The 72089-nt window shown below is 39.6% G+C and overlaps 1 protein-coding gene across 1 annotated transcript; it reads left to right on the forward strand.

Moving 5' to 3' along the window:
- Positions 1-15352: 15352 nt before the first annotated feature.
- Positions 15353-60101, forward strand: RAB11FIP2 (RAB11 family interacting protein 2). The gene is made up of 5 exons (XM_008685016.2): positions 15353-15945; positions 21502-21944; positions 22664-23132; positions 47010-47055; positions 52904-60101. Exons 1-5 carry the CDS (start codon positions 15593-15595, stop codon positions 53129-53131), a joined length of 1539 nt encoding a protein of 512 aa, XP_008683238.1. The 5' UTR covers positions 15353-15592; the 3' UTR covers positions 53132-60101.
- Positions 60102-72089: the final 11988 nt, after the last annotated feature.

The following is a 72089-nucleotide window of genomic DNA, read 5'->3' on the forward strand; positions in this document are numbered from 1 at the left end:
CCTTCTTTCTTCTTTCTTTCTTTCTTTCTTTCTTTCTTTCTTTCTTTCTTTCTTTCTTTCTTTCTTTCTTTCTTTCTTTCTTTCTTTCTTTCTTTCTTTCTTTCTTTCTTTCTTTCTCTCTATATGGAGAGCAACCTCCACCATCCCATGAGTTGCTGTTTTAGTCGCACCGGGCATTGGGCTGAAACAACCATCTTTGATTAACATATGGAGAACAACATCTGCCCTAGGTTTTGGAGCTGAAATGCCAGTTGGTCTTTGTTTTACAAATGTTTCGTTAGTTTTATCTTTATTTCTGATGTAGTTGAGACACCATGTGTGTGCGTGCACGTGTGTGTGTGTGTGTGTGTGTGTGTGTGTAAGATTTTGAACATAGAAGAAAAGCTTTCCAGTGGAAAATCTGTTTGCAATGGTAATGTGAAAAATAACTTGTCTCTTTGATCCAGAAAACAGTTGTTTGGAAGATAAGACTATAGGCCCATTCTGGAAGATAAGACTGTAGAACTGTAAATAGCTTACTGATTAAGCCTAGCAACTTGCTCAACAAGATTCCCTTCAAAACCTTAGCTTTGCTTTGCACTTCTCAGCGCCATAATGGCACACACTGCCCCATCTCCCCCCGTGACCTCTCCTCCTGCCTTGCAACACTCCTTTCAATATCACCAGTTCAGACTCTAATCCCTTTCCCAATTTCCCCGCCTTGAGGCACCCCTGAGACCGTGTCGAGGTGGTGCTCACTCTTACTGTAATAGATCTAATACACTACTCTTGGCTTGACCGGTTGCTTTTCCTGGTGGTTTTTAAAGATGTTAATGTCAGCACGTTCCTTAACAGTATCTGCTGCAGGTTTCATAATGGGCCACTCTGGAACTGAGGTCTGGCTTGCAAACTTCCATTTATATCCTCTTCAAAACACTTACTAAGCCTTACCTCACCCCAGGTGAATGGCTCCAGGGAATTGAGATGGGAAGGCACTTGGCTTTCTCTTTCAATTGGGGGTGGGGTAAGAGGGGTGGGGACATGCGGTTTGAGATGACCTTACCCTGTTTGAAGATGTAACACCTCTGGGAAGAGGAAGGATCTTCGTGGGTAAGTGGTCTCTAGTGGGCAGGGTGGAGAGGTTCATTGTCATTTTGCTGCTCTGGCTGGTTCCATGGGTTTCTGTGTCCAGCAGTATGGTGGCCCTTGCGTAGATAGTACGCATGGCTTTCTCTGAGCAGAGTCAGCGTCACGCAGTCCCCTCTATCACTGATGGTCCACCAAAAGAGGATTGTTCTTATCAGTTTCCCAGCTCTAAAACCTTTGGTGTATTTTCTCCCCATTCTTCTCCCTCTTATAAACTTTGTGCTCCTTTGTAAGGAGACACAGGAACCACTGAGAAATGAGAATAAGATGGAACATTGTTCTGAGAATAAAACACAATTTTAAAATATGTGGCCCATAAACAGTAACTGGTAATCTTTCCTATTTTACACAAAGCATTGTGTTGCTAATATCACTTTTGTAATTAAGAATGAAATGTGAGGATATTGTATTAATTTACCATTTTTAGAATATAAGAAAAGGTTCACAAGCATTTATACTTCAAAACCAAAAACTAACCGACTCTGATGTCATCAAAATACAAACCAATGCAAATATGCCAACAAGTAGTTTTAAATTCTAGTTCAGATCAATAAGGAAGAAAATTTTGATGCCAGAGTGATACTCTGTTTTGACTTTTTTGTTGTTGCCCTTTAATAAATGCTCTTCAATTACGTTTCTAAAAAATAGATATTTCATTGTTGATGTGGTTAGACTCTATTTAAGGTGTGAAATTAGTATGTGCCAACATGAAAGGGGAATAGTTCTCTTAAGAACATTTTCTATGACAGTCTTAAACACTAGGGCTATTTGGGGGAGATCCAAAAGACCAGAGTGAGAAATATTTATAGCATATGAGTGTAATAAAAAATGTAATCATGAACAAACAATACATTAAATTGGTAGGACATAGTTTACATTAGATCACAGGAATGAATATCAAAAATACAGTCAATATTTTTGAAAAAACAACCAGCAGTGAAAAATTTATTTATAATACAAACCAGACACTCCAAAATAATTTGTGGTTTACTTAATTCTTACCGTTCATCCCATATTCTTTTGAATAAGCTGAAGGAAGGCACCCGAGTAACTACCTCAGCTGTTTTTAATTTTGATATTGAATTCTCAGTGAGATGAAAACTCTAGTCTATATAACAAAAAGAGATGGCATGTCATTTTTAGAAATTAGGATTTTTTTTCTCTCAATGTAGATTCCCATTAAAAAGAAATGTATTACAGTAAATTACTGTATTTTCAAATTGTCTCATTATCTCTGTGCAAACAATAATTGCATATAAATTCTGAATAAAGGAATATCACATTGCATCTTCTGTGTTCTGCAATATGCACTCATAGAAAATCATTACAGTAACAAAACCAGCTGCATGTAATAGAAAGCAAATGATTTACGATGTTACTATGAGAAACTACTTTATTTCATATTATCATAAAAAGAGCAGAACTGAATATTTGCATGACAAACAGAAGAATCCAGAAATTCCAAAAGTAACTCGGTGTTTTTTTTCTTTTAATAGGTATTAATGCTGGAAGGTGATTTGAAAGCCTTCTACTCTAGAGAATATTAGCAATTATAATTTGCAGTCATTATTAGGCCAACAATTGAAAGAAAAAAATCTACAAACAATGATAGAATATAGAAAGAAATACTTGGAGTAATATATCTTCTATCATACAACATCTATGTTCCAAAGAGCTTACATTTAGTGATTTTGAACACTTTATTTCATTTAAGCTGAGAAGTAGATCGTATTTTGCTCCTAAATGAAGCTTGACCCTGAAATTTGAACGACACTGAAAGTCTTCAATATCTATATTTTAATATGCTTTGTATGTCAACAATCGTTATCCACCTCCCAACAGCCGGGTCCCAGTGACTTGGCCCCGCCCACATCCCTAATAAAGGGGAAACCCAATGAAGCCCGCAGCTCCCCTGCTCTCTCCTTCCACCCTCCCTGCACAGGTGACAGAGCCTGGGCTGCTGTGATGTGGCCTGCCTCAAGAAAAGTTGAGCTGGGTTGACAGGACTCCTTCTGGGTCATGAGCTTAAGTCCTGGCAAGGAGAAGAAGCATTCAGATGAGGAAGATGTGAAAGCCCTGAGGCAGGGACAGGACAGAGTCCAGGGTAGGAGTGGGTAGTTACCGACACAGCCAGAAGAGGAAAAGAGCCTGAGCTGAGAGGCCCATCGGTGGTGGATCACAGGTGCAAGCTGTAAACCCCGCTGCTGGGAACCCCAAACGTCCCCTGCTCCAGCTCTGATCTCTGATACACCAAGCCCAGAATTGGCTCCTAGTCTTCGATATCCGTATCTCTATTCCCTATCTCTATTTTTGCGCCACGTTTATCAATGTAGTAAAACTATCTTAAGCAAATGAACTGATAGGAATCTCAGGTTTGTGCAACCCAAAAAACCTATGAATTATATACATAGTATAAAATTATACATAGTAAATATATATATCCCATACATAGCTTATGAATAATATAATAATTGGTATATAATATTCTATTATGTGATTACATGTTTTATATTTTAAGATAGTATAGTATGTTTATAATATATAATATTTATACATAGTCACAAAATATATAATATTAAATATATTAGTAATGAGTCTCATATATATATATATATATATATATATATATATATATACACACACACACACATGAGCTTTTATATATATATATAAAAGGGCCCAGGACTCAAATATCTATGCCTGAAGTCCAAGCCCCAAGTTCTTTGTTAGAACTATCAGATTAGAGTCCTCTTTAGTGATCACGCTTTTTAGAGAATTAGCTGGTTCAAGTTACTTAATAAAAGTTACGGTCAGAGCAGTGGATGAATATAAAACATATTTTAAGCATAATTTAAAAAATATACCAAATGCGTACAGTAAACTGGTTTATGTTTTCATTATTTACCATCATGTGTCACAGTGACATTATGCTATAAAACACCAAAAACTACAACAGGGTAGGCATCCCTCTGAACCTTGGTGTTCTCCTAGGATGTCTTTGCTTTAGAAACTTGAACAGTACTGGTACCCAATGGATGAAAGATAGAAGTGATTAACTGTATCAAGGGCTGCTAATCAGCCAAGGAGCACAACCAAAAAGTGACCCGGGCAACATGTAGATGTAGAATGGCCAAGACAAAAATCTGATTGGAGCACATTCAAGAGAAAATGGGAGAAAGAGAGAGAAAGTATGGACAAGTCTTTCGGGAAATTTTTCTCCGAAAAGAAACGGAGAAGTGGGATGGCAGCTGGAGGGAATATAGGGTCAAATGAGTGATTGTTTTAATATGAGAAATACTCAAGGCTATATATGTGGGTGAGATTTGGTCCAGCAGGGAAGAAATCAACTGAGGAAGCAAGAGGGAGGAGGGATAATGGCAGATACAAAATCTTGAGAACACAAGAAGGGATGAGTTCGATGACTGGTGCTCAGGAACCGTCCTCAAATGAAAGCACAGATGGACAATCACTGTTACAGGACAGGAGAGGGAAGGAGAGTATGGGGCACCTTCCTGGACTATATTTCCATGAGTGCACCCCAAATTTACATCAGCTTTGCAAGAAGCTACACCACACTACCAATTTCGGTGGCAGTTAGGATCAACCATGGCCTTCCATCTTTTGTATGATGCTGTGAGGTTGTCCAGCCCACCTGCAGGTGACTTTTAAGACCAAGTTCATCAGAGATATCACTTTGGGATAGTACATTTGTAATATACTTTATATGTATTAAGACATTTTAACATTTAGTCCTAATGTACAACCGTAAGCTGATAGAAAAGGAGCTCCAACACGGTCTCATAACATCATGGAGGGGCCCCTCAAATCCATGGGCAATTCCCTCACTTCTCTTACAATGTATTATCCCTTCTAGCAAGTGTAGGATTTCAGGCTGCATATTCGGGTGATATGCAAGATATGTAACTCCATGCCCCTGTCACTCGGCTTAATCTCTATTTCGATTCTCCGATTTCTGCTCCTGTCAAAATTCATCCCGAAAACATCTGGATATATTCAGTCATTTCAGGTTTTACACTCAGTAAGGTAAGAATTTCCGCCTCCCTATGTTCCTCTCTGGGCCAGAACTGAAATTCTTAGGGCTAAACAGAAGTGGAGGTCCCAGGGGAGAAGCCAGGGTGAGTCCACGGCTGTCAGCAGCTACTCCCACTAGCCTCTCCTTGTGTACAGACACATGCGTAGGTCCCATCTTAGTGGGTCCCTGGTCCTTGATCCTAGCGCTCCAGATCTTCCAGATCCTGACTTGGAGAATCACTGAGATCTACCAGTGGTTTCTTAGTCATTTTCACACCTTTCTGGGAAAGATAAAAATCTCAGAGGTTTTCTGGGGCTTCATATTAAACAGAGGGCTCAGGGGTTCGGGGGGTTGCCTCCAATCTTCTCTGCCTGGAGGCTCACTGCCCTACTAATCTATTACCACGGTCACTGCTCGAAGGCAGCATGGTACAAGGCGCTGGGGGCAGCAGGGAGGGGTGCACTCGGACCTTGCTCACCTTCAAGGACCCTCCTAGAAAACAAGATACAACTAATGACTTTTGGTGCTCAGATTGGTCAAGAGGCTCTATCAATAATTTGCCCAGTTCCCATGCCAACAAGGGGAGAAGGGAAAAGTCTTGGAGATATATAAAAAATATGCAACAAACTTGATCTTCTCTCCCGGTCTCCTTTTGTCCCCTTCTCCCTGACCAGCGACATCTTTCATCAATTGCATTCCTTCCAAAATTCTTCATTTACTGAATGAACTTTGGTTTTTATACCTCTTCCCCTCCCAGCTACTTGGAAATGGCAAAGCTGAGAATGGACCCTGGAGCAGCAGTGAAATTTGGCTCTGGTTGATGCTGCCGGAAACTGGGAGGAAAGTCACAAGGGGACTGGGTACTACTGGGAATGAAAAACACATCAGTTATTATCAACCTATTATCAACCTTACAGCCACATGAGCTTGCGAACGTGTGTTTTTCCAAGAAGGCGCTAGGCTTTTCATTTCACAATAAATTTAAATTTAATCTGTCAATACAATGTAATCTATCTTTTCTGCAATGGTCAGCCAGTTTTGATCTATCACATATATTTATTCACTTAGCTATCGAGTTCTTATTTATTCACTGCCTTATAAAGTTGATTGGATTTAACGTAGTTTGAGTGATGGCAAACTAGAATTTTCTTGCATTTAAATCTGTCCAACTCTTAATTTAAGCAACTTTTGATGCTAGGAGAATGTGTGAATGCTAAGAGGTATATATTTAATAGATATAATACCTAAAATTATGATAAAATCTTAACATTTATAAAATTCTCATTTTACAAAAAATCTTAAATGTAAAAAATTCGTGTATTATGATAAAATCTTGTATTTATAAAAAGTTTAATAAAATGCTTTTACATATATTATTGTGTTTTACTCTGCAGCAAATGTCCAATAAATGTAATTGGTAGGTCGACATGGTGTGTGAGTTTTGTCCTCCTGAATGAGAACCTGGGATTCTTCCACAAGAGACTACATATTAGCATTTTGCCTTTTGATTATGAAAGTGAAAGCCTTCAGTAATGTAAACAGTGATTTTTTTTTTTCTCAGTGTGTTCACTAATACATTTCAATCCCTCTGCAGTTTATGGATGTCCAGCTGCTGCTTCACAGAAGATACTATGAGTTGCAAAATAGATCAATTGTTTTTTGCTTGTCTGTGCTTTCACTAAAGCAGTGCGAGGCTCTGGGATTGTGTCAAGGATATTATGATAATGCTTAAAGCCAATTGAAGTACGAGAGTTGTTCAAAGGATATGAAGGATTTGGTTTCCAAGTTTCCTGCCTCGTCCTGATGAGAGCAATGCCTGCAGAGGGGGGTTCACCGCACAGACTCCCTTCATTCTTCGTGATGGGTCAGGAAAGCACAGTGGGAACGTTTGTGTTGACTGTAGTGTTACCGCTTTGAAATTAAAAGAGATGGCGAGGTTAAAGAATTTAGCTTAAGGTGAGCCATCAGCAGATGTTAACTATTGTTTTTATTGAAAGAGAGCATACTTAAAATTAGCGTAGTGGTACATGGGGGTCAGAAAACACTGATTAGTCGCTGAATGTTTGTTACTAAGTGTACCAAAGGATGGCATACTTTTGTTTTCAAATTCATTGTTTTCACAGTTCAATGTGAAAATCCAGTATATTAAAATATTATCTGGATATGATCTATTAAGTTTCTAATTCAGCTACTTGTAGAGACAGAAGCTGTATAATTTAGGGAGTCCTTATTTTTCTGCAACTCAGAAATCCAACTGAGTCTTACGAAGATGTTAAAATGATAGTTTAACAAATCATTGTTAAATTTCAAAGGAAGGTTTGAAATATTATTAAGGGGTTATTTTATTTCTATTTTTGTTTGGAAAAAGTGTCTAACGACGTTGGGTTTGGCTTAAGACAAAAGTAACTCAGGGTCTCCATTCACTGGCTCTCGCCTGCTGGGCAAGAAGGGCACCTGCGGCAGCCCCAGGTTCTTATTTACTTGGTGAAGAACAGTCCAGAACAACTCTTGTCCAGTCTTTGCCTTCAGATATGAGGAAAGCAGTTGCAAGGAGAAGTGGAGTTGCACCATCAACCCAACAGTAACAAATATCTTTCGAGCACTTCCTACCTACCATGCCCTCCCTGAGCTGTACCCCACCCTTCATTTAATCCCCTCAACAGCCCCTTTCATAGGCAAACAAACAAATTTAGAGAGTTGACACGATGTGTCACACAGGTAGTTAGTGGCCAAGGGATGAAACCTATCCTGGGCTAGGCACTCAAGGAAAGTTGAGCGAATGTCTGTATCCCAGGAACTTTGGAGAAAAGTCTTGTTTCAGAAAATGCCGCCAGCCCTTGAGTCTTGAAGTGCTTAATGCACGGAGACTTCACTTCAGGAGGCCAGTTTGCTCCATTCCTTTCCAATGTCCAGGTGCATATAGAAAAGGAAAACAAACCCCTCAAAATTACAAAGATGATTTAGGCAAAACTTTACCTTAGAAATTCACACAATGCGCTCATACTTGGATGGGAGTGTTTTTTTTTTTTTTAACTTCAATTTTTTTTTAAGACCTCAGGTTACAAGAGCACCGTTATAGGCACCAATTACACACTGTAAATACTTACCCTCCTGCATAAGCCTGGTAAACAACCACAATAAAACACAGTGGCTCACTGATGTCAGACTATCGGGAAGATGTTCTGGGTAATCCGAGATCCAAGTTTGGCGATAAAAGAAATTTACAGTCACTATTTTATTGAGGAAGAATTTAAGTTGCTTAAGGTCATATAAGCCATTAGCTGTTTGAGTCAAACCCTCAGCTCAATGTTCTTTCGTTGTACTACTTAACTTCCTGGAAGCAGGTATTTCGTTTAAGGCCCACATCACTGAGGTAAACTCTATGCTTACTTTTGCATCATCAATGATGATTCCCATAACTAGAAAATAATTTTGATACAGTTTTATAACAGTCCTTCCCTATATCCTAATCTCTAAGTGCTCTGAAGGTCACCTAATTTGGGCTGGGTAAAAGATAAGCACCCAGTTCCAAGCCAAAACGAACTCTATTATCAGATATTCAGATGGGCGAAAACATTGTTCAGGCTGGTTGAAAACTGCTTAGTAGAAATGGTATAAAATCTGACCTTGGAACAAGAAGAGTTGGATCGATCCCTCCAAATGCCCTCAAAATGCAATCCCCCACTCCACCCAGCCAGGCTTTGTATAACACACACCCACTGTATGTATATTCTGAATACTTTTAAAGCCCTTTGCTTTGTTTAGCACAGATGAAATAAGCAGAAAGGGAGAGACTACTAGATTACTAGATTTTATGTAGGGGAAAAAAAACACAACCACCAAATGTTTTTGCCAGCTGCCCGCTAGTTTTAATGTGCTCCAAATGAACATATATATTAATTCCAGAAATATTATAATCTAATCCCTTATTATTTGTTAAAAAATCCTCCATCTTGGACTTTAACTGAACATGAAAAATGGCTAACACGTTTACAAAGTACAGAGGTGATAAGTTTACATACCTCTGATAAACACTACTTTCAATATTATTCAAAACTATCCAGTCTCTGTTAACCTCTACATATGTCTATACAGGTTGCAATGTTCTCGGAGATTTCAGAAAGACTCATGATGATGAGACAACTGAAACTTGAAAATAAATACCTAAGCTGCACAAAACTTTTTTCCATAACGATAATCTTTGCTCTTCAGTAATTTCATATACATGTAAATTTATTTTACTCTCTATATAAATATATATAACCTAATCATATAAATTAATATCTATGAGATACAACTTAAAAGAATATACTATAAATTATACATATTATATGTTATATATGTTAATAGTGTATATAGTATAAAGAGATAGCAAAGAGTATATATAAGTTAATATGAGTTAATGGATATTATATGGCATATACAATATGTATAGTTTATAATATATTGCATGTCATATTTATTATGTAATATATATTATGTATCATACACATTATATATAAATAGAACCTGTTTTTATATATACACAGTAATATACATTATATATAATATAAAAATATTTGTACATATAAAGGACTTTGAGCATTCTGAAGATGGAAGGGACCTCAGTGGCACAGAAAGATTATGACTTGTCAGGATTGCAACTCCTCGGTTGCAGACCCAGGAATAGAACACAGATCTGACTCTCAGGCCCGTGGGTTTTCCACACTACCATTCACAAACTCCTAATAATTTCACTGTCAGTTGTCAAAAAGAGGCATGATTATGAAAAAAAAAATCCCCTGCACATGTGCAGAGGAGACATATATGGATATCTCTGCAGCATTGTTTATGATAGTAAAAAAATTGGAAACAATTTAAACATCTTTTGGAAAGAAAAAGAGCAAATGGGGCTTACTCATCTGGCCCAATACCACATAATAGTTAAAATAATAAATTCACCCTCTGTGCATCAACATGCGTAAATTTTGTTGAAGGAACAAAAATTGCACAACATGATAGTATGATAGCATGAGGAGGAAATGAAAAGACATGCACACAAAACGTTCTGATGTGCAAATATCTATTCTGGTCCATAAATTCCTACCCTCCTCAGTCAGCGTGTCTTCATAGTTTGAAAAAGCTACAAGTGAAATGAATAGAAGTTACGTTCATTACTATAAATGAAAAGTTTAAGTCCTTCCAAAACCACTTACACTTACATGTAATTTCTTCCAAATCTTGAGCTGTTAGTGTCGATTTCCTCATGTAGAGTCTATTAATAAAAGTTATATTTACTTCCTTTCTGCGATGATCATTTTTATTTGGAAGTGAGAACTCTTAAGACATTTGGAAGATATTTTTCTCTTGAATTAGAAGATCCTTTATTATTAGGTTACATAGAAAGGGAATTTGCTTTAGTATATTGACCAAATTCAATTAAATTAAAATGCAATTTGCTTCTTCATGTTGTGGCCGTACTACTTAGAATTATTAAATATTATAGAATGCTTTTGTGGTTCCTCTTACAGACTCTTATTTTACAGGTGAAGAAACAGAGGTCCAAGGAAGGAAAATTACTTCCCTAAAGAGATGTAGCTAGTAACAGGCAGACTTGGGACTAAGACTCAGGTTGCTGCCTAGAGTTCTTTATACTACACACCACACTGCTTCTCATGCACCATCAACCATGACCATACACTGCTCGATCCCAGGAGACAAATCAGTCAATCCAGTGATGAAAATAAAATGATCATCAAAACCCCCAAATACTAGCTTATTGTGATTATAATTTCAAATCAACTTGCCAAATACTCTTTTATTTTTTTTTGACGGGTTATGTGAAGATTAATCTATCTATGTATGTATCTTCAACATAACTCTAGAGTTTTGCCATATCTATATAAGTTTTGTATATATTTGAGTTGTATATATATTTGGAGTGTGTGTGCACGTGTGTGTGTGTGTGTGTGTGTGTGTGTGCGTGTGTGTGTATTTGAAGTCTGAAGATTGTGATGAGATTTTGGGAACCTTCTTGTTGCCCTTATGTCTCTGAACCTCCAATTGGAAAATAATTAATATCTGTTATATAACGTACATGGGAGTGACCTCATGGGTTATTTAAACACTAAGAGCACTATAATTGTCCTACAATCGATTCACAAGGTGCAATTTTAGAGATGCTGATGCCCAAAGGGAAACATCTTTCACAGTGCTTGGAATAAGTCTCCTTATGGGACTTGACTTAAAGGTGCAGCTTACTAAATATTTTCTGCAGGTGAAATCTTCCACTATTGGAGAATAAATGTTGACTATTTTTACTTTCCGGTCAAATTGTTCTTACTCACTGCAACAGGCATTGTAACAGTTTAAAATAAGAAATTTCAGCATTTTATTCCTTTAAGACGTGTTATTTTCCCAAGCCCTGGTATTTGGTTTCCCAATACCAAACATCTCTGCACATAACATTAGGCATAGGATATGTGCAGGATAAAAAAAAAAGTGACTCTCTTCAACTCTGGTATGTTGTCTTTATGTATGCAACCCTCCTCCCCTTTTAAATTACTGTCCTTGTATATCTTAAAATTAGTGAGAAGGATTTTTAAAACTGCAAGACAATAAACATTTTGCAGAACCACTTTGATCCCGGATCTAACTGCCATTATTTCTCTCTCTGAGCCAACCACATATTTGATCCAACAGACATGTTTTTACTTTTATTAAACAATCAAAAAAGAAAAACACTTTCTTATAGGAAACCACTTCACTTTTACAATGTAATTCTGGATTCTATTTAGCTTATTTTTGTTGCTGTTGTTTATTTTCTTCCCTGGGGCAAAAATATGCTATTTTCTTATTCTGGCTTACAAACATTAGGTCATAACTTCTGATCTTGCCAGATAGTAAATCTAAACAATTTTGGCTCTAGCTAGGTTTCGGGAAAACTCAAAAGAAATTTAGGTGCTACAGGAAGAAATGTTAGTAATTCTAGTTGTTCAGCTCTTGCCTTTAGAGTATTCCCTGGATTGTGCTGGAGTGTGTTATTGTGTTGCTGTGAACTATTGCTGCCAACTTCCACCCTGGAGATAACTATATTTCAGAGATGAGTGAAACGATACTTGTAAACAAGTTTATAATCATTAATAAAGCTTACCAAACAATTTAAGCTCTTTAGAAACACACATCCACTGTTATAATTAATTGCCTATTGTTTATTTAATTACAACCTTTAATAGACACATGAAGACTTTTAAAAATGCAATTTGTAAAAATCCTAAACTTGAATTTGTTTTCATGATGTTTATTTTGTTTTTGTAAGTTTCAGGTGTCAAATTATTTCTCTCTGGAGATCCTCGTTGAAATTCCACCATTGACTCTTCAATGCACTCTTTAAAAATACCTAAGAATATTTTTCTTTAAAGTTGACAACTGCCCACTCTGGGATCCAGATGCTATATTCACAGTACGATGATGATTTTGTTTTCTTTTCCACACATGGCCTTTTCATACACTGTGTCTCAGGGATGGAAAATTCTGCCTTTTTTTCTTTTAAGATTTTTGTAGTACACTTTCCTTAGAATGACCTAAACCAGGTCTTTTCATTCTAGGTGGTGTCTAGCTCAGGATTATTTAAGAGTCATCTATAGTTTGGAAGATTCTGGTGGTAAATTAATCCAGTGTCTCTTTTTGGAGCACCCACTTTATGCAGAACTCACACGAGCCACTGTGTGCAAACAGCACTAAAAAATTGGGAGTTTCTAATATGAAAGGAAATCTATAGACACTAGCAAGTGCCAGTGGGTCCCTGAAACAATGTGCTAGAATCTGGGTGCTCTTTGAGGTTTGTGTTGTTGTCCTTTAGTGTTAGGAAGGTACCTTCCTTCCACAAGACTAAAATAATATATATGGTCATCCCCTCCCCCACTAAGATTCTTCAAAGACTGCTCTTTCGACACAGACATATTGGGCCCTCAAATACCACCATTCAAAAAATATTTAATGAAAAGACCCTTGTTTGTTAGTTTTAATGGCTACGGCTAGTATCCAGTAAACATGCCACACTGAGGAACACGGAGAACATAATGTCTTTCAATGGAAAAGTTTTGAACCTTGCCTAAACGTAATAAACACTGTATCTTACTTTTATGACCATTTTTAGTTGGAAAAGTATATGCACAGCTATCAAATTGTTTTACTCTCAAAATTCGTCCTATAAAGGGAGAAGAGGCATTAAGTCATTCAATAAACCAAGTATGTACTGAATGCCAGGCACTGTGAAGGGATGATCCATGATACACAAGGCAGTCCAAAGAATTTAGAATGTCCTTGGGAAGATAAGACATGAACAGAAACAAATACAATAAAAGTAGTATATAAATGTCTCTTGTAATTGAGAAATAGAGGGGCAAAAGGAGACTCAGTGCCACACTATGCTAGGAAATATACATTATCTCAGAATACTCTTCTAAACTGTTTTAGCCTAAATAAAATAAAATAAAATAAAATAAAATAAAGTAAAATAAAATAAAAAGCTATCCACAACCCAATAGCCATTTTATCTACCGTGTATGGACAAAGAGATGGAGGCTCCCAGAATCTCAGTTCCTTGCCTCAAGAAGCTAAGTGCCCATCACAGGCTACGTATTGACTTTCCAGCAGAGGCAGAACATCCCAGCAAGGCTCCTGAGTCATCAACCATTACCCATACTTTTCCCACCTGATCTGGCTAGTCCAGAAAAAGATCAGTATTAACAGAACCCCATTTCCTTCTTTCAAAAAGCCCCCTCTTTTCCAACAGCACTGGTGTCCATCAGGTTTTGCCCTCAGGCGCAGGTAAGGCAACGCTCTGTAGCCCTTGGTGAAGGAGAATCTTCTCTGGGTTTGGCTTCGGAAGTTGAATAGTCTACCAGACTGTGAGAGCCCAGAGGGTGTCCTAGACACACAGTCTTCTTGCCCCTGAAGAAACTGTGGGTCGGGGAGGGGAAACGACTTGTCCAAGGTCACACAGACTGATGGTGGCAGACGTGGGGTAGGAACCAGGTCTTTTGACTCTAGCCCAGTGTCTCTCCCGATCTTTTGATCTTTTTTAAATTCTTGTGTTGGTTTTGGAATGTTTTATCTGGCTTTCCTCTCTTCTTCCACTGGGGGTGGGGGATGTCTTTCCAGTGAATTAGAGAAGAGTGGGTAAGGGGTAGGGGAAAAGTGTGTTTTCGGTCAATGAAGAGGACTGACGCATCCCACCACCATTTATCTAATGCCCGCTCTGTGCCAGACGCCGGACACCAGGGTACAGCCAAACTGTGTGAGTTTCCAAAGATTGAAATCGGGTGTCTCCCTAGATGGGGCAGGCCCGGGCCTTGGTTGCCACCTCTCAGGAGCACTCCGCCGCTCCCCCTGGAGCCCCCCTGCTGGCCTGCGCAGGCCCCCACGTTCCCGGGGCCCAGTGCCCTCCCAGGCCCCAGCAGCTGGCGCGAAACCAAGCGGGAACACCTAGCACCGGGAGGGGAGCTCGCGCCGCGCGCCCCGGTCGCCACGGCAACCAGGGAGGCGCTGACCCCTGACCCCGCGGCCCCGCCCGGCCCCGCCCCGTCGCGTTCCCGAGATCAACATGGAGAAGGCCAACCCGGAAGTGCCGCCGCCGCCGCTGCCCGCCGGGTGTTAGGAGCAGCCGGCCCAGCGAGGCCGAGCCCGGTGCCCGCCACCCTACCGCCCGCGGCCCGCCGGCGCTGGGACGGCCGCGTCCCCTGTCCCCCGTCCCGCTCCACGGGCAGGCGACCCGCCCCCGCCCCCGCCCGAGAGGAGGAGCCGAGGCGAGGGGGAGGAGGGGGAGGAGGAGGAGGGAGAGGGAGAGGTTTGCGAGAGGGAGCCAGGCCGCGCGAGCCGCCGGCGGTTCGTATTACCGGGGTCGGAAGGAGGAGCCGGGCCCGGCCCGCCGACCAGCGCGGGCGGGCGGGAAGCGCGGAGGAGGCGAGGGCGGCCCGGCCGCGAGGAGGCAGGCGTGGGGCCGGGGGCTGCGAGTTTGGGCGGGCGAGCTCTAGTCGGCCGGGCGGGGGGCGCCCTCCCATCCCCGCAGCCCTCCGCGGGGCCCTGGCGGCCAGGCCTCACCTGTCCACAGGCCAGGGAGCCGCCCGCCGCCGCCCAGGGCCCGTCCCCGCGGCCGGCGGCGCGTGAAGGTGCGGACGCCAGGCGCGGGGGTCCGCGCGGAGGCCTGGGCGGCGCGGCCAGGGAATGGTGGGCCCCTGGGCTTCTGCAGCGGAGAGGGCACCCCCAGAACAGCCGTGCCCCCGGGCTGCCCCAGAGAGGCGCTTGACAGCGAGCCCTGGGGAAGTTGGGCAGCTGTGAGTTTGCCCGTCGCCGTTAAGTGTTCTTAGGATGCAGTGATTAAGGAATTAGGCTCTCCCTCCGGGAGGGGCACTGCCTGCGCTTTGAGAACTCGGTGCAGAGAAAAAGGACAGAATGATGCTGTCCGAGCAAGCCCAAAAGTGGTTTCCTACCCACGTGCAGGTCACAGTGCTCCAAGCCAAAGATCTTAAGCCAAAAGGCAAAAGTGGCACCAATGACACATACACTATAATTCAGCTGGGCAAGGAAAAGTACTCCACCTCTGTAGCTGAGAAAACCCTTGAGCCAGTCTGGAAGGAAGAGGCCTCTTTTGAGCTACCTGGATTGCTGATGCAGGGGAATCCAGAGAAATACATTCTTTTCCTCATAGTTATGCACAGGTCCCTGGTGGGTCTGGATAAGTTTTTAGGGCAGGTGGCAATCAATCTCAATGACATCTTTGAGGACAAACAAAGAAGGAAAACAGAGTAAGTTATGTAATTTATTTTGAATTTGGGGGAGATTATATCTTATTTATGGATATTCTGTTCTTGGAAATTATTTGTATAGTTGGGGCATTGGTTTTTTGGATTGAAATATGACCTAGTTTTAAGCACCATATCTGCACGAATCAGAAGTAAAAATAGCCCTTGTGAAAGAAATATTTTTTAAGTGGAGGCATTAATGATCCATTACTCTCTCATTTTTGTTTAAGGTAAGCATCTTAAATAATTGAATATTTTGCGCTGAATTTTAAATAAACTGACGTTGTTTCACTACTTATAAGAGGACTGGATCACAGTGTTAATCAACTGAAACTTAACATATGTTCAAATTGTTATGATCATTAAGCATTACAGTTTGCCAGGAAATGGGACATCAGAAAATTAAATCTACCAATATAAGGTCTCCTATTGAACTCTGAATCTGTCAAAAGATAAACTACCAAATTTAGAGCTCAGTGTTTCATTGCAGCTTTACAAACACAAGTTGGCCTTTATTTTAGCTCAGCCATCTTTCAGGGTCAGTACATCTTGATGGAGTCTAAAGCTGTTAAAAGAAAAAAAATTTAAAAGTGTGTACAAACATTCTTAACCTTGAATACACGCTAACATTTTTCTGTGAATTTACAATGAATTGGAGTTAGTGTATTACTTCAGAATTAGTTTTGTAAAGCCAGCGTGTTTAGACTACGTTAAATGCTCTCAGATTGGAGACAGTGATTCAGTTCTCTGTGATGAAGTGATTTAATGACATCTTCACTACAAATATGACCTTTGACCTACGGCTTTCAAGCTTAGGATAGATATATTCTCATTTAAAAAAGAATAATATAAATTAGCAGTTGGATATTATGTCTTAAGTTGAAAAATAATATGTTTTCAGAGATAGGTATATTCACCCTTCCTTAAACTTACAATTACTCCGATTTGAGAGAACCTTAAGATTAATGGAATTAATGAGAGAAAAATATAGGTTGAATTTATAAGAGGACTTCAAGTTTCCAAAGCAGCTTTGGTGTTTTTTTCAGTCATAACTGAAATTTATTTGCCCTTTTAAAAACTTTTGATAATGGTAACTTTCTTGAAGTTCATGTTAATTTCTTGTATTTTAGAGCAAGTGTGTCTTATTACTTTCCGCACATCTTCCTGCAAGTTTCTCTTGATTAGAGTTTTTTCTTTTTATTACATTTTTTTTAATTAAGACTTCGTGTAAGATTTAATACATGAAGGGTAAAAGGGTAGAGAGATAAGAAGTACTAGGAATGCAAGAGGAAAAATGGTAAATATTTAATTAGGAGATAACAATATTTTAAGAAAAAGGAGAGAAAAGTTTAAAAAATGTGAAGTTGAATATATACCGATGATTTTTGATGACTGTTACCTACAAAATGGCATTGTTTCCTCTGAGGAGTTCTTCATCAAATTGAAACTGAAAAATGGATAATCACCAAATAATTTTCTTCAAATCACCAATTTTGGATGACACTCTAATATTTCAAGTGTTTTGAATGTAAACTTTTAAGTATATTGTAACTGCAAATTTTATGCTGTGTTGTTTGGTACTTTTTATGTTAATGAGTGACCTATTACAGGCCTTCTCTGAAATCTAAATTTTCCGAGTGAAAGTAGGCCCAACTGTGAACCCAGAGATTCAGAGGGTGAAATGAGCTTTTAAAATTCCTTCTTGTTTTACTCCTTATCTTTGGCAGCATCTGAATGACAGTATATTTGGCCGTAAGCAACAATCTGCTATTGTGGTCTCCTTACGGAAATTCTCTATTGGCTACTATATAAAATTGATTAGAACTTTCAGGGGGAAAATGCTTTTAAATGTTCTCAACAGGACTTGTGATGTTATTGCATGCAAAGTGATTTTCAGATGTTATTAAATCCCATTTTCATTGTGGATAAATGAGGACCACATATTTGATGAGATATCTTTATTGGTAATATTTCTAGTTTTTTAATATATTTAATAGCTTCCTTTTCCAGCACAGCTGTGCATGTGGCACAGAACGAGATGAACTTGAGCCACTGGTGTATTGCAAGAAAGATATTTAATATTCTGCACAGTCCTGAGCCTTGTCCGCATATCCCCAAGTGCTTTTTAGAAAACCGGTATGAGTGATGAAGGCTACCAGCTGATTTAGAAGTCCCATGAAACTGCTGGGTGTGACACTTTATACTCTTGACACTGAGGACAAGTATTTACAGCTTGTCTTCCAGTTGTGTCATGATAGGCAAAGAAGTGTGATGGCTAAAACTATTACTTTACTTATTTTTATAATCTGAAATTAAATGCCTTTTTTTTTTTCTTTTAAAAGGAGAAGGAAAGGGCCTGAGCCAGAACATTTTGAGTGGGGCATGGAAAGAGAACTTCTGTATCTCCCACGTTTATGGGTGTCTGGGTTGGTTCTGGCAGGAGATTTAAGGAAATAATACAGTGTTTAATAATAGAATGGTAAAATCGTTCATACTGTTATGTAATATCTATTGATTTTTTTACAACAGGAATGGGTGATGTTGACTTTTTTTTTTTTTTTTTAATGCTCATGAAAAGTAATAACAATCTGAGTCCCTAGAGTTAGGTATGACTCAAACACATGCAGATTTTAGGACTTTTGTGTGAGTCTCTGCAGTGCACCTGTGTCCTGGCCTCTGGCACCCTTCCTGCCAATCTTGTCCCGTTTCTGACCACACAGCACCAATTGCTTGGGAATAGTTCCCACATGTGTGGTGGTTTTTGAACATGGACCTGTGCCCACTAAAAATTGAACAGAGGCCATATTCGGTTTAAAAACAGGACTCCAGAGGTGAAAAAAAAAAATCAGCATTAATCCACTAAGCCCCAAACGCTGTGTCTTCATTTTATCTTTTTCAAGCCTGGGAAACTAAGTGCTATCTCTGGAATGATTCTTGAAGGTCTCATTAAGATTTCCCCATTATATCACTTTCAAAACAAAGCAGCTAAAGTGATTTGTCATGCCTAAATTTTAAGTTTTATATATTTGTTAAAAGTTCTTTGCAGTTTTTTTTTTCTGTTTTTGAAGGGTGGGGATAGGCTGGAAAATACACTGTATTTAGAGTTTGTCTTCAAATACTGACTTGCTTGATTCTTAAAGCTTACCCGAGTAGTGTTCCCTATCATAAAACAAAATGGCGCAGCACACACAGAGAATTGTAGCTTGGTAGTGTTAAGAGTATAGTTTTAGAAAAAAATATTCAATAAACATTTACTGAGTGCAGGGCAGACTGCCTTCAAGGAGCTTACTGTTTATCGGGAGAAAACCTTGCGTTGCCTTGCTCCTTGGTTGTCGCTGCCTCCTGATTGAACACAGCATCCCGTAACACATGGCCAGCCCTGCCTTGAACCTTATTAACATATGTGGTTCATCAAATAGTAAAGAACTTCGATTTTCATGCAGATGTTATTCATCAACTTGGATATTTTCCTTATTGACTTTAATCTGACATTGGGATGTTACTTAGCCTTTGTGCCTCAATTCCCTCATCTGTGAAAAATGGATGTTAAAAGTAGATGATTGATTTGGTCTTGTTTCTGAAAGTCAATGAGTTTTGGTTACTCTCACCTCCTACCATCTCTTGGGTTATTGGTTTATTTTTTTTCTCAGATTTGGGCTTTGATTTGTTATATACATGAAAGAGGACATGCTTAGGTATTTTGTTTTTGGTACCCTTCTTGCAAAGTATATTCACTTATTTTGTGTGAAGCCTAGATGTTACGGAATATTTCGCATGTACCAACCATCAGAAGCATTTCTGCCCCATTGAAAATGGCTTTGTTTTCCAGAACTGGGAATTAATAACTGGGTGTACAACCTTGCTTTTCAAGTGCTGAATTTTGTCTTGTTCAAGGTTCTCTATTCCACAAGAGTTTATTGCTGTCATTTCTTGTTTCTAGTTCCTGTATCTTCAGATTTCACTCTTTGCTTCAAGGGCTTTTCTCAATGTAGGGTCGTGGGGGTAATGCTTCCTATTATAAAATATTTTATTTTTAAAAAACTGCTTGCTTTGATGTAACTAGATCTTAATTGATTGAATTGCTTCAAATGAATGGAGAAAATGTTTCTCTTGTGTGTTACTTGCTGAGATGGAACTGGTGTGGATGTTGTATGCCAATTTTTCTCCTACCTGGAAAGACCCATGAACCATCCATCCCACCTGATGGATAGTAAACATAAGCTGTTTCTGGCGTATCTTCCTGGTAACAAGGAGAGAAAGTACTAATGTAAAATTAGATCAGAGTTCCTTTGTAGCTAAGAAAATTTGTCACACTTGATTAGAGCTGTGTTTAAGTAATAACCTGTCTGCAGGTTATGCTTCATTGTTAAGTAATGTGAAAACACTGTAGAAACTCTCGTCTAGGCTTGATTTTGCAATTTTTTTTTCTTCTGCTCTTTTCCCTGTAGAATAACTACTTGTTACAGTGACCACCAGAGACTTTCTCATGGATAAAAATATGAACAAAACCAAAATAAACTTTGCTTCTTACACAGTAGCCCCCTCATATCCACGGGGATACGTTCCAAGACCCCCAGTGGGTGCATGAAACTGTGGCTAGTACCCAATCGTAGGTTTGTGATAAAGTTTAATTTATAAATTAGGCACAGTAAGAGATCAATAGTATAATAGAACAGTTATATACTATAATAAAAGTAATGCAAATGTGGTCTTATTGTCCTGTACTCACCCTTCTTGTGATGATGTGAGATGATAAAATACCTCCATATTGAGATGAAGTGGGGTGAATGACGTAGGCTTTGTGACCTCGCATTAGCCTACCACTGACCTTCTGAGGATATGTCAGATGGAGGATCATCTGCTTCCAGAACACGGTTGACCGCTCGTAACTGAAGCCGTGGAAAGCGAAACCGTGGTTAAGGGGGACTACTGTAACATCATTTGACAATGGGCAGTGCAATCCAGCGAACCGACTAAAAGCATAAGATTTGGCTTCCAATTAAAATACTTTTTCTTTGGTATTGTTACAGTAGCAATAGTAAAGGAAGCAAATAGATTCTATCAGGAAGCATTTAAGCTTGCTTTTTCAAAAACTTTACAGGATTTATGACTTTGTCACTTCCTACATTTTCCTCATTTTTTCATATTCAGCGGAAGGCTTTGACCCACTTTATATGAATCTAAATCACATCTTATGTAATTTTCACAGTTAGCAAACTATATAATGCAGTGGTCTCCGATGTTAACAAAATTCCTTCAGTAGTTTTTCCAGGAGAAAAACGGGTTAAATATTTAATTATTAAAAATGTGATCATTATTGTATAGTGCTCAAGAGTAGTGTATTGATGAATTCTTTCATAATCTTTATCTTAGTGTCTTTTAACATTAACAAATGTTCTTAGGCCACTAGCAACACTTACGTCAGATGGACCCATCATAGCTATCGTGCTTAGATTGCCTTGATGTGTATTAGCTTAACCTAAAAAGCTATTTGTATGTAACAAGCTTATATCCTCTCTTCATGACGTGTTACAACCCGGTTTTTTCCTTCTCTTTAAGGTGGTTTAGATTAGAATCCAAACAAGGAAAAAGAGCCAAAAACAGGGGTGAGATAAAGGTCAATATTCAGTTCATGAGGAACAATATGACAGCAAGTATGTTTGACTTATCAATGAAGGACAAAACAAGATCTCCTTTTGCAAAATTAAAAGATAAGATGAAAGGTAGAAAAAATGATGGGACATTTTCTGATACGTCTTCTGCAATCATTCCAAGTTCTCACATACCCGATGCCAATACTGAATTTTCAAGTGGTGAAATACAGATGAAATCCAAACCGAAAAAGCCTTTCCTTTTGGGTCCTCAGCGACTCTCTTCAGCACATTCGATGTCTGATTTAACTGGGACCCACCTATCTTCTGAGAAACTGAAGTCTGGCACCATTGGTCAAACACATCCTCTTGGACGGCAGATAGATTCCTTTGGAGCAGTTCCGGAAAGTGGTAAGTGACACTTTCTAATTGTATCCTTAGTGATCCGAACTACCATTTTAAGTTTTAAAGTCTAACTTATAAAGTTAGAAAATAAAAATTGCAATTTCTTGATAGTTTCTAAGTTTAGTCATCAACTCTTCATTGAGTGCCGAGTATGCTCAAAATTGGTAAGTTTGTGAAAGGCAGAACTTGTCTGTATTCAGCATTCTCTTTATATTATTGAATGATAACAGAAATGAGTCCCAGTTGCTTTTCATGGCCTGGTGTCTTTTTTTTTTTTTTTTTTAATTGCTGTTTCTTTGGTCTTGAAAGCCTGAAGCATAAATAAATCTTCCATTTAATCAGAAAGTTCCTAGAAAAAAAATCTTGTATGTTCAGAAGTAGCGAAGTATATTTAATGCTAATGATGAAAAAAGTCTTTGAGAATTTGTAGCACCATTATGCCCACCAGAACCTCTGGTTTTGACATTATAGTTTGTTTGTGTGATTGTTTTTTTCTGAGCTGAGTAAATTACTGATTATCTAGCAATATGCTAATTATTAGCCTATCTACTTGAGACTGCTATACTTTACCATTTTAAGATTGTTTTCCTTGATTATTTTAGAGGTTAATATCTTTAAATAGCTAATTGCTCTCATTCTAAAAGCAGCAGTGTGCACCCAGAATGTGTCAAGTAGTGTGATGTAATGTGTCACTGATTATGTACTAACTACAAAATGGTTTGCAGGAAGTCTCAAATCTCCACACAGAAGAACATTAAGCTTTGATACTTCTAAAATGAACCAACCTGACAGCAGTGTGGATGAAGGTGAATCGTCTTTCGGAAGACAAAATGACCCATTTACAAATGTGACTGCTTCATTACCCCAGAAATTTGCAACACTGCCAAGGAAGAAAAATCCATTTGAAGAAAGCAGTGAATCATGGGACAGCAGCATGAATTTATTTTCAAAATCAGTTGAAGTAAGAAAAGAAAATAAAAGAGAGAAAAGGGAGAAAGTTAGCCTGTTTGAAAGAGTGACTGGAAAAAAAGATAGCCGAAGATCTGATAAACTTAACAATGGGGGATCTGATAGCCCTTGTGACTTGAAATCACCCAATGCATTTAGTGAAAATCGTCAGGACTATTTTGATTATGAGTCAACTAATCCGTTTACAACAAAATTCAGGGCTTCAAATATAATGCCATCTTCAAGGTAAGCCTCACATGGGGGAAGTTGTGCTATTTTGAAAAATATCGTACTTGAAAGTATCACCTATCCCTTTTAAATACTGGAATGTTTTAAATTCCTTTTATTTGACTTGAACAAAATTCTTATCTTATTTTTATAATTAATTATGGAACCAGGCAACGTTACATACATCTTTGGAATTGAACTTTTTATCTTGGAAGGATAAAAGATTCTTAATCCCTATCCTAGTCTATTTCTACTTCTGTGTGCCAGAAACTCACTGAAACTTATGAAGAGAATGGTATAGCTTTTGATGAGACATGGTGAGAGTGAATCACCACTGGGTGTTAATTCAGGCCAGAAATTAGGTGATATGTTATGTTTCTAGATATTATTTTCCAGGGATTAGTTCACGGGCTCTCTCGAGAGGATTAGTGGACCAATAGCAGCCCGTGGGCTGTTCTTTAAGAAATACTGGCTTAGGTTAAATATTAATGGTTTTCATGGTAGGTGTTAACTACCCTTATCAAATGTCTATTTAGAAGTAGCTTTTATTTGTGAATGTTTACTGGAATTTTGTGACCCTTATGGGTACTAAAATATATCAAAGAGTTTTCTGTATGATGACTTATGGTCATAGGAATACTCACTATCATGATAAAGATTAGATTTTCAAAATCTGAGTTCTCAGTTACATATATAATGGTACTTTCCTTCTTCCTTAGTACAAGTTAGAACTGTATAACTTTAAATGAGATTATGAATTTTGCACAAGTGAACACTGGAGTAGCTGATTAAAGAAAACTTAAAGAATAAGATGAATTTATTGGAATCCTAAGCAGTTATGGAATAGCAGGGTAGAGTGTTTGCCATGGAATGTAGAAGTTTTCCTCAAGGCAATAACGTAAAGAATAACGACCTGAGTGGGAATCCTGACGCAGTAGCTCTGTGACCTCTATAAACCCCATCGTCTCCATCTTTGAAACAAGGAAAAGAATACCTGCTTGGTAGGATTGGGTGATGATAAATTATAAATCAAGTTCATGGTACAAAGCCAGGACCTAAACAGGGGACCTGTGAATGGTGGCTGTTACCATGTTTTATATACTGTCGTGGCATATTTTATTCAGAAACAGGGCTTTGTTTTGTCCCACCATAAACAAAAAATATAGTATTAACAAGCACCCTTTTAGACGGTGCTCTCCCGCCTGTCTTCTGATCTACTAAAGATGCGTTCAGGTGTGCGTTTGACATTTTCCAGGGAGATGTGTATTTCTTTCATTTTCTCTTAGCAGTAAATATTTGCTGTGGCTTTAAAAAGTATTGTTTCATTTTCTTTAGAAACTATATCCAAAAGATACAATTTTATCCTGTGAAATTAATGTTTTATTGAAGAGTCCATAGTTTCGTTAATGCTACTCAGGTATTTTATTTTGGTATTTCACATAGCATATTCCACATGTTGTCTTAAGTCCTGAATTACAGAGGTAAATAGAAATATATTTGCTTTTTCTCCCTTTTGCTAAACTTTTTTTTCAGGAAGATAATTAAAAACAACTGTCTGAGATAACTTAGCGATTGGGTAATTTATAAAATTTTAGAGTCAAAGAAAAGCAAGAAAAATGGGAAGTGGTAAGAAAATAAAGTTTGTAAATCATGGCAGCATGTAGAAAAATAAGTATCCTCCAACCTTTAATTGCCCTATACTTGGGCTGTTTACATGGATTGCCACGGGTTTTAAAAGTGAGTGTGGCATTTTGCCAGATTTCGGCTTTGTTTGGGTGGCTCGAGTACAAATGCTGTTTCTGCCAAATTAGAGCTATTTCTTGGTAAATGCATAAAATACTTGGAAGTGTGTGAAAAACAAGATTTTTACATTTTTAAGTCTTTCTCTTCTTCGTGTTCTTTGGGATGCCAGGATGGGGACAACAACATCCGTAGGTCCCTGGGAAGTTACTCTTCCTCTGTGTGTCGCAAACCGTGTTTGTGGTAAAGACATTTGCAGTTAAAGGGTCGCGCTAATGCATAGTGTTAAAAAGAAGGATTGACTATCAGTCGATCTAGGAAGAGAGGACAGTTCAAAGTTCTGGAAAGCAGCTGATGTTGAGGGGGATTTGGGAGGATACACTCGAGGTCGTTTTGTCTTGACGTAACCGCGTGTTCCTGTTTCTCCTGCCGACATCAGCCGTCAGTTTCAGGAGACATTTTCGATTTCTCGCATTCACATCTCAACCGCATGCACTTTGGAAGCTCCAGACCCCTATCACTAGGACATGTGCTGCGGATTATTTTTTCCAGTAGTGCTAAGTCGATCTCTTTGGAGTCTCGGACTCTTGTGAGTGACGTCTGTGAGAGCGCTGACCGAAGTGAAGGGTAAACTAGGCGGCTGCGGAACGGGATCGCGTTCTTTGTGAGTGAGCCGGCTCACCCGGGATCACAGGTGCAGGGGCGCTGTGCTGTTGCCCTGCAAGTGGATAGGGTGTGATTAAACCTGGAGAATTTTCTTTATTCCGAAAAACTTGAAAGTACTAAGGAAAGCTTTCTTAGAAGTCAGAGTTTTTATTTCTTAGTAAAGAAAAAGTAAAATCCAGCTGAAGAAATCACGTTGTAAACCACAAAAAATACCACCTTTGGGTTCCGTTCTTGGAATAGGTCCTATAATAGTCTTGCGTAAAACCGATAGAAGAAAGGAATTCGGCTTTTTGTTGGGTTACTCCAGCAAAGAGCAGGGTTCTTTGAAACCCTTTGCTGCCCTGCACTTACTAATTCGCAGTTTCTTTCCTCTTACCTGCCCCTCTTGTTTGAAGCCTTGCCTGCTCTTGTAGGGACACGTAGTTGATCCTCGTGGGGCAGCCTTTTCTTACCTAAGTCTTACTTTTTACGGGCATCCCACTGTTCACTAATACACTGGTCACTGGTCTCCCTCACACCACCAGGAACGACTTGAGGGCAGTGCCTGCATTTCATTCGTCTTTCCACCCTTCATCTCCAGCCTGATGCTTGGTAGGTAGTAGGTGTTAGAAAAAATCATTTTTTGAATCAATGAACATAGGATGGCAGACCGATGTCCTAAAATGTGCTTTTATTCCTTTGGGCTCCCCTTCCAGCCCAGTGTGGGCTGTGAAGATCTTCCGGTACATGGAAAACAGATCCACAATGGCAGATACGTGCCTTTTTATGTGAAACTGAGCATTATTCAGAATCTCAGTGAGTGTCAAAGGGCTCTTGAAATTTAATATTCAGACCCTACATAGCACATTTCTGGAGTTTCTTAAGAACTCTGTGTTAAGTAGGTTATCAGCTCTCAAAAACAACCCCAGATCTCAGTGGCCTATCACAGTCAAAGCATGTTACCCGTTGTCGCCGCCTGATTCACGATGACTGGGAGAGGGAAGTGGGTGTTTTGTCCCGTGCGGTCATTCGGCTCCACGCCGTTATTCAGGAACCCGGCTCCTTCCTTCTTGGGGTGCCGCCATTTACCACGCGGCCTCCAGGGTCATGCCGCAGGGGGGAGAGGGTCATGTGTGGCCGTGGTGTGCATCGCCTCTTCAGCTGTCCCCTTGGCCAGAGTCTGTCATGTCTCAGCCCCAGTGCAGCCAGTGAGGAAATCGTCCGGCGATGGACCCAGAAGAAGCTGAGTTGGGTGTGGTGAGGGCACCGCGTTGTTTGTGGTCCACGCCAGTTCGAAAAAGTCCGGATACTGTCTAACGCTGGGCATGCTGCACAGCTCCTACTGCGCATGCGCTGGAAAGTGTAGTTGGAATTCTTGCCATTTTCAGGGAAATGTTTCATCAGTTTATGATTGGTATTGAGTTGTTTGTGTCTCCAAAGGGCAGCTTCTCTTGCCTTTTAATTGTAAATCGCAGGTAGTTTGGCGTCATCAGTATCAACTAACGGGTTGTGTGGTTAGCCCCTCAGTTTGTAAAGGGATGCTTGTTTGCATCAGCAGTTACATAATTTTCCAAAAACAAAAAATCCCTGTTTGTTATGCCATTTTTAATAATATGTTCACAGCCATTTCTTCTTGAACACCAGGTAGCCTTCCAGTGGAAAGTGGAAATGGTGGGTGTGTTCAGCCAACAGGATGTCCTTTTTTTTTTTTCCTTTTCTTTTTTTTCTTTTTTAAACCGAGACACAGCTAGACCCTTAGCTAGGTGGGAACAGGTGTCGAAGTTCTGGCTTATTGAAGACTTAGCGGAAGAGATGTCTCCCACGTCCAGGTCTGGTCCGTGAAAACGTCCTATGCAGTCATCTGTATCGCCTCTCTTCTTCCGTACCTTAGGGGTTGGCAAACAAGGCTGGGGGCCCAAATCTGGCTTGCTGCCTGTGTTTGTAAATAAGGTTGCAGCTGCGCACAGCCTAGCCACTGGTCTGTGGTTACTTTTGTGCTATAGTGGTAGAGTTGAGTCGTTGTAACAGAGACTGTGTGGCCTGCAAAGTTCACTGAAATAGTTTGCTGAGCCACAGGCTGGCTGAATGGAGATCTTTGAGAAGGGCAGAATGGTCAGACAGGGGCAGCCTGGGTCCCTGAGTGCATGTGGAAGGCCACCTAACCACGCATAACTGATTAAACCTTATCTGAATGAGACATCCTGAGAGTATTAAGTGACCTGCGGTTTTTGCATGTATTTATCACAATGCTTAGCATTATTATTACTTAGTATTTAGGGCACAAGAGCCGTGGTAACTTTAGTCTGTTTGAAAAGCCTAGTTTAAGTTCAAAAATGTTTAAGAACCACTGATTTGTAACACCAAATCCAAACTCTTCTAACTTTTAAGGCTTACTGTACTTTAGGTTTTTCTTGATTCTCCAACTTTTCTTTTAACTATTCCGTATTTCTCTGTTCTAGGTAAGTTAATTTCCTTACCTCTCTCGTCCAAGGCCCTTGTAAGCCTTGCTGTACCCATTCCTTGGCTCAGTCCTGGAATGCACTCTTAACTCATTTGAGTGTGCTGAGCCTGTCCTGGAGGCTAAAAACTCTTTAATTCTTTCTTGATTTAAGAACATGGTGTTTCCCTTTGGATTTCTGCTGATATAGAACAGAGCTGCTCTAGGATATCTCTTGTGTCTGGGTCTTAGTCTTCCTTACGAAGCTATCTAAGCTTCTTAGTAGCTATGCTGAATCTTGTTTTGTGGGTGCCCCACAGCACCTGGATGAGTGCGTGTCCTCAGTGCTGATCTCCAGCGGCGCCTGGGGATTTCTTTTCAACTACAATTTGTTGGGTTCTATCTCAGACCGAATTAGAATCTTTAGTGTGAATGGGCCCTGAAATGAAAAACAACATTTTAAAAACTTCCCACTGATTCTCAGGTTTAAAAATCACTGATCTCACTTTCATCATGTATTTCGTAAGACTTAAGTAAGTACTAATTGATGAATAGACATCTGGAGCTCTGTTGGTAAACTCACAGTTGAATAGATGACTTAGTCACATTCGCTTTGCTCACAGGGCCCTAAGTAGGGTGGAAGCTGCAGTAGGGAGGTCAGCCAGACTAAAACGGGTGTGGAAAGGAGTATAAGATTTGGCTGAATAGCTAAGAAACATCTGTATTAAGCTAGGCATTGAGGACCAGACAGAACTGTCTGAGTAGTTAATATTTGTGGCATCTGTGGGTGAATTGTTTCTCAGAGTTCAGGTAAAACCTAGACATCAGCAGTGAGAACACTTAGAAAATATGCTGTGTTTATACGCTACCTATCATAACTTGAAGAGAAACTCTGTGATGTGTGTTCTTCTGAGGCTCCACGAGAAAGTTCACGATTGGAGAACCGCCCCCAGTCAAGAGAATTCATTAGCACAAGGAGAAAGTTCGTTGTGTATGTCTTATTCTGAAATGTAAAAAAATATATATAGTCAAAAATATAAGCATACTCTGTATGAAGAGTTGATGTTTGATTTTAGAAAGGAAACTCATTGGAGAGCAAGAACTAATGGGAGGTATTTTTACCAGAGAATTTTGATTTGGGAATATTCTTCTTATGTGAGTCATACAAAGAACATGCTTTCCCTTCGTTATTTTTTGCCTTATTGTGGTGAATACCATATAGCAAACTCCTAGTTGTTCTATGTTAACTTAATGGTATGTCTTGTAATACCATTCCTGGTGTTACTGATTTTATTAGAGCATATATGCATATATTTTCATTTACAGTGTTTACTGTGGAAAAAATCTGCTTGTTGCTTAGCTGGTGAAACAGTTACTTTTTAGGACAGTACAGAAATAGTGTCTAAGATCAAGAACTGCTATCTATCACTAATATTTTATAATTTTGCGTGACAGTATGCCTTTTACTTTTGGGATCAGGTTGACCTACTTCCCTTTTTCCCTTTGTCTTTTCTTTTCTTAACTCATCAATTCCTATCTATGGTTGTATCATACCTTTCTTAGAAGCTACAAAATATTGGTTACCTAGAATGTATATTTAAATGTGTTTCTACTTTTACAGATCACCGTAGGCTTATAAGCATGTAGTCATTATTATGAAATTATATAAGGTGTCCATGAAGAAAAGACTGTTTACTGTAGGCCTACATTTTGATTTTAGAAAGTTGGAGTAAACCAGTGTTCCAAAAGAAATGATCCTGTTCATAGTTTTAAAACCTTCATTTTTATAACGCTCTGTATGGACGCTTTCTTTTTCTTTTTTTCCCCTGTGTGAGTTTAAAGCTTAGTCTCTGGCATAATAAACCTTAACATGTACAAGGTTTATTTTAATAGCAGTATTTATTTTTTGTTCATATTTGTCTAATATTAAAGATAATTTTGCCTCTCATTCATGGCAGGCTATAAATCTTTTTACACAGCTGAAAATTTGTGGCCTCATTTACAAGACAGAAAACAAAAACTTTTGAGATGATTTTTAGAGCCATGAATCCATTAGTGTCCAGGGACTTGCAGAATGTATCCAATGAAACAGTGACTAGGAACATGAAATATGCAATATGATTAGTTCCCTTAACACTAACTAGAACTTTTATGCTAAACTCCCCAGATACTACTGGAAACTTTTTTACCCTTTGTCACCCTAATACTCATTATAACAGCTCTCATTAATTGGTACATCTCCCAGTGGGTTAACTTGCAGATACCAACCATGCCATCCTTTTGCTAACTCACTAATGCAAATTGATATTTATAGACTTCAAAATTGAAAACAAAAAAAGCTCTGTAACAAAAAAAGACAAAACTTTGCTAAGTTGTTGTTGTTGTTATTATTATTATTTTGAGTTGAGAGATTGAGAGACAGAGAGATTTTGTGAGAGAAGAAAATCAGCCAAAAAAATCCACAAAAACTACTGTAGGCTAATAAACTGATGTGAAAATTTCTCAATTTACAGCACTTGACAGGTGCTAAAAGAAAAGCATCTTTAATTTTAATGTGTTGTTAGGACCTCTTTAGAGAGACTGTACAAGTTATTAACAAGGTCCTCTGAGACAGGAGACGGGTAATTAACAAGACCTATGGAGATATAGTTTAGGTAATTAACGAGCTCTTAGGCACTGGACACAGGATAACACAACGAGTCCAATAGTTAAAGAGAACAGGTTGTTATGATATGATCAAATACAAGATATAGTATGTAAGTCCTCCTGAGGTTTCTGATAGGAAAGTATTAAGATTATATTCCAGTGACCCCAGTGCAAATCAATATGTAGATTTTAACTTTTAAGGTAGAATTTGAGAAAATTAGTTCTTTGTCAAACTGACAAGCTTGTTACATGTAGATTAATAATCTTTGTTAATTGCCATTAATGAACTTAAATATTTTGAGAACAATACATTGGAAAGACATAAATTATATGAATCTAAATTATTTTAGACATTTGTTGTTGTGGTTTTTTTTCACTGGTGGCCTGTTGGCTAAAATTATCTATTCCAAATTGACCATACTTTCCTTATCCCCTTTAAAAAAGCTGTCGGGATCTAGGCCAGAGAGGAGGCTGTTCCTCACCAGTGTAGTTTTTATGTGATAAGCACAACTCCACTCATGCTCTTATGGTACTTTCTAGTTTGAGACTTGATATTCCCAATTTCACACATTTGGCATAGTTATTTCCTGCATAAATTTAAAATTGTTGGGGTACGAATTGAGTTTTGGTTCAGAAAACTCCCACAGTCGGGAGACCTTTATTTTAAACATACTATACTTTGAAGATTAAGAATTAAAAGAAAGCCCTTGCAGGTCTCCTGATTCATTCCATTGCCTCCTCCGTGTGACTACTCCAGTCCTTCCAGATGATTTTTTCTGCATTTCAGATCTGATAATCAAATGACACTTTTATTTGCATTATTTTTGGAATATTTACTATATGAGAAAATCAGAGGTTTATTAGGATATAAATTCCTGCTCCTAGTGTTCATAGAAACGGGCATGTAAATATTAGGTCACCATTCCACGCTAAGGACTGGACATTGTAGAGGCACTGGGGAACCATGAAGATTTTTAAGTTAGGTTGTGATATGATGAGAGTAGCCTCTTAGATAGCCCTGTAGGGTGGGGGAGTCTGGTGGGGACAGGAATGGGAAGGGGGAGGACTTGGGGCAGGAAAACTAGTTAGAAAGTTAGTATGGTTGTGAAGGTGAAAGTTGATGGAGGTTACTTGACAGTGAGGATGGAAAAGAAGGGAACATCTTGGAGATGTGTTCCTTTTGTATGCGGAGGTCGGAATGGTGGAGGATCGGTAAAGGAGAAGAAACAACACGGATTATTCCAATGATCTGTCTTTAATCAGTGTGTTAAATTTGGTGAAACACAGCATTGTAAAAACTGTACAGACGGTCCCCCACTTAACTACCGTTCAACTTAAAATTTTCAGCTTTACGATGGTGGTAAAGTGATAGGCATTCAGTAGAAACCATACTTCAGAATTTTGAATTTTGATCTTTTCCCGGGCCTGGGATCTGCCATGGGATTCTCCCCTGTGAGGCGGGGCAGCAGCGGCATCCGCAGCTTGCAGTCAGCCACGTGATCGCAGGGCAGCCCGCTTAAGAACCATTCTGTACCCATCCAGCCATCTTGTTTTTCACTTTCAGTACAGTACTCAATAAACTACGTGAGATAGTCACCACTTTGTTATAAAATAGGTTTTGCATTAGGTGATTTTGCCCAATTATAGCCTAATGTAAGTGTTCTGAGCACCTGTAAGATAGACTAGGCTCAGCAATGATGTTTGGTAGATTAGGGGTATTAAATGCATTTTCATTTTACAGTATTTTCAATTTACAATGGGTTTATTGAGATGTAACCCCACTGTGAGTCAAGGAAGATCTATATTAACAACGTCAGGCCTGTTGTCTTTAAATCAAAGTTGACAGTTTAGTTTTGATGGAGAGGTTTGAGTTTTGTTTTTTGTTGTTGTTTTTTTTTAAATGAGGTGCTGTCTTGTTTATTTTAGAACTTTGTTTTAGAGATAGAAATTATGTGTTTTGAGTTGTTGAAGACAAGCAAGTTAGAATCAGCACACTAATTACAGTTCTTAGAGTTTGTTTTTGAATACTGAAACACACTTGGCTTCTTTGAACACAACAGTGCAAATTTCTGTAATTGCTTATGGATTTAATGCATTAGAATTGTAATTACTATATGTATTTCTCTCCAGCGGTTTTGGCTTTACCAAATCTTGCCCCTGTCGGACCCCTTTTGTTAGTTTCGCACAAGAGAATAACTTCTGTTTCTTTTATATTTAGCCCTACTTCTGTGAACTCTACTTTTCCTTCTACGTTTAGGACACTTCCTTTTGGGCCACTGTGACTACATTATCACCTGTGGTTACTTTTTGCCATAACAATAAAGCTTTAACTTTTGAAATACGTGTATTGTTTCTGTATTGTAATAAATGGTCGTCGTGGTGCCTGTGGCAGGGGTGTTCTAAACAGCTGCTGCCGATAGAAAACAAAGCAACTAATTTGATTATGGAATGATTTTCCTTTTACACCTTTAACTAGTTTCTAAGAATATTGAGATCCAGACATTTGACATTTGTCTCTGTGAACTTAACGTTTTAAGGATATATTATTGTCTTTGATTTGATGTGTTAAATATATTATAGTATTACCATATAACATAATTATAAATATTAAATATTAAAATGTGATCTAGAAATATGTATATTAAATATAATGTATCATACATCAGGTATTTTATGTATTTATTTTAACCTTAGAAATCTTTCTGACAAAAGTGCTAATACCACTTAAATAGCAGTTACGTGACTCAGAATGGCCTAGAGTAAAGCTTAATTCGAATTGCCAGTTTTTAAAATTTGTTTTAACAGACATGTATGTGAAGCTCTACCAGGGCTGGGGTGGGTGGCTTGAAGATAGAGTTCATAGAGGACTAAAGTTCCCATAGCTACGCAAGCTAGGGAGAGGAGCATGTAAGCAGTGACCCATATTGCAGGCAGAACGAACTGTGTTGAACAGAGTTTACTGTAGAAAAGGTAAAGGAACACTTTGCTAGAAATTGGGAAATGCTACTTCAAGGAAGAGGCCTTTGAGCTTGTTCTGGACCATCGAAGATGATTTTATAAGTTGAGGAATGATTGGATAGATAGATATTTCAGTAAATAGCACGAAAGCTTATTTTAAGAAATTGCAAGATGCACTTTGAAGGAATATTTTATAAATAATGACTATATACTCTTGTATCATTAGCTCTTTACTCACTACTTGGTAATTCTACCATTTCTTTTTTATTTGGAGTCATGGAGCTGTACTCCATGTCTGGTGGTTCCTGAGGAAGTATGTTTGCTCCTTCAGGCTACCAACGAGCCAATTAGTGAGTGCCCTGCAGGGGCTCTGCATTAGGTATAATGACCTCTTTGTTACGGATCGTGGAGTGGGAATGGGGGTGTTCAGGTTAATCACATATTTTGTTGACTAGAGGTATACAGTATATTTTGGTTCACACAGATTTTTTCATTTTCGAAGAAGTTAAAATGCCCCAAATAAATGAAAAATGGAAATCACACTGAACATCATTTAATACTTGATGCAGAATATATATTTGATTACTTTCTTCCACTCAAAGATGTTATAATATAACACGAAAATATAAATATAGTAATAGTAGCCTATTTCTAAAGGAAGTATAGGATAGGTATTGAGTTCAAATTTTGGACTCAGGTCTGGACTTGAGTCTGTTGAATAGTTATCTGTATGACCTTATTTAACCTTTCTAAGCCTCATTTTTTTCAACTGTAAAATGGGATAACAGCCTTGGTAACCTTGGTGTTCGAGAAGAGATGAAACAGTGTCGAGCCCATGAAGTGCGGAGGGTGATTTGGCACAGGGTGAACCTGGAGACGGCAGCTCTCGCTAAGACCTTGCTGCACAGCGTCTTACAGACCATGTAATATTTCCTTTAAATACGTTAAATTATTTCCAAGTAATAATGTATTCTCAACTTAAAGTAGAATTTAGGAGCTCATGTTTCTCACTGACCGGTAGAGGATATGTACATTTGGCAGCAAACAATAAACTTGATAGTTTTTCTAGTTTCTTTCAAGATGTATGTTCAATAATAATCTTTGATAAACTAAACCACACTGAGATTAAGTAAAATATTTCCTGTATTAAGTAGAAAAATTGTTTTATTGCTCTACAAGGCAAAGGTATTATAATCAATATTGCTATAAAATCCTGCGTTCAGAAATTCTTGCGTAGCGCTAGTAAGGGTAGACGGCTAAGTTTTAGCTTTTCCTTAAATCATGATGAAAATTTTCTAAACTCACGTGGCTGAGCTTAGACTAAATTGTTAAAAAAGATAGTTAAAACCATCATTAGAAGAAGGATGAATGCTACTTCTGGAAGACTCCTCAGAACATTCCAGAGTCCTCTTTGGGAAAAAGGTGTCTGCCTTAGGAAATTCACACAGGCACTAGTGTATCCCTTCTAACCAAGATTTGAAGGTGGGCTCTTTCTTTCATTTCTTTGTTAGGGAGAGTGCCGCCTTTTCTCTCTGGTTTTCACCAAGAATATAAGATTCTGCTTGAGGAGTCCCTGGACTCAAGGTTCTTTAATATGCCTGAAATAATATTAATTACATTTTTAATATTCTGTCATTCCAGTTTTAAAAAATATTCCTCACTTGAGAGAAAATATACTTACAACCAAAATTTAAATGTAAGGTGTTTTTGTATTGCTGTCAGTTTATTTTATGGAATAATAGGGATGGGTAGAGTCTTAAAATGTCACCTTTTGTGCCTTTTATCTTTAGAATACAAGGAGACAGTATGTATTAGGGTGACATTCTAAAAAAAGATGTTGGTTTTAGGACTTGATAATAAGGTATGGCCATTGCTCTCCTGTCTCGTATAAGAATTCTGTTAATATTGAGAAACAGAGATGCATCAGGCCATGTCTCTGTCTTTAGATCACAGGCAGGTAGATACAAAATATGTAATTAATTGTCCTAATTGGTGATGCAGTTAGTAAATGCTCAGAGAGCTAAAAATGACAGGAGATTAAATGGGTAAGGTCAGGCAGTCTAGGCGTCATGGAAAAGGTAGAATTGGCAGAGTCTCAAAGGATGAATCTATGAAGAGAGAGAGGAAAGTGCTTTTATGAATGGAGATTAAAATGAGACCAGGCAGTGCGTTAAAAATGCGTGTTTTAAGTGGCCATCTAGGACCCCAGCCTACCTGAAATTGTTAAGGTCGGAGGTAGTAGTGGAAATTGGACCTTGTTAATGGGAACTTAGCACACCAGAATGAAGAATTTGCACCTAATTCTATAATAAGTATAAAGATATTTTGGCCTCTGAGTGATATGATGGAAAACCAATTTTGGGGACACCCAGAGAACAGTGATTTAGGTAATACATACATAGTATGGGCCTGAATAGGAAGGAGACACTCAACAAAATCAAAGAAAGATGCCAGTGAGACCTTGTTTCTAAGTGTGATTTTTAGATTTCAGAATAAAAACTGTTTGCGGTGAAAAGTAATTTTACTTATATAGCTTGTAGGAACAGGACAATGGGGAAGTTACTGTGGCAGCAGAAATTTGCAAATATGACAAGGTATACTCTACAAAAATGAGTGGATGCCTGTGTTTAAAATATTCTTAGTTTTTTAAAAATAACCATTCAGAAAAAAGCTGGCTGACGATACAGTATAATGTGCAATTTCCAATAAAATCATTACAAAACTATATATTCTTTTCCAGCAAAATTTTATAATTTCTTGGCTCTGTGAAACCAGCTTGATCATCAAGAATGGGTTTTAAGGCTGGTCTTCTCAGCTAAGGGCGTAGAGTGGCCAGAAATCTCCCAGTCACCCCAGCAGCTCTGCTTCCAAGGAGTATGCACGGGAGTCTGGTGTTTGTGTCACCTAATGGAGGGGCCCCAATAAGTCTGGCTGCCTTGGGAGCCCCTCCCTGAAGGCTCAGCAGAGATGACGGGCTGGGGAAGCAGATGCTTTCTGGTCAGGGGCCTCATTGCAGGCTGTTCTTGAACATCTGAGGCCTTCCTGGTGACCAGAGTGCACCATGGCTTCCTCTCCAGAACTTGGCTTTATCCCAGGTACAGAGCCAGCTTGGAGTGCTCTTGGCCCAGGATTTTGTGGGCTCTCTGGCCTTCTTTACCTTGGCCGAAGGGACCCGGGGCCAACTTGCCTTGCTCGCCCCTCTTGGAGGAGTTCCCTGTGCCCAGGTTGTCCTCGGCCTTCAGCCTCTCACAGGAAAGGGCTGATTGAGGTGCTTGGGTTGGCCTTGATCACACAAGCCATAGGGCTTCTGTTTGGAAATTTGGGAATGTATTTAAAATAATTATTTCATTTCTTCACTAGGAGAAAATGGTAAGTCAAACTGGATTGAATATGATATTCTTGATGGAATATGCCTTAACTTCATAGATCTCTTCAAGTCGTCAAGTTTTAGGGCTTCTTCAGTGACATAGTCATTCCTATTCATGACTCTGAATTTGCTGTCCATGATCTCTGGTGTCATTGACCACGATTTTTAATTGTCTTGCCTATGAGATCTCATGAAAGACATCCTGTGAGAATATTAATAAGTAAATTACAGTTAATCCCCATAGACATTTATGTGTTAGGTTTTGTTTTGCCATTCAGGTATTCAGTGTGTGTGCCCAGTCCCAGGAGAGAGAATGTAGTATTTTAATTTATTATATCATCAATTTGATTTGTGCTGACTTTTTTTTTTCTTTTCCTAAAAAGAAGGAAGAAGCAATATTGAGTTGTACCTTGTCTCTTAAGCCGTTTTGCACGTGTAATAAAACTGAAATATGTTACAGGTTGTGTTTGTTAGTGGGATCTGTCTTTGGACACTTTATTTTTTAGGGCTTTTATAAAGAGGCTCGTTAAAGAACATTTCTTTAAACTCCTTTAACATAGAGCTTTTGTGGAATAAATGTTTTCAGGATTTACCAGAAAAATCTCAGATTAATCTGTATTGTGGTCAAATAACCTTAACTGGTAGACCTGGTTGGTAAACTGGATAAACTGGCTAGTTGAATTGATTTGAAACTTATTTCAATTCATATTAGCAGTTGTAAATATCAGAATAATTCTTCCTGTCTTAAAAAGAACTGAAAAACATTTCATTAATATACTATAAGGTGTAGATAGAATTAATCTTTGTTACTCAGCAAAAACGATTTCCTCTACTCTTTGAGGACTTGATATCTTGTTGTTAAAACTTATATTGACCTATCGTCAATTTGCTCAGTCAATTATTAGCCCAGTTCTCAGAAATTTTTGTTAAGCACTGGCTATTGATGTATTCAATGTATATTTGTTAAGCATCTGCCATGCTCTAGGTACGGGGTCAGATGCCAGGACTGAGAAGATTAATAAAATATCATTCCTTTCTTCAAGTAATTTGTAGCAGAATGGGTGGGGAATCCAGGAATTAAGATAGATGCACAAAAGACAAACTTCAAACAAAATTATTTTTAGAGCAGTTTTACGTCACAGCAAAACTGAGCAGAAAGTACAAGAGAGTTCCTGTAAGTGTCCCACCCCCACACATGCATAGCCTCTGCCATTATCAACACTCCCACCAGGGTGGTACATTTGTTATAATTGATGGACTTATAATGACATATCATAATTATACAAAGTCCAAAGTTTACATTAGGGTTCACTCTTGGTGGTGTACATTCTCTGGTTTTGGACAAATGTATAATGACATGTGTCCACCTGTGCAGAATCATTTTCACTGCCTGAAAAGTCCCATGTACTGTGCCTGTTGATCACTCCCTTCCCCCAAACCCCAAAAACCACTGATCTTTTTACTGTCTCCATACTTTCTGCCTTTTCCAGAATGTCATATAGTTGGAATCATACAGTCCGTAGCCCACCTTTTCAGATTGGCTTCTTTCACTCAGTAGTATGTATCTAAAGTTCCTCCATGTCTTTGTAGCCCATTTCTTCTTTAGCACTGAATAATATTCCATTGTTTGCATGTACTACAGTTTATTCATTCACCTACTGAAGAACATTTTGGTTGCTTCCACGTTTTGGCAGTTATGAATAAAGCTTCTGTGTGCAGGTTTTTGTGTGGACATAATTTTTTAACAACTTCGGGTAAATACCATGGAGTGCAGTTGTCATTGTGCCTGGATTGTATTGTAAGAGTATGTTTAGTGGGGAGCCTGGGTGGTGCAGTCAGTTAAGTGTCCGACTCTTGGTTTTGGCTTGGGTCATGATCTCAGGGTCATGAGATTGAGCCCCGCGTTGGGCTCCTCACTCAGCGCGGAGTCTGCTTAAGACTCTCTCCCTGTCCCTCTGCCCCTCCCCCTGTGTGTGCTCTCTCTCTCAAATAAATAAATCAATATCTAAAAAAAGAAAGGGTATGTTTAGGTTTGTAAGAAACCACAAGCTATCTTCCAAAGTGGCTGTACCATATTCCATTTCCATCCGCAGTGAATGAGAGTTCCTGGTGCTCCACATCTTCATCAGCATTTGGTGTTGTCAGTGTTCTGGATTTTGGCCATTTTAATAGGTGTGCGATGGTATCGCGTTATTGTTTTAATTTGCATTTACCTGATGACATATGATGTGGAGCATCCCTTCATATGTTTATTGTCATCTTTATCGCTGCTTCTGTGAAGTTGTCTGTTGAGATTTGGGGCCCATTTTTCCATGGGGTTGCTTGTTTTCTTATTGTTGAGTTTTAAAAGTTCTTTGTATATTTTGGATAACAGTCCATTGTCAGATGTCTTTTGTAAATATTGTTTCCCAGTCTGTGGCTTTTCATTCTCTTAATTTGTCACAGAGCAGAAACTTTTAATGAAGTTCAGCTTATCAGTTCGTTCTTTCATGGATCAAGCCTTTGGTTTTGTATCTACAAAGTTATTACCATCCCCAAGGTCATCTGGATTTCCTCCTGTGTTATCTTTGAGGAGTTTCACAGTTTTATGTTTTACGTTTAAGCCTGTGGTCAATCTTGAGTTAATTTTTATGAAGGATAGAAGGTCTGTGCCTAGGTTTACTTACCTTACATTTGAATAGCACTTTGTCATAAAAAAAACCATTTCATATTCATTTCTTTTAACCTTTTTTCAATCCTAATTTTTTGAAATAGGTGGCATCTCTTTTTTCATTAAAAATATGAAATTTGGAGCAAGTCGGTTGTACCTGGGTACTAGGTGATGGGCAATAAGTTTGGAAAGATAATTTGAGTCAAATCCAATAGACTTTGAAAGCCAGGCTAAGAAATTTGTTATTTAGGAGGAAGTCGAAGGCCAGAAGTTTTTTGACAGATGAATACAAGGTTAGACTTGAGCTTCAGAGTATCCTACCCAGCCTCGTTGCTTAGGCTGGATTGGACAAGGAAGGACTGGCAGAGACTGGTTAAGAGGCTGTTGGCAGTAGTCTGGGCTGGGGGTGATGTGGGCTTGTGATCAGAAAGGTAGCAGTCACCATGAGTAGCAAGGAAACGTGAGAGATCCATGTCCAGAAGCTGAATGGGGAGAATCTGGCAGCTTACTGATGAGGCAGAAGCTTTCAGGCTGAAGGCTGGAGTCCAGTGCATCCCTGAGGCTTCACCTTGGGTGACCAGGAGACTTGCTTGCCAGATGGAAAATCAGACCGAACTGATTTTCATACAGTCAGGATACAAAAGTCAAGATGATTGGTTTGGGACAGGTTAACTTTGAGGTACGGGTAGGATATCCAGTCTGAGACTTCGAACAGACATTTGTAAAGGTATTCAAAGGATAACGCAACCGTAGTGGAAGATAAAAGATTGAGCAGTCACCAGTCCGTATCGCCGTATCGCCGTGGCAGGGGAAGTGGGGGAGGAATATGAGATCATGAAGGAAGAGTGCAAAGAGGTCTGAAAGCAGAACCTTAAGAAATATCCAGTGTCTCTCTCGTAGTGGTGAGAAGACGAAGATGACAAGGAAAAGGGGTAGTTGGAAACGTAGGAGAAAATCTCGGCTACCAGATATCACAGAAGAGAATCTCAAGAAGAAAGACACAGTCATTGGTATCAGATGGAGCTGAGAGGTTAAGGAGAATGAGGCTGTTGCCTTTGATAAAAATAGTTTGCTGGTGACCTTTATAAAAGCAGCAGTGAGTGTTGGTAGTGGGGAATGTGTTGCAGATTACCAAAGGTGAGTGAGTAACAAAGTCAGCAGGGGTTACTCAGGAGGGATTAGAAATTGGCAAAATAAAAATGGGGCCGTGTAGGAGGGGTAACAGGCTGTCAGCATGCTGTGGGGGGAGAGGTGTGTAAACACAATGGATGAGGGAACAATTGGGATGGTAGTGCGTCCACAAAGCAGGTCCATCAGAGGGAGCGCATGGGGGAATCAGAGGATGAAATTGATCAAATGGGATTTCGATTGGATGGATCTGACCGTGAGTAGCTGTGTTCCCACCTTGATTACTCTTCCTTTGGAAATGTGTCTGGAGAAATTCTGTTTGGGAAAATGTGTTATAAATTGTAAGGTAGTATATAAACATGAGGTGGTATTATTCAAATTCAAGTCACTTTAAGCAATTGCGCCATTTCAAAACTGCAAGAGCAATCAGTCTTTAATAATGTAATTCTAAATTGAAAATAATTTTGAACATGAAGTACTCTAGCCCTATGAATGTGAAAAGTGTTGTTAAATGAAGGCCAGGAACTTTCTTGCGGCCAGCATGTAAATGTGAATGATCATTTACAAAGTTGAAGATGGTGTATATTCTGGGAAGAAAGAAAAGAGTGTTGAAGTAAGTAGTTATAGAGAAAAAGCCAGAAATTGAAAGGAAGAGAGAAGTGTAGATAGTTGTGGCATATTGTTTTTCTTTAGTTCTCTCTTTCTTCTTTCTTTTTAATAGATAAATAGGACAAACCTCTGTCCTTAACCGCTTTATATTATGAAGTTAATAGTTTATGGCATTTATTGTATATTCTTGTATCAGTTATAGAGTCCCAGCAGGAAACAAATGACATACTCAGAACGGATAATTGAAGAACGTTTAGTGAGAGACCATTTACAGAGGGGTGCCTGGGGTTAAAGACACCGAGGAGGGAAGGTCTAGCCCCAGGAGCCGGCAGTGTCTAGAAGGGACTGCTGTGTTAGGTGTGAAGGGACCGCGGTAGCTCATCTGTGGCCGTTTATAGAGAAGCTACTGCTTAAAACTGTAGCACAGCAGGGAGGGCCTGAGGCAGCAGTGAGACGGGGCCGGAGACGGGGAGTACATACCCTGCCCCTGCCTCCCCTTTCTGTCCCCACTCTCTTGCAGGTGCCTCCCAGGGCCAGAGAGTCACTGGCAGCCACTGAGCAAGGTGGCCCAGACGATGCACTCTGCAGCCATCACCCTCCTGGGGTGCAGGGAAGGGCAGGATACGGAGCAGGAGGGGCAAACAGAAAACAGCGGGCACAGTTGTTTCTAAAACCCATTGCTTTGCACCCCATGTTCGACCTCTTTTAAGATAGTCTGGGACTTTTCGTAGTCATTTCTGATTGAGAGAAACCTCAGGAAATTATCCTGGACTCCCTGAAGGGAACCCTCTCTGAGCTCACAGCAGGACTGAAGGGTTTAGAACGCGTGCGGGAAGAAGCGCGTTCCCGGGCTAAGGAGCTCACACTGTGGAGTTCGGCTCTCTGCCTTTGCGGCCTGGCTCTGCCGCTTCATAACTGTGTTACCTTGAGCGAGCTTCTTAACTTCTCTGCGCCTCTGTCTGCTGCTGTAAATGGAAATAAAAACAGCACATTACAAGGATTAAGGGAGTTAACACGTGAAGTGCTCTGAAGGGTGCCTGGCAGCACAAGTCAATTCAATAAAATATCAGTTGTGGGAAGGCTTACTGTCATTCTTTGCCCTTGCTTCACCATCGATGGGGGTATTTTTTCTTTTCCTCTTTTCAGATTCATTAAAAGTTTTCTGTTATGTTATAGTTCTCTATAGTTTATACTCCTCTCCCAACTACATTTGTCTCCAGAGTGAAGTCCTGGGTCTCTAGTGCCTACTTTCCCAGTTAAACAAGAAAATCAATAGCATAGTGTCCTTTGCAAATGACCTTAGAAGTTCTTCTCTGATAGTTTAAAGTTATACTTATTTCCCAGACACAATAGGGAATTGAATGGTGTTTGAGAAAGTTACTCCTCTACTACACGCCCCCCCTTCCTTCTTTGCCCCCTTCCAGCCAGGTGGGTCACCTCCTGGATTTTGCAAATAACTTCAATTCCCTTATTAAATCCAAAATGGGTCAAGGTATAGGCCAAAAATGCATTTAGCTTTATAATTTCAGCAATAATGAGGCTTGGAAAGAGAGATTATGAAGATGTAATAATACTTGTTTTTAAATGCCTTCAGAAGAGCTTCAAGTGTTGTTACGTGATTGCTCACTGAAAGATTTAAAGTCCTAGAGCCGGGAATTTACACAGTTTGCATTGTCTTTTGCTGACAAGACAGTTCATCAGTTTTAATAGATCTTTGTTCTTCTGTGGGGCTTTTGTTTTTGTTTTGTTTTTTTCTTGACAAGGACTTAATACATATTTCCTCTCAATAGTCTCTACTCTTTCTTAGATATTCTTGCTCCAAAAGAATGTATTTCTTAGAGAAAAGGAAGGACAAAGAAGAAAAGGATCACGGCCAAGTGCCTTAGTGATTCATGCGTGGTCAATTTTATCACTTTATAAAGGTTGGTTGGCCTTTCTGGCCTATCTGTGGAAGGCTGGTCCGTAGCAGCTATTTTAGGACAGTTTCAAGTTCTCACCAATTATTTCCTTATTCAGTATTTATTTTAACTTCAAAATAAATTAATAAGTGATGTTATAGAAGAGATACTAATGATTCCTCGAAATATACTTGAGTAGTGTCCATTTAAACTTATAAATTAGAGCTTACTGGGAAAAAATTCTTTAAAATTTGGGAAATATCATGAGGGAAAAAATAAGCTTTGACAGAAACTTTAGAATGTTCAGGTAAAACCCCTTCTTAGCTTAAAATATTTTTGAAAATACGAATTGAAAGTATTTCCAACAGTTTACAATTTGCTTTAAAGTTCTTTGTCACCCCCAAAGTCCTTCAGTTTCGATTTCTAAAATTAATTTTTTTTTCATCATGAAGTTGAAATTTGTATAGACGTTTTCAGTAGGAGCATGTCTAAGTTTATCTTACACCTGATTAAAAACACCATTTCCCGTAACCTGTCAACAACTCAGTTGAGCAGTCAGACCGCATTATTCGGTATCTTGTCTGACAGGAGGACAGCAGTCCAAAGAGAAAGGTAACACAAATTGGTGCCACACTTGGATAAATAGCGACATTTTATTTTTCACCAAGCTAATTCAGTCCAGTTCAGTTAACTCTTTCTCCCCCCTTAAGGACAGATCAAAAAAGGCAGCCATGAATGACTGAGTGTGTCATGTGTTTGACACGTCAGTGTGTGAAAATAAAGCCGACCACAAGGGAGGGGCTGTGCCTTTAGATTGCAGACAATGCCCCGAGCGAGAGCCCTCTCCCTGGGCTCTGCGCTCGACCTGCTGGCGGTCACCATGGGGGTAGCGGGGCGGGCTGCGCACGACACCCTTTCCCCTTCCCGGGCGCGACCTTTGTGATTTCAGCATTCGTAAGAATTCCCAGACGTTTTTCAGGCTGTCACTGAGTCTCACTTTAGTTCCATAGGCTAAAAGTTACTGGATATTACATGTTGGTAGTTTTTTGATTTTGGTAAAATCTGTGTCCTCGATGTCTGTTTTTGAAAAATCTTTATTACAATAAATGTAATGCCAGCATTTTTGTTTCTCAGTTCAATACTTTCTTCCTGAGACATAGGATGGTATTTGTACAGTCATAATATTGTTCATGATAGTCACACAGTCATTATTGTCCATCGTAATGGTATGGATTATGCTACCGGACATGAAATGTCTAAGTACATTTATGAGAGATTAAAATTGTCAAAAACTTGGCCACTGCTCCAAGGGATCAGGTCCAGGCACCCCATGTTTTGCATCAAGAGCCTTCAAGGGCTGCTTCTTCCCCACGGCCTTGTGTTCTAGTCTCTTTGGTGTTCTGCAATGGCAAGCTGCTGTCCTGCAGCCCCAGGCCACACGTCTGTCTTCAGAGCCCTCTCCCTCTGCCAGACCTGTCCTTCATGTAATTTTAACTCCTACTTTTTCCTTGACGCTGGCCTTCCTTAGCTAATTGCTATGATGGGACATTTCTTTCTTCCATGTGGTCTAAAAATGAGACTGTCGAGTGCACCCCCTTCCCTCCCCAGGTGCGGCTCTGCCGTGTGCCTGCTCACAATGAGGGGGTGTTTGTATTCTGAGGAATCTGTGTGTCCTGTCCGTCCAGGGCTTCAGCAGAGCTGCCGGTGCTCACTCAGCAGACCTAGGGCCGTGTGTCCCAGTTAGGAGGGCAGATCCTAGAGCGAGACACCCCCCACCTTACCAGCTGTGTGGCCACAGTCAAGTTACCGAACCTCTCTGTAACTCGTTCTCTTATTCTGAAAATGAACCATCATACCTCCCTTATGGCTTATAAAGATTAAATGGGTCAATTTTGGTAAAGTGCTTAGAGGAATATCTGGCACAGTCTCAGGGCCATGTAAAGGTTTATTAAATAATTCACTGAACGTGTTCCGTTAGTCACTGTGCTAAGCGTTTTACATGTTGTTAACTCATTTCATCTTAACAGTAGGCTCCTATGCGGGGACTGTGGCCACCCCCGTTTTACAGATGACACGAAGTTAAGTGACTTACTTAGGGTCACACAGCAAGATTGGGGCAGAGCCGGGATTTGAATTCATACCCCTTGGCCCCAGGGCCGTCAGTTACTTCTCTCCTCTAACCACGGTGGTGTACCGCACACCTGAACGGAAGTCATGTTGTGCGTGAGAATATCTCCGTTGGTTGGAGAGACATGCGACAGGATATGTTTCTTGACCTATTAGAAAACGGTGTGCCGCGAGGGGATGGCCAGGAGAGGTTAGTTCTCCGGGACTGCCCTGGGACTGGAAATCGCGGAGGACGGGGACCATATGTGTTAGCAGCCGCTCCCACGGCACTCCGGGCTACATGTGCCGTATGATCGTGGCTTTTGGATTTTATTTTTGTTAATTTCTTTCAAGCCACTCTTTGGTCAGGCTCTTTAGGCTTTGCCAGTACACTGATGCTAGTCTAGAACCGTATAGAACACCGTGAAGACAGTGAATGAGAAAGTGGGTCAGCTGCATCAGCCTGTTGCTGGGTGTTCATTTGTGGGTATTTAAAACGTGTTTTAATCTCTGCCATGTCACCCGGCTCTACTGAAATACTCAGTTTATCCACAGGAGCTCTAGCTAGAAAAGGTCAGTCATCAGTTAAGGGAAGCTCGTACTACGAATCTTAGTCATAACAAATGAAATGCCGGACGTGTGAGGCCTTCTCTCATGCAAGTACGCGCAAGTGTCCCCATGGGTTTATAGCTTGGGACATGTGCCTGTAGGAGTAGAGATTGTCCAGGTGTTATAGCCAGTGTTCGGACTTTTCATGTGCACCATCGAAAGTTGTAAAAGTGAATTTCTTCAAAGGATTCCAATTATTTGGCTGATAAAACACAGATAATGAAAAAATGTCTATTTTACAGTTAAGTATTTTTTTGGTGGGGAGGGGGATAAAAATTTCCTAGGACAGTAAAGCTTTGTAGAGGCTCCAATGTCCAGTACTCTTAAGTGCTGGGCAAAAGTTACAGTCGAATAGCAGTGATGAAATATTTACTCATCAGATGGCTTTGAAGTTTAGCCTCTTTTTGGTCGCAGTCCCTTCCTAATGAACATGTTTCAAAGAAGAAAATGATTATAGCATTCAGCTGTGATGTTCTCTTACTCTCTACATGGAAACAGTCCATTTTGTTTTGGTCCATTTGGGTATTTAAATTTTGAAGACTACTTACTTAGAAATCACGTTAATGACAGAAATAGTCCATACAACTCTGAACTCATTCTCATTGATAGGATAATGTTTATAAGTTAATTTTTCTAATACATATATGATTTTTTAAAAGATGACTTTAACTCTGGCATTCTACAATCTTGCCAACTAAAATTTATTGAATTCTCCACCGTGTACATCAGAAAGGCCTCAGCTGAGTACGTGTACATAAAATGAATACTGAGTGATAAAATTCAGCTGTATAACCATCTTGCTGGGTAAAATTGCTTATGTCTAAAGATTTTTAGAAACTATGTTTAGAGATACAGTTCTTCAGTTCTGATAATAACCGAAGGGTTTTCCTTTAAAGTTTGAAATTGTAGATGCTTTAGGAAATTGTTGAGTAAATACCGTTTTGCTCCTGCATCCTGGGTTAACTTTCATTCATCCATGTCATTTAGGACTTGAGAAATTGTTATTGCAGTGTCGGTTAGGAAGGTTCTGTTTTTATGTTTCCTCAGCCACGTCGACTGTGTGATCTACTTTTAACTTTTGTGTTTGTCTTTTGTTCCTTAGTTTTCATATGAATCCGACAAGCAATGAGGACCTCAGGAAAATCCCGGTAAGTTGCAGAGGGGTTAGTGCATTACGGGAAGAGAAGCCACAAGCCAGCCTTCTGTCTGGGATACATTTTGTAAAAAGCCCTTCATCCTGAATCCCTCACTTACCTTTGGATTATAGTTTAATGTGGTAATCTGGGGAGAGAGAAGAAAAGCAAAATTCCAACTTTGTCTTTAAGATACAATAGGGTGTGACTTTATGATCTGTAGAAATTCAAGCAAATATTACAGTTCTAAGTGAAGCCAGTTTAGAATCCACGTATTTTGTGTACAGACTGTGTTAAAATGAACGTGAAAGCTGTATGTCAAGGTCATCATTATAGTTAGGAAATAAGAACCCGTGGAGAAAATGAACATTTTTTGATGTTGTGGCAAAAATCGAAGAAAGAATAAAGCTGCCTTATTAACATCGAACAATAGGAAAAGCATCCTGGCAAGAGAGCTAGTTAACGGGGAGAGGCTTTGAAAGAACCATTGGGACACTTACCTTCTTAGAACAAAACCAAATATACTAACAGGCTGGGAAGCGACCAGCTGAATTAACTCACAGATTTTGCAAGGACTATTCAGATATCTTCACTTCATTTTGTTATTATTTGAAGTCCAGCTTTGACTCTCTGTTCCGAGTTCCACTGCATGTTCAGTCAATTCTAAATGCATCAAACCTAGAGAGTAAGTCACTTTACAAAAATACCGGCACATGTTCTTGGTAGAAAACTGAATTCTCACTGAATAACAGAAATAGAGCCTTTATTCCAAGAGGCCGGTGGTTGCTGTTTGAACCATCTGTCCTTAATGTGTGTGATCCAGATGTATAATAAGAATTTCTTAAAGCAATAACATATCACAATTTTCTATGATGTGATATGCCTAGAAGACAGTGTGGTGTGTAGACCATTCTAAATGTAGTTATTTGTACTTAGAATTTGTAGAAAACATTATAGAGGCAGAGGGCTTTGTACTGCGTTTTTGCTGTTTTATGTAAATGATTTATAAGTTTTGATGTTTCATAAATACTCAAGTCTTTAGAATATGGCAGTCTGGCGAGAAATGTCAGAATATATGAAGTCAGCCTTTGATCAGATAGTAAAATGAATTCTATCAGGCGGTTACTTAATCTCAAACAAAATGCAACATCAAAAAATCGATCTAATGTGCAGCTATTGTTTATTAAGTAACCTTAATTACAATTTCTCTGTGCTTGTAAATGTACTTTTCCCAAACTTGTAATTTATTGCTGTAACAGCATCCTTAGAATTCTTTAAAGAAATAAAATGTGAAAATTGTTTTAGTTAAAGGATTTAAAGGTGATAAAAGAATCCTTGATGTGTGATTATTTTTCTCGGGAATACTAACTATTCTAAATGACAGTGAAAGGATTACTAGGTGTTGTTAATTTACTGCAGGATACAATTAAGAGGAGAAAGCTCATCCTTCTACCAAACGTTACTGAGGAAAAGTATTTGAACAATTTTTATGTTGAAGATTATAAGATGTTTGAAGTAATTTACATTAAGTTCTCCGATAATAGCCGTCCACCAAGTTATTTTTTTCCCCTTCTGGACATAGTATTTTGTAATTAAGTTTGTATGTCTTACATGCTATTGCCAACACCTGTCTGTGAAACCGCAGTGTTTAAACAGGAGCAGTAGCCAGTTGAAAGGGCAGTGCGAGCTCTTTAAGGCCTAATTAAGAACTGAAAGGGAGATGAAGGCAGTAGGACAAAAGATGTGAAAGTAGCTGAGATGATATTCCCAGAGCAAAGTTCCTCATTAGAACAATAATGAGATGATCAGAGAATGCCAAGCCTTCATCTTATCTCTCTCTCTCCCCTCTAGCTGCCTTGGATGTCAGTTAGTGCCCCACCAATATTTGGTTACCAGGACAACCTTTCTTTAAATCTCCAGTTATTTTGAGTCCTGATAATTTGCTTTTGTTGAAATTTAAATATTGCAAAAAATATACATTTCCTAGTTTAAAAGGCTAGGCTATGTGTGAAGCAAAAAATAGATCACTCGTAATTCTCCAAAGTCTTTTGTACAACTCTGTTATTTAAAATTCCGATTGGAAAACTTCGGGTAATAATGCTGCTGATCTCTCACCCACTCCCTATTTTCTGATATCTGCATATGGAAATTTTTAACAGAGGTTGGGTCGGAATGACAAAGGATTGGTTGTGAAAGGGGAAGAGAGAAGACAAATTTACATTAAATTTCAATATAAGAAGACATCTTAAAAACACATGTGCTATCTGTGTGGAGCCAGGGGAGTAAATATTAAGGACTTTGGAGTCCCACTGTAGCTTATGTAAGTCTCGACCAGTTTGGAGGTCTCAATTTTAGAAGTTTTTCCGAGAACAGTATTAGAAGTATCTTTCGGAAAAATAATTGACTTTTGTATTTGCCTGGGAGTTTTCCTCTTTAAGCAAAATAATTTTTGTGACCAGAAAATTATTTATTTGATTTCCTATTGTATGGATCAATATTAATCTTTATTATTTTATTGGGAACTATATCAACAATAGGAGACATAGATCTATACATATGTATTGAGTATGATTCTCAGTCAATTTGAGAATCTTATGCCTAAAATTAGAAGGGCTAAATGCTTTTCAAATATGGGATAAAACCTGGAACTAAGCACAAAACTGTTTTTAATTATTTTATATTTTTTTCCAGAATATAGTTTATAGTACATGTGTTTCTAAGATGTTTTCCTGTATAGAAACTTGATGCAGAAATTTGGGGGAAAATTTTCACATAAAAGGACAAATGGAAAATGTATTGAAAAGGTCAAAAATGTATTTCCAGGAAATCTGTCTGTACATAAGTACTAGATGGTTGTGAGGGGGAGAATAAGCCAAATAATGGCTTTTCTACTCTAGATTATGGTTTTAAAGCGTTGAGCAGTATCCTGGGATGATGATTAATTATTTTGAGAGATTAAATTGTTAGATTGATTCATATCATGGCATTAATGTAAACTACATGTATCAAAATAAGAATTTTTCGACATGTCTTTCATCCTCATTGTCTTTAGCAAAATGTTTAAAAAAAGTTTCAATCACATTATCTGGTAGTACTGGTGTGCTGTTAAATATAACAATATAAATGATTTTCTAACCATATATCATCACTTAATTAGTTCGGAGAAATCAGTTCATATATGTGTAATTTGATTAAGATTAGAGAGATTCAGACAGATGCTGTTATTATGTTAAACCAAGAAAACACATAAAACAGTCAACTAGTCAGTAACGAAACCCATTTAGTTCAATTTCATTAACCCATGCAATTCACACAAGAGCACCTATTTTTCAGTATATATTTTATTAGGTAAATGAAATCATGTAGGTTGGATGTTATTACTTTTCTAAAATGCAGTTCAGAAAAAAAATTACTTTGTAGACCAGGAAATTTTAAAGTTGAAAGGAACTGTGGAGAACATCTCATTTATCAGATAAGGGAAGTGAGGCCTAGGCCAGTATCTGTCTCAAATCTATGCAGAATTACTTGGGTTACAGTAAGAAAGTTTAGCTTATTTTTAATAAATTTAACAAATATACTTACCTCAATACTGTGTCCTATCTTTTCTATAGAAATCTGCTTAATATAATAAATGTTTAATAAGAGTGTGGTTAGGAAATTGTAAGTTTTGTACCTCTAAACTGCTCATGACCAATTAAATGAATTAGTAAATACATGAATGTGTGTGTGTGTGTGTGTACTGTTATTATTACAAAAGATCGAGAGAGGAGAAAAAGTAAACCAACACTTGTCTCCAGTGTTGTGGTAAAGCAATATTCTTAAATGTTTTTTAGGGACAGAGGTAATACAGCTGCTGAAGTTGTATCTGTCCCCAGTTTCTAATGGTAAAATAAGTTGTTTTAAATACAGTCTTAGAGAATTTAAGCTCACTTTCCATTGGCATCCCGTGCAGTCATTCTGTTAATCTAATGGAGGCTCTTAGTAACTTGTCTTTAACATTTCAGTAGCTTTGCAGCGAATCTCAGCCCCTCCAAATGGTCCTACCCACTGCTGCCATTTTAATTTTCCTAGAACTTCTCTTCGATCATATCCTGCCCCTCTTTAGAAACCTTCAGTGGCTTCCTATTTCCCATTGCAGTAATCCACCATCCTCAAGGGTCTTTCGGAACCTCCCATGTCAGTCTCTCCATGCCCTGCCCCGCATCTCGTTTCTGCTGCTCTGCTCATTCTCCCCTGATCACCTGCTGTTGAGCCCACTGTGCCTTCAACCTGGTTTCCTCCTTTAAACAGGCAGAGCCCACTGCTTGGGGTGCCTGTTACCCATTTCTGTTCGGCAGTGTCTATGAAAGGCCTAGCATGAGCTATATCTTCTCTGTAAAACATGAGCGATTCCATGGGGTTGGAGCAGTTTCCGGTCCTGAATTTTTCGCTTTATCCTTGAGAAGGGAGTGACTTTGGTAACCGAAGCATCGAACTGATGCCTGTACTGCAGGTGTTCCTCTGATCGGTGAAGTCAAGGTGCCTGCAGGAGGAGGGGATAAGAAGTTACACTTTGGCTTTCCCGATGAGCACTAGACATATATCAAATTAAAGTAGATCCCGAAAACGAGTAAAGACAAATTTAATCCAATCAAAAAGGGAGAGAGAGAGAGAAAAAGGCCTTTTTGCATTCACCTGCCAGTCCCTGTTCTTCTTCCTCCACAGAGTAGATAAGATACAATTAGTCCTTAAGAGCAAGACCCGTTTCCTCATTGTTTTAGTTTATTTTCCTTAAAGCCAAATGGAAATGTTTTGAAAAAAGTGATAAAAACCATTTCTAAGCTGTTGAGTTTTAAGGATAGAGCTATGTTTAAAAAGGCATAAAGGTTGCTCCTTTATATTTGGGTGTTTATCTAATGAAAAATCTAAATACTATACACTGTAGGTGATGTTCCAGTGCTGTTTTGACGAAATTTCTGACAAACATTTTTCTTTTACTATTAGAGTGCTTTGTAATAAAAAATGAATTAAATCAATATCTTTTTCTGTTTTTTTAAAATATTATTTTTGTGTAAAGAAGAACACCGATAGAATAAAGTTAGCAAAATAGGCGAATACGTGAAAGGAGAAAACGCAGGTCTACAAATCCGAGTGTTCCTTCACATGATTGTAGTTGAACTCTGAGTTTCCTAATATCCAGGGCAAAAAGGGAAATAAGTTATATAGGGATTAGCACTAGCAGGAGGAAAGAGACTGGTTCCTCAGGGGAGAAAAAACTGTGTTTGCCTCTAAATTAAAACAGAAGTTACTCCCATGGGGCTTCTTCCAAGGCTGCTCATTGATTTAATTCTGGAGGCCTTGAACAGTTCATAGCGAAGTGGAGAAGCACATTTGATTCTGCTGCTTCTTGAAACCATCTGCAATAAAAAGCCAAAGTCATAACATTAAACCACAGTTCATTGGAAGCAGTTCCATGAGGACTAAGCCGTTGTCCAAATGTATAGTTCTCAGTAGCTACGTAAGAGTTTTTCCAAGTAAACTCTTAGAAATCTTTAGTTTTTATCTATTTTAGTTATATCTGTTATAGAATATGTTGTCTCTTAATCCTAAATAATATGGTCAATTTCGTATATTAGGACATTGTCCACAATGTAAAAAACAGTTCTAGAAAGATTTAGAATTACAGTCAAGGCTTCGGAGCATCTGCCCGAGTTCTTGGCTCAGGACTGGCTGGCTGCGGTGTGAACGGTCATGTTGGTTCTAGCCAAGGACACAGAAAAAACTTGATCAGGGTTTGAAAAATCAAAAATTGAAGTTCAGAATAATTCTGAAGTTGTCCCCCATGTTCTGTCTCCTAAAGTGACCCATCTTTCTCCTGTTTCAGGACAACAACCCTTTTGATGCCACCGCAGGGTATCGTGGTCTGACCTACGAGGAGGTCCTGCAGGAGCTAGTGAAGCACAAAGAGCTCCTTAGGAGGAAAGACACCCACATCCGGGAACTCGAGGACTACATCGACAACCTCCTCGTGAGGGTCATGGAGGAGACACCCAGTATCCTCAGAGTGCCATACGAACCATCCAGGAAAGCTGGCAAATTCGCCAACAGTTAATAAGCCGGTTGTACTGCATTTGTGATTAGGGGCAAAAAGGAAAGAAGAAGGAGAAAAAGAAGAAAATCTTGGTACTGCAAGAAACTACATTATCAGGCTTCATTATATACTCTACGTCTTGTGAAAAATTATTTTACCTGTAAATATTAGCAGGGACCATCAAGAGTGACCTTTGAAGTGAGCTAAATAATTTAAACATTTAAAGTGAAAATGGGCCAGATTCTCAATGAATAAGCGGTTCCTTAGGATTCACTTAGGTGCTGGTGCCGGCCTACTGACCTGCCACGGGCCTAGGGACAGCTTCAGAAGTACGTGACTTCTTATTCCTCAGGAATAGATCTCATAAAGCAGAATCGATGCTGTGGCTGGTTTCTCAGAAGTCAATTTGTAGACATACTTAGCTGCAGGAATACTGTTCATTATAAACACTACAAAATTCATATTTTATATGCATATATATGTACATGAATATATGTTCATGTATCTTTGTATATAAAATACATGCATATACCTCATATATACATGTGTTTTTAGAACATTTAAAAACAACTGATTGCCTCTAAAATTAGGACACCAGTTTCTTAATTTGAACATCTCTGTGCTCTAGCGATACAGAACAAATCATCATTGCTGCTAGTACTGTTCGTTGTAGGTAAGCTGCTTCAGATCACTCTTGACTTTGCGAATCTTGGTTTCCCAACGAGCTGCTCCTATATATTATCCCAGCATCAGATGTTTGCTCTCTTTCTGAAAGGAATGATTCCAAAGGGTTTGTTTTGTTTTGTTTTTTAAGCATGACAAATTTAGGAAAATTGACTAGGGTCACAAGAGTACAAATTTCTTGAATCAGTTTTTTATCTTAACATTTGTGTTTTCTTTAAGTAGAAGAGAAGCTAATGTAGTCTGTTCTGTTGAGATTCTGAATGCCTTTAAATCACTAGCAAAGAAAATATTAGGCAGTTAGATCTGAAAATAATTCTGAGGGGGGAAAAGTAGGTGACCGTCTGATCCCTGATAACCCAAAGCAGTGGGCAAATTCTAGGAATGAAGAGTTCAGCTTGGTTTCAAGTTACGTAAAGAATAGAACAGATGGTTGCATTTGGGTCTTGAACCAAAATAAGAGTCGCTGAAGGAGTGAGTTGTTGGAACAGACCTTCCCAGCGAGGCATCGTACACACTGTTCTGCACCCCCCCCTTTAAGAATCGGTTTATTGCAAAATTACATGTCAGCTCTTGCAAGGCTGCTCCCCCAAAGTAGCGACTACTTCTGTGAATTATCTTTACAGATTTGTACAAAATAAGCCTGAAATGTAAAGTAGAAAACAATGGTATGAAAACATTACTGGTCATCTTATTTTTTCCTTAAAAATCTGAAATACTTACTATGAAACAGTGAATCCGTGTCTCTGGTTTTAGAAGAAAAAATTCACCTGTATATGGAGACCTGTATTCATTCTCCAGGCTCTTAATGAGCACATTTTTGTCTAATAGTTCTCTCAGACTTTATTGAAAATTCAGTACAAAGCAGATAGAAGAGTTTTGCTCATTTTAATATTCTGAATCAGATAATCCTTGGCCAGGTGTATATTCGTGAGCTAAAATTGCTCATTTGTATTTTCTGAGTTTCCTTAGTTTTCCTGTGAGAACGTACATTTTGAAATTCTGGGAACTTTTCCTAAATACAAAAAATTAAATAATTTTTTTAAATGAAGAAATGGAGAAGGAAAAATAGCTTTTTCCAACTTTTTTTTTCCACATATAAATTTCTATACTAAACCTCAAAATCTGGTTTAGAATTCTATTTTCTCATTTGAGGTCTTCGTAATTATTATTTTTTAACACGGTGCCATTTTTAGTTAGCATTTTATTAAATATTATAAAATTCTTAGCATTTTTTTCTGTTAGTATAACTGAAGCTCTTCTTACACTTTTTAAAATACTAAAATCCATGCGTTTTCAGTATTATGACAGATTATCTGCAGATATTTTAATATGCTTTGGCCAAATTTGTTCTTTATAAAATGAACCAAGGTGTCAGTTTTGTATTGGGGATATATTTTATGTAAATAGAATTCGTTAAAAAATATTGTTCGAATACTATTCTTTTTATGAGGTAATTCATTTCTAAGGAGAGGTCTCTGCCAGGATGAAACTGTTAAGGATTAAACTTACGAGACATGAATGATTCGGTTATAACTGAATCAGTATTTTTATCTTTCAGTCTGAGATGAGAATTGTACTGAAAACGGAATCTGCCCTTGTCACTGCCTGAAAATGTTCTGTCCCAATGTTTATGAACTTCCGCTGGGGACCTAGAGTCAAGCTTATTACATGTTTTCATAATTGGTCCATATAAAACACTAAAATCAAAAAGTAAAAATGAATTCCCAAGCAAACATGTCAGTGTTTGCTGTGTTTGGGCAGAAGTGCAAACAGTAGTTTTGGTTTCTAGCATTGTAGGAAAAAAAAAGGCCAAAAAGATCACCTTCGGTTAATCTCTCCAAAATGTAACCTTTACGTGTTCTAATGGTATATTTTGTTAGTAGTTTAGCCATAGAAATAAAAGACACGCACTCATTCAGTAGTGCCCTGCGCAGTAGACTTACAGACAGATTTTGCTTTTACGCTTAAGCAGTGTGTGCGGAAGAATATTCCCACTGTTAAGAGAATTTTTTTGAATCACAGAATCGATATTTATCCTAAAGCTGTCTGAAGCTAACATATTTCTGTTATGACTAAAGTATTTCTGCTGTTATTTTCAAAACAGTATTGTTTTCCAGCCAGTTCCCCTTCCAGTTTTAAAATTCGGCTTTGAAAGTATTGGACCTACTGTCCCACCACTTAGGCTTCAAATCGCATTTACTGAATCCCAGGGTTATAGCTTAGAATTGTATATAAAGTGACGTGTCACCCATTCATGGAAAACGTTCAAGTATTGCTTTTTGCTGCTATATTGTGCATTGAACCTAGTTTTGCCTCCCTCCCATGAATGTAGTATTATCCATAGATTGTGCATAACTACATCTATTGCTTTTGGCAGTAAATGAAGACTTTGTTGTAATTTTCCAGCTGTGAAAATGTTGCCTTGTATTTAAAAGGATTTCATGAATGGAAACCTAAGTAAAACTCAGCTCATTAGTGACAGACTTGCTTTCCTCACATCCTCCCTTCACCTAGTTCTCCATCTTCGCACCCCCCTCCCCCCGCCTCCCGCCCCCATAAGGGTGCTTATTCTGTAGCAAGGAGAATCTTAAAACAAAAGCAAAAAACTGCTGTCTTTAATGTATCTAGTAATTGTTACACGAGAGCTTTTATTTTCCCCCTCTGTAGCTTTTTAGGAGAAGCGACCTACTTTGGGTTTGTAATTCAAGCTGAAACTTCTTGATGTCCATGTACTCATATGTCTTATAGATATGGTAGGTGTCGTGTGGGGGTGTGTGTGTGTGTGGGTATGTGTGTCTGTGTAAGTGAAGTATAAAGCATGCTCATTCACTCGATCTCTTTGAAGTAAGAGGTAAAGGACCACGGTGCCGCTGGTTCATGGAGATGTGAGGGTCTGTCAGCACACATCGAAAGCCCCCATTTTCACAGATTTATAACTTTAATAATCCAGATGCAATCATTGGAAGTATTTAATATGCAATAGGTAGCACCTTAACTAATTAATCTGCATATGAAGGGTTTTCTGATGTATTTAATAAGAAGTGTAGAAGCTTTCAAGCATTAAACTAGAGTTGACGTTTTATTTCATTTTCTGTGTTGAAGATTTCCACTCTTACAATGGAATAGAGGTCTGTAAAAAATGATACATTGGACCTGTTCATCTTTGAAGCTTCCAGGTGGTTTGTATTTTGAGGTACAAAAAAAATGCTGCAGACCTAGAAGTGTATATATTTAGCAGGTACTTGAAAGATACAAGCATTATTTATAACTGAAGAGTATTACATCCTACTAAGTAAAATGCTCTGGTAACTTGTATACATTTTTGCAGGTACAAACCCAAAAGTCTGTAAGCATTGCATAATGTGACAGTTGTATAATTTATGTAATCTGATGCATGGATCAGAATTTTTATATAATATATAATAATCGATTTATTATAGTTGATTAAAGTGTATAATCTTCATTCAGTTGTCATAATTTCTTATTGCAGATAAGACTGCACGATGCCTGCATTTGTACGTGAGTCCTGCTTGGCTTCGAAAAATACTTGACATGCCTCTTATTTGATGTATTACAGCAAGTGTATTGTAAGACCTACAAACTCACTTCACTGTGAAAGTAGTTTGAAAAGTCACTCAGAGAGTAGTTTCCACGCGCCCGAAACTGGACATTCTTCGACAGAGGTGTGAATGCCCTCCCTCAGAGGGCCGGAACTTATGGTTTGGGTAGAAAATGACATTTGAGTATTTAGATGGAGGCTAAGGCTGAGCCCAAAATGCTTTCCATTTATGCATTATCTCACTTATTCCTCACAGCAACCCTGTAGGGTAAGAACCATTTAGGGGTCCAGAGGAAATGTAAGACGACAAATGAAAAATCTATTTGTGAAACTCAAGAACAGAGCTGGCGGACCCATAGCATTTCTCACCACTTATTGCCCAGTTCCTGCAGAAGTGACTCGATTACCCCTTCCACCCTCTCAGCCCCGCGGTCCAAGGGTGCATGTGTCCATGCGCTGCCGGCTGCGGGAGGCAGGCATGGACGGGCCCAGGGGCGCGGCGGTGTAGATGGGGGGCAGTGTTCTAGGCAGCTGTAGTAACCCAGACTGGGAGATGTGACCCACGTGCGGTCGTTTTTTGGACATAAATCATACACATTTGGAGCAAGGGATTTCTCTGCAGGCCAGAACATCTTCCTGTTTTGGAACTGCTATCCATTTTGGAGGGCCCATTTAACACATCCCTGCACCTCCCGCAGTATATCTCTAGATTGTTCCCCTTTCTGCCTCTCCCAGGTTTATGTTTCCTCAGTCTACCGAGACAAAGATATTTGGGGTAATTTGAAAATAGGGACATATTATCAAAGTGGCCATTTTCCCCCTAGGATTTGCTGTAATGCAATGCCTGTCTCAAATGTTTCTGTTTGCGTTTTCGAGGTAATGGCCTTGTGACCTGGATGCCTCTCATTCTACATTTTTTTCCCCAAAATCATTTTACATGATAACACAAATGTCATGCTTCCACATTTTTGCTTAGAAGCAACATTTTTAGAAACCTAAAATTACATGAACTAGAAATGCTTGATTCTGTTATTTTACTCCTCAAACCCTACAATTTGTTCAGTGTTCAACGGTTTCCTCATTCGGTAGGCCTACCCCAAAGCCAGAATTGGCGCCGGGAAGCACAGAATCAAATCTCTCTGTCCGAGGTTTTCAGTGATAGTGTCGTGGCCAAATGGAAGCTGTGGTCCAGTTTGTTACTAACATTACTACCAAAGTTTGCAAACGATTTGTTTTTTTATTCTAACGAATGAGAACAGAGTCAAGATTGCCCCGTTAGAATATTACTTGCCTCTTGTTAGGCTCTGGCAAGGGACAGGGGAGTGGAGGAGACCAAGTCTGCAGGTCATTTGCGGTTCCCAAACAACTTCCTTATTAGTGCAAGAGCCTTACTGCAGGGATTGCAAACTCCAGAGTCCACAGAGCCAGCTAAGTTTGCTGGGGAACCAGGCAGGCCAGGTACAGCAGAATAGGACTTACGGGGAGGCCGGGGTGGTCTGGAGAGCCCCATTCTTCCTCTAAAAGGGGACAGCAGCTGTTCCATCTCCGGCTTATGTGGCCACATGGAAATGAAGGGGAGGCCAGGGTCACCGAACCTGATCTCCCTAGAGAAAGTGAACGTACAGATTTCTATATGAAATACGATTTCCAAATGTTAGCAACTAATTTTTTTTTTTTTAAACAAAGCTGAGGGCCCCCAGTGTGTGACATCCTGAGTCACTATTTCTAATGTACCATCTAGTCGTCATCAGAGCAATTCAGACTCTGGATGTTTTACTTCCCCCATGGATGATTTTGTGTTTAATCAAAAACTGGGTTGGCCAAGGGGCGTGTGGGGGGTGTGTGAGTGTAAGAATCCCAGCTCCAGACTCTTGCAGGGGCTGGGAAGGAGTCACTATTCAATGGCTCTAAAGTTTCAGTTAAGCGAGGTGAATGCCTTCTAGAGCTCTGCTGGGCAAACTGGGGTCTGTCGCTGGCAACACTGTTTTGTACACTTAAAAAGTTCAGATGGTGGGTCTCATTACATTTTCTTACTGCAATAAAGAACACACATTTTCCCCGATTAGCCTGTCCCCGAGCCTGGAGTGCAGCTGCTTTTCAGAAGGAAAACAGTACAGGTAAATCCAAGTTCTAGTCGGAGAGCCACTGCTCTCGCGTTTAAAGCATTTTAGGATGTTAGCTTGGATCTCTTACATACCCTTTTGGTGATAATTATGATTTTTCAATATCTTATTTATGATGGTCCTGCTTTTGACAAAAATTGTGTTAAAAGTCTTAGTGTCCCAAAAAATCATAGGGCAAACTGGGTGGCTCAGTCGGTTTGGCCTCTGACTTTGACTTAACTCCTGATCTCAGAGACCTGGGTTTGAGCCCCATGTCAGGCTTTCTGCTCAACTGGGAGCCTGCTTCTCCTCCCTCTCCCTCCTGTTTCCCCTGCTTGTGTTCTCTCTCTCTCTCTCTCTAATAAATAAAATCTCTAAAAAACAACAAAACTATATGGCATTAAAAATTATATATTAAAAAAAAAAACCAAAAACCCCCAGAAAACAAAACAAAACAAAACACCCCAAAACCAAAACGCTCAGTGTCCCAAAGATCAGTTACGCACCCGGTATTGTGCTATGTTAAGGTCATAAGGTCCATGACGTTGCTAGTAGTACTTACTTTGTATTGCGTGATGTGTTTTCGTGTGTTTTTTTAGGATATAAAATACGTATTTCAATGAAAATAAAATGGCTGTCAATTCCATAGTTTGCCTGGTTTTGTACATTAGCCATTTAAAATTCTACCATAATAAAAAATAAGAATAAAATAAAAAATTCTACCATATTTGGCTCCAGCCAGATGAGGAAAGGTGAATAGGTCACTGGTTCTCACTTCGAGTGTTGTCCCTAAAGCAGCAATGTCACTATTACCCGGGAATTTGTTAGAAAGCACATTCTCAGGCCCTTTTCCAGACCAACTAAGTCAGAAACTCGGGGTAGGACCCAGGATGCTCTTTTAATAAGCCCTCCAGGTATTCCAAATGTACTTTCAAATTTGAGAACCATTGAGATAGAGCCCCCGCCCTTTTTTTTTTTTTTGATGGCTTATTATAGGGAATCCTTTTTTTTTTTTTTTTTTTTAAGTTGATGTAACTTTCCTTGCCAGCTCCGAATTGATGAATCTGGGGGGTTTTTGTTTTTTTAGGCTTTTTAAAGTTTTTTGGTGAAATGAACATTTTGTAGTTTAAAGAAGCTTAGTCGTCAAGTATGATGAAACGTCGTATAATAGAATATACGTAAGCACGATGCATTATGCAAAGTCAATAAATAAGAAATACTATGGGTTTATTGATAACGATGTTTCGGTTTGTGCAGTAAGCACTGGCATTCTGACTGAGACCCTGGGCCTCCGTGCAAAAATGCCAGAGTGTCTTCCTCTTGTTGTGACAACACGTCTGGTTAAGGAGAGCAGCTTCTCCGCCTCACAGAGGCCCTTATCTGAAGCCAAAGATACTAGTAGAGAGAAGAAACAGAGAACGCAGCCGCATATGGACTGTAACAGAATAAAGTCTGACTGTGCGTGTGAAATGGGGTAGGGAACCTTCCTAGAACAAACGCAGCCTGCTGATGACTGTAGGTGACGGGCCCTATTTAACAGGCACCTTGTAACTCTGCCGCCTATCATTTTGTCAAATAGTTATGAAAGCTTATATTATTTCAACAATCAAAACTGGGTTGAGTTCTCATTCCCAGGGAAGTCTAGAATGAAATTAGAAGTCTTGCAGGATCCCACATCAGTTCCTAGAAATGCCAACTAATTAGGAAAGGCCATTATGGGTTCGCTTTAAGTAACATCATCGAAAACAAGGGTGGTAGGAGAGAGAACATCCAGCAGGAGAGCATTTTATTGGTTTTTATTCCTCAGTGGAATATCGGCTAGGACATTAACTGCGTCAAATAGATTCAGAGCCATCTGAACACTGGCAAAAGTTGTCGGGTTGGGGTTTTTTTGTTTTTGTTTGTTTTCTCCGTGGAGACATCGGTGCCAAACACCTGCTTAGCTGATTGTGGAAGGGGAACTGAGAGCTCAGGGCGTTAAAGTTACAGCCAGTTCAGAATCCTCAACTTGAACTTGTAGTTGGGACCTCTTTCAGCAAAAGTCTGCTCGAGTTAGTCCAAAGACTACCAGAATTGGCTCACGTATTTCCTTTCCTTTCCTAGTTACGAAGGAGGTGTTCATGAGGGGAAGGTGGTAGAGAAAGCCATGGAAGGTGGGTGGAGGAGGCCAGGGTTGAGGCCAGGCCAGCAGGCAAAACTAGTTGTCAGCCTCAGATTAATTTAGCTTCTAATCTGAGCCCGTACGGGATGACCACCTGTTTTAAGGAAAAATTCATTCTTCATAAACAGTTGACTGATCCAATAGAGGCATTTAATGTTTTTATGTTTACATTTAAAGATTTTTTTATTAATGTACTGTTATTGAACATCTTTCATGATTTATAAGCTGTAAAATATTTTAATCCTTGACTCATTTGTTTACCAAGCTATTCACTTAATGCTAAGTAATATGTAGCACTTCAGACCATCTGTTGGGAATATTTGAATAATACGCATGCTGTGAAGATACGTACAGCAAGTAAAGCACAAAACACATGAAATATTCAGGAAGAGTTTGTGAAGACAATCCATGTATTTTAATTAAAAAAAAAAATGTGGACTGAAATCTAGCAGTAAGTCTTTCCAAAAATGCAGCTCACTTCTTATTCTGGGCAAATTGCTCGGCTGAGTGGCATTAAGATGTCATTTTGACTCTAAGTGAATAGATTTTAAATGAAAACATTGGAAGTCATACTAACTGGAATTGTGCTTATAGGAGCTCTTCATTAGGCGTGAGGAGTGCTCGCAGAAAGACTGCACGGGAGCCGTGGTAAGCCCACTGCTTTGCGCGGCTGGCCAGGACGGAGGCTGGGGCTGGGACAGCTCGGGGGCCTGGGGGGCCTGCCTGGACGAAGGGTTTGCGGGGAGCATCGGGTTTAATGGGGCGGTCTTGGGAACACTGAGGCAGGGTGCCATCCGAGGTCGTGCGGGATCCTTTAATCCCGTGGCGGGTTGAGGCCATTGGTTTCTTCCTAGTCTCTGGTTTAGTGGAGGACGGGAGCGGGGGGCGGGGGGGGGCAGGCTGGCACCCAGCGTGGGGCCTCTAGAGCAAGGGACCTTGTGTGAAAGGTTGAAAACAGAGGTGTCCTAAGTCGCTCAGCTGCATGGAGACCCCACCCACCTTTCATTTTAGCCGGGAGTGATTCCCAGGAGACTTGCCCATTCCTGGGAGGCTCGTCGTGACTTTGGGGTCACACCACTTGAGGAGCGAGGCCCGAGACGCCTATCATGATGTCTCCTCTAAGAAGGTGCCAGAATGGTATACACATGCGGCAAAACGTAGCTCCCTCCAGACCTAGGGAATGTGTAGCTGACCATGTCTTCATCCTGGGGTTCGCCCTCCAGCGGTGACTTCTCTGACTGCTTTCAATTCTTGTGTTTTGTGGCCTAAACCAGACTCCCTTGGAATTAAACCTGTTTTTTAGCACCTGTTACTGGTCTCACAACGGCAGGAGTGACCTCACTCACGGGTGTCCCTCAAACTCCCAAGGCACATCTCCTGTCAAAAGCCAGACTAAGACCACAGCAATGGACCACACCTTAATTTCTAATTTGCTATTGCAAATATCTCACTATTTTAGGATATGAGCGTATTACTTCAACCTTTTTCTGACCCTTACTCTTTCAACATTATTATACACTCCCTATTTATTATTCTTTACCTGAAATAGTTTGGGACTCTCTCGTCTGTTGATTCCCACAAACGGGCCAATCACTTTATAAAAGCCTCTCCATTGTCTCTCCGCTGAATTCCTCCTATTTCTGTAGTGAATGATCGAGTTGAACAGACTTCCCCAAAGTTACCGTTCGGTTTGGCAATCGCTAGTGTTTGGCATTTCCTAGTAGCTGCATGAATTTTTTAATTCGTGTACGCATGATTTTATGTATGCATTAATTTTATGCATTTTTAAATAGTAAACTTAGTCCTATCTTTATTATTTTTACATTCTTATTTCTTTGTCCTGACTCATTTGTTTCATCATTTTTTAATTGTACATATCTTTGCCAATCCTCTCAGGTCTTTTGTGGAATGAGTTATCATGAATACACTTCCATGTAGGAATACATTTCTTCCAATCCTACTGGTTTTATTCCCCACAAACTGCCAGATCCGATCTCTGTCGACCTCCAGCAAACCCCCAACCTACACATGTATTTGTCCTTGTCTTTGAGTCTAATAGTTATTTTTTTTAATATTATAAAGATATACAAAGAATTCCCGGTGAAGAGTTGAACCTCTAGTCATCAGAGCCCAGCCTCGACAGCTAGCACAGTGCCTGGTATACAGCTGGTACTCGATAAATACTTGTTGGATGAGTAATCACATTCTTGTTTACCAAAATTGATATTGTTATTACAAATATCTATTATAAAGAGTAATTTTATCTTATAAGGGAGCCCTCTTTGGAATGAATGAAAATAAGGGTTTTTGATAGGTGGTAGGAGTTGGGTTTAGGGGAGAAATGACCGCTACCAAAACATTGCTTAGGGGAAACTGGGAGCAGGCAGAAATAAATTCATCTCAAATTATAGGCAGCCTATCAAAATTTAATAAGCATGCTTCATCGACTTCCTCATTCACTGTTGCAGTGAGGGCGCACCGTGTCCTACTGCAGGTGTTTGTCTACTTGTCTATGGGCCCTGCTCATCTGTGTGCAAGCTGAACAGAACGAAATAGCTGCTCACCTTTGCTTCCCCACCGCTTACAGGTCACACATCACGTTCCAGGTCCTCCCTAGATGCACGTTAGAGAAAGGAGGGGCGGGAGAAGTTTCGTGGCTGGTTCTTCGAAATACGATGTAAGGTTTTACTTTTTTCGTTGTACGTGGTTCGGATGGCAGCCTGCTGAGATTTTAATTATCTGCACTTTAAAATATTGCAACCGTGGTTATTATAAAAACACTTTTCATTGTCCTTGATGAAGGGAGGGGCTCCCACTCTATATGGCTTCTATTTGTGATTAATGAGAAAGAAAGAAACCTTGAGTGGTGCCTAATTGAAACGGGGAGTCCATCGATCCCCTTTTGCTTAGGAGTCTTATGGAAATTCTAGATATAAAAACAGTTTACTGCATTCCATCATGATGCAAAAATATATCACCTTGATGAGGACACTAAGCAAGGTGGGCTTTTCTGACTGAAGGGCTTTATTTAATCACCTAGCTTTCATTGAATAGCCAGGAAAAATGAGAAGAAAACCTCAGTGCAGCAAAGTAAATAGATTTCACCTCCAGCGTTAACTGATCAATAAACAGTTACCGCTATGTTGTGGACGCTGGCAAAGCCTCCTCTGGGCTCTCCCACCCACCCATTGATTGGACCCCACCTCCACCCATCCTTCCTTCCACTCAACAAATTAAACACGTGCTATGTGCAAAGCACTGTCCTGAACATGAATGATACGGAGTTGAGCAAACTGGACAAACGGAAATAGTGCCATGATCAATCAGTGGTGTCGACCAAGGGCTCAGGAAGTTCACACTCCCTCTTCCCCGCCCCATTTTTTAAGAGGCATTTTTGAATCTTTTAAGGTCCACTTGAGTTGGAGTAACCAGTTACGTGTAATCGTATGAGGGCAGACGTTTATGTCATCTGGTGATACCGAGACTAGACAACAGCTAATGACAGATGTATCCAGTATCACAAAGAAGTAATGACGAGCTCACATGCAATTCTTCCATGACTCTTAGTTAATTCATGAGTCTAATTTTGACAAAATATAGTTGAAACCTGGGAGATGTTTCCAAACAAGATTGAAGAAAAAAAGAGAACATTGAATTGTCTCCAGTATAGAGATAATTCTTGAATGATTAGAAGTAGTGATGTAAATGGACTGTTGTTAGCCTTTTCTTTGATTTTTTTTTTTTTAAGATTTATTTGTTTGAGAGAGAGAGAGAGAGAGAGCAGGGGAGGGGGTGGGAGGCCAGAGGGAGAGAGACAATCCATAAGTAGACTCCCCAGTGAGTACAAATCACCATGTGGGGCTTGATCCCATCACCCCGAGATCATGACCTGAGCCTAAATCAAGAGTCGGATCCTTAACTGACTGAGCCACCCAGGTGTCCCAATTGTTATCCTTTTCTCCATTGCAGAAAATTCCTCATTCTCCACTTGGAATTGCAGCCATATCATTTAGAAATGAAAGATGAAGAAAGTATATTTTATTTAAGGAAACTTCATTAATGGGTGCCTAGGGGGCTCAGTTGGTTAAGCATCCAAATCTTGATTTTGGCTCAGGTCATGATCTCAGGGTCGTGAGATTGAGCCCTGTGTCACGTCAGCTTTCACACTGGGCCAGGAGCCTGCTTAAGATTCTCTCTCCTTCACCCTCTGTCCCTCCCCTCACCCCCACCATGCTCTTTCTCTCTCTAAAAAAAAAAAAAAGAAAAGAAAAAAATCTTCATCGACATTTATAACACGTGATTTCTTTGGTTTGGAGAAAAATAAGTATCAAACTGCCAAATGGATTAAGAGTTGTATATAAAAGGAATTGCTTTCAGTAGCTTCTAAACTGAATAAACTAGCTGAAAAATTTTCATATCCAGGATTTAATGATGTCTGATTTAGCCTTTTTATTGAGAATAATTACCTTCAAAAGATGAAAACCAAACATCAAAGCAATGGGAAAAAGATGGGCCAATCAATAAAAAGACTTATGGCAACTGAATGCCATCTGGAAAAAATACAAATTCAAATCCAAACCTCACTCTTTATATCAAAATAAATTCTATATGGTTTAAAATTTTAAACATACAATATGAGAAGCACCAAAAAATCATGGGAATCTTTGTTCTGTTTTTGTTTTGTTTCTTAATAATGTCAGCAGAAAAGGCCTTTCTGCTCAACAAAACCTAAATTCTATAAAGGAAAATAGATATATTTGACTACATAAACCTTTTAAAACATTTGAACAACAAAGTACCATAAACAAAGTCAAAAGGCAAATGGTAAAATCGCGAAAAACTGCCCCACACGTGACAAACAGGGTCTAACTTTTCTGTTATAAGTGCCACCCCACACCTGTAAGGGAAAGGTAAACCATTAGGAAAATACTCGGAAGAGAAACAGGCAGCAGAAGAAAACGCAAATATCCTTACAAACACGTACGAAATAGAAAAAGCAATGAAGATGCCATGTTTCACCGAGCAGATTGCTCGGCCATATTAGCACACGGGCTGGCCAGGAGAAGGGGATGTGGGTACTCAGGTCATTCACAGAGACAAGCTCTTTGGAAGGTAATTTCACAAGATCTGTTAATATCTTCAGCACATCCCTTTACTGATCCAGTAATTTTTTTCTAGGAATGTATCTTACAAATATTCTGGAACATATACAAACATGTGCTTGCCAGGATGCTGACGGCAACATTGTTGATGATAATAAAAAACTGGAAATGGGCCACTAGCCAAACATTTTTGGTATCTGATGGAGTACTACGCAGCAATTAAAAAGCAGGAGATCTGTGTTTAAGCAGATATAGCAAAATATGCAAGGTACATTGCAGAGGGAGAAGGAAAAGGCCCAGAAAAGTACAGAGAACTCCAATAATTTTCTTATTAAAATATGTATGATGGGTATGTGTATTTGCATGAACATTCCTGGAAGAATACATGAGATGGTGGTTATTTATGAAGCATAGGACTGGGTATTTGCATAGGACACAGATTAACTTTTCATAAACCCCTTTTGCCCTGTTTTAATTTTTCATCACATCCACGTGCCATTTTCAGAGTTATAGAAGATACATCTTTTGATCCATTTCAGGAATATTTGACTATTATCTGATGATAGACTGGAGCCACTCTTTATTTAATTTGACGGTCTATATTGGAAAATAATACACAGAGAACCTCAAGTAAACCACTGCCCCGCTGAGGTGAGGGATTCACCCTCTGGCCAAGAATAGGAGTCAGGCACCTCCATTTTCAAAACTGTCAGCTTTCCCACTGTCACATCTGGCATCCAGAGCACATGGGGCCCTTCTCCTTAGAGCACAGAATCCCTGTGACCCAGGCTCTTCATGAGGATTGACGCTGGCTCTGCTAGAGACCACAGGGAGGGTGGTGCCCATTATGTTTCTTAGGATAAATTTCCGGCAGAAATCAGTCCAGGAATTTCTTTTTAAATTTTCTGTATGAGTTGGACCATGAAGTTCTCGAATTCAGTTTCTTTACCGGAATGCTGCCTTTTTTTTTTTTTTTTTTTTTTTTTTATAGAATCTTAGCACTAAATTCAGAGGTCAATACATAACTGGGTGCTTAATAACTATTTAAGGATCTGGTTTGGGACCAAGACATTTACCGTAAATCTATTACGGGAGAAACCATGACAGCAAAGTAAACTGTAAAGAAATGATCAGACTTCACGTCACTCTGACGAGAACCTTCCCGTCCTCTAGGTGAGACGTAGTTAAGGCATGCTTTCCTTCTAGGAAAAACAGTTCCCTTCTATGCAGTATTCTTGCCAAAGGTATTTAATTTTAATCTAATTATGAGAAATTAATCAGATTAATCCAGAAGTGGTACATTCTAATCAGTTCTCTGCGAAATCTTCAATGTCACGAAAAACAATAAACAAAAAAGGGTTGCTCCAAATTCAAATAGTTTAATGGAGACACAACCAAATGTATTGCTCAAATATTGGATCTGGATTAGAAACAAAAAGCAAAAAAAAAGATATTTGGGAGATAATTGAGAAAATTGAATATGAACTGTTATTAAGTAAATATCAAGTGATGTTAATTTTCTCAGGTGTGTGGATGGTTATGTAATAGAATGGCCTTCTTATTAGGTAAGGGGCCTACTAAAGCGTTTAGGACGGAAGCATTTTGGTGTTTGCAACTTATTGTAAAATGGCTAAGGAAAAAGTACACAGGCAGAAAGCTAACGCAAATACAGCAGAACGATCTGTAAATTGAGGTAAAGGGTAGATGGGTGGAGAGCGTATGCATATATTTCCTTCAACTCTTTTAAGAAAGTTTGAAATTTTCAAATGAAAACACAGAGAGAAAAAAAATCTGATTTGACTTCATAAACTCATACTGTTAGTAAGCAAATACAGTAAAAATAATATTATGGTAGTTAAAGAGTAATAAAATGAAAATTTTAGTAGTATTAAGTAGTAATAAATAGCAATCATAGTATTTAATTTTAGTAGTAGCAAATAGTACTAGAAATAAAATAATAAAAAAGAAGAAAGACTTGTTAGGTTAGACCCCTTTACTTTCAGCTGCCCCTCCTGCTTTGACAGGTACCCCGATTCCTCCGAGGGCAGGACATTCTCTTGGTAAGGTCCCTATCAGCATTGTCCGCACTTCGGGTCCATTTGACATCTTTTGACTCACAGCAGACCGGCTCACGGGCAGCACCTGCCCCCTGAGCAGCCTCCATCCCTGGCCAGCCTCCTTGACCTGCCTCTTGACACCTCCTCCTGGCAGGAGTGTTTCCATCAGGGTCCCAGGTGGCTTGTTTTTCTCAACCTTTGCCCTAACCACCCCCCTTCTGTCTCGCTCCCAGGTGTCTCGCTTTCAGACCTCACCCCACCCCTTAAGCCTTTGTCTAATTAAACTGAAGTGGTACCACCTGGCAAAGTCTTCCTTCCTGGGCCTCTTTGGGTGGGTTTTTTTTTTTTTTTTTTCCTTTTTCCCCTCTGGGGCTGTCATGAATTTCTTGTCAGCATCATTGGCCTTTCCTGCCCTCGCTTCCCCTTAGCTGGGGCTGTGGCATCCCCAGGTGTCCCGTTCCTAGCCGTGAGGTAAATTGCTATTGGCCTTTCCCAAAACCAGGTAGGCCCAGTTGAGAGTGCCCCATGCCTTTCCAGACACAGGTTCCCAACATGGGTGCCCTGGTAGGTGTTCTCAGTCATCAGCATCTGTTTTATCTAGCGAGGGCCTGTCTGGGTTTGTGTTCCCACTTGTCAGTAGCCTTTGTGGCAAGAAAGGTGCCATTGCTTCTTCCTGGGGGCCCTCCCGCCCCTTCTCACCCTTGTTTGACCTTTTAACTTTCACACTTTGAAATTTAATGCCAAAACCTTTCCTATCATTCTCCTGGAATCCCTGAGACCTCCCAGATAACACCAAAAACAAATAAATCTTTAACAGTTGAGGCCAATGTAATGATTTTCATACTGGGTCCACCTAAGCAAGGAAGCAGGTCATGGATAAATTCTTACCTGGATTTCCTAGATCTGAGCTGTGATCTGTCCGGTGGGTTGGACTATTAGTATAGTGACTATAGTACAAAAATCTACCAAGAAGAGAAATGAAAACTGGAAAACTGTGGGAAGCAAGAGACAGTCATGCTTCGGGCTAGAACATTCTATCTACAATGTAGATTTAACCTTAGTTAAATACTTCAACAAATCAGCACTAGACACAAAATACAGGTAGCTAGGTGGCGTTAACACTACCTTTTTCTGACTCTTGGGTATTTTTCCTCCAAGTTTCCAACGTTTGAGAAACAGAGACTAATAAAGATAGTTGGAGGATCTGAAAAAGTGAGTACTGATCCTGACCCAGTCAGCAATGAGCTTGGTCATTTTGTTCAAGTTACCAAACTTGTTTGTATCTGTTCCCCCTTTTTGTAAACCGAGGAAGTGGGGCGAAGGGCTGGTAGATTTGATGCCCTGTACGGCCTCCTCCAGTCCTAAAGCCCCATGACGGTGAAATGGGGGGGGGGGGTGTCTGCGTTTTTACATTCTTCCCCGATAGTTTCTAGAAAATGCCTTTTAAACACTGAGGGGCCTTTGTGTATTTCATAATTCCGATGGATCCGTTTTGAGCAGCCGAACTTGATCACACCCCAGGGTGAGGATGATAGAAAACGAACCAGGTGACAAGAAAAGACCGGAGCATGGGGCAGACAGGGCAGTGAATCAACACTGGGGTCTCTTCCTCATTGATCCGAGTCCCAGAGGAGCCCCTCCACAAACAGCGTTGGGTGCCCGCGCCTGCGCGTCTGCGTTCTTCCCCACCCAGCCGTGCCTGGTTTCATCACCTCGCCCCGAGTGTTTGATGATGGTAACTTTGATCTGAGCCTGAAACCCCAAATCAAAGTGATCGTTTGTTGAATATTTGTCACACATCCGGAAATTCTAAAACCCAAAACAGAATAGAAAGCACTATAACAAGGATTTTTCTTTCCAGCCAATTAAGATCATTAAAGAACAGTATCCTGATTCAAATAGTTGCCTAAGCTTAGAATTAGTGAGTTTCCCCAGCAACAAGTTACAAAAAGAGTATACCAATATACCAAACCATGTCGGAGAACAGAGGGAAAATACAAACGTAGGAATAAAAGTATGATCAAGCAATTCCTTTGACAACAACATAATTTAATCTCAATGGGAAGAGAGATCTAACATGTGGATCTAAGCTATGACATGAGTTTTAAAGTTACTTGGAAGCATACAGGTTTCCCCCGCTATCCAAAAGCAGAGTGAAATCCCCCATCAGCTGAAAAGGCGTAAAGTGAAGATAACAATTACCATTAATTTATGTGAAAAAAAAAATTGAGCATTCCCGGGCCCCAAAATAACCCAGCCTAGACTTTTCTGATGCCTTAGGACACATCTAGCTCACGGAGGCACAAAACAAGTCAAGATAAAGCTCAGGTGCTCACAGACAGTTGAGACTGGGGCTGCTGGAGGCTGAGATGCAGAGTGTCGCTCCGGGGGAAGGAGCTGGGCGGCGCCACTGCGGCTGCGCGGGGCGCGGGGCCTCCACGGGGCTCCAGCACACAGCACTGCAGGCTGTCTGCACTGCCACCACCCTTTCTTTTTGCAAAAGTGAAAATGCGACTTCGGTGAGCGAAAACAGGTACTCATGTAGGTTTTTCAGAAAAGCAAAGGGGCAAAATACGAAGTTTGGAAAAGGGGGAGACACCCGTATTTGCCAATAGTTACACCCCAGTGACCACAGTGGGTCAAGTTGAGAATTCTAGCCATAGCGAAGCCCATGCGGAATAATAAAACCTACCATTTGACTCCCTCCCCCCTCCCATTTTGCTGAACATTCATTTCCAAGGCTGTATGACTCCATAGAGAGGGAGCAGTCCCCGCTCTGCTTCCAGAAAGGAAAAGCATTTGAAACACTTCCAGCTTCTCTGGGCCAGGAGGGGGCGTGGCTTACCCGATGGGTGGGTGCGGGGAAGGGAGGGGAGCATCTCTGACTCTCAGGGGGCTGTCCCCAGGAGGCATGCATTCTGGGCCATCTCAGTCAAATTGTGAGCTCATGGGCGGGCCCCCCCTTCTGTAGGGGACCCTTTAGTTGGCCAGAGCTGACTGTGATTGAGTGGCCAATTTTATCAACTTCAGGATGAAGGATTGAGAAGCCCATCTGGACGCATGATGCCTTTAATTATATCTTTAACAAAGCGGATTATTTTTGTCTCCTGTTGTCCCATTCCTCCTCTGTCTCAGGTTAGGAAGAAAGGGGTGTTATTTAATGTGACCCCTGCAACTCCAATAAGTCGATCGACTGGTACCTACAAGGAGCTAGGCTCATTTCCAGGAACTGAGGCTGTAAAGAAGGCGAAGACTTGGTCCCTGTCCTGAGCAACCTGCAGTCTAGGATTATGAAATTCAATTTTATTACTTTT

The sequence above is a fragment of the Ursus maritimus genome, unplaced genomic scaffold (genome assembly GCF_017311325.1).
Source record: "Ursus maritimus isolate PB19 unplaced genomic scaffold, ASM1731132v1 scaffold_7, whole genome shotgun sequence".
Lineage (NCBI taxonomy): Eukaryota > Metazoa > Chordata > Mammalia > Carnivora > Ursidae > Ursus > Ursus maritimus.

Excerpts from the sequence above, each read along its gene's own strand:
- RAB11FIP2 (XM_008685016.2), top strand. The coding sequence starts at position 15,593 with ATGATGCTGTCCGAGCAAGCCCAAAAGTGGTTTCCTACCCACGTGCAG. Across the intron at positions 15,946-21,501 it reads AAACAAAGAAGGAAAACAGA|GTGGTTTAGATTAGAATCCA; the intron begins GTAAGTTATGTA and ends CTTCTCTTTAAG. Across the intron at positions 23,133-47,009 it reads AATATAATGCCATCTTCAAG|TTTTCATATGAATCCGACAA; the intron begins GTAAGCCTCACA and ends TTTGTTCCTTAG.